General features: G+C 36.1%; 3 protein-coding genes across 6 annotated transcripts; all 3 read right to left on the reverse strand.

The window, feature by feature from the left end:
- Positions 1-11,496: 11,496 nt before the first annotated feature.
- Positions 11,497-25,932, reverse strand: LOC104588172 (splicing factor U2af large subunit B-like). 2 transcript variants are annotated; one of them, XM_010246002.3, is made up of 13 exons: positions 25,577-25,932; positions 22,190-22,446; positions 21,489-21,602; positions 17,885-17,949; positions 17,181-17,248; positions 17,055-17,096; positions 16,903-16,962; positions 15,137-15,197; positions 14,941-15,053; positions 13,818-14,264; positions 12,426-12,561; positions 12,154-12,221; positions 11,497-11,925 (listed from the first exon to the last, which is right to left on the reverse strand). In XM_010246002.3, exons 1-13 carry the CDS (start codon positions 25,697-25,699, stop codon positions 11,788-11,790), a joined length of 1,692 nt encoding a protein of 563 aa, XP_010244304.1. In that variant the 5' UTR covers positions 25,700-25,932; the 3' UTR covers positions 11,497-11,787. The 2 variants fall into 2 exon arrangements, with proteins under 2 accessions (XP_010244304.1, XP_010244305.1); XM_010246003.2 differs by lacking the exon at positions 22,190-22,446 and having other exon boundaries at positions 25,577-25,878.
- Positions 25,933-33,627: 7,695 nt separating this feature from the next.
- On the reverse strand, positions 33,628-44,937 carry LOC104588171 (pfkB-like carbohydrate kinase family protein). The gene is made up of 9 exons (XM_010246001.3): positions 44,646-44,937; positions 44,435-44,560; positions 42,297-42,399; positions 41,938-41,985; positions 39,180-39,277; positions 38,962-39,076; positions 36,088-36,170; positions 34,570-35,134; positions 33,628-33,919 (listed from the first exon to the last, which is right to left on the reverse strand). Exons 1-9 carry the CDS (start codon positions 44,820-44,822, stop codon positions 33,861-33,863), a joined length of 1,374 nt encoding a protein of 457 aa, XP_010244303.1. The 5' UTR covers positions 44,823-44,937; the 3' UTR covers positions 33,628-33,860.
- Positions 44,938-52,063: 7,126 nt separating this feature from the next.
- LOC104588170 (protein RGF1 INDUCIBLE TRANSCRIPTION FACTOR 1-like) lies at positions 52,064-53,518 on the reverse strand. Of its 3 annotated transcripts, none has more exons than XM_010245998.3 (4): positions 53,173-53,511; positions 53,013-53,087; positions 52,653-52,751; positions 52,064-52,549 (listed from the first exon to the last, which is right to left on the reverse strand). In XM_010245998.3, the coding sequence occupies exons 1-4, from the start codon at positions 53,344-53,346 to the stop codon at positions 52,187-52,189; spliced, it is 711 nt and encodes a 236-aa protein (XP_010244300.1). In that variant the 5' UTR covers positions 53,347-53,511; the 3' UTR covers positions 52,064-52,186. The 3 variants fall into 3 exon arrangements, with proteins under 3 accessions (XP_010244300.1, XP_010244299.1, XP_010244301.1); XM_010245997.3 differs by having other exon boundaries at positions 52,653-52,793; positions 53,173-53,484; XM_010245999.3 differs by lacking the exon at positions 53,013-53,087 and having other exon boundaries at positions 52,653-52,793; positions 53,173-53,518.
- Between the last annotated feature and the right edge of the window lie 18,571 nt (positions 53,519-72,089).

Raw genomic sequence — 72,089 nt, forward strand, 5'->3', positions numbered from 1 at the left:
ATGGTCGTCAAAACCCAGTTTTCACATGATTTAATACAAGACTTGCATTCAGTTTTTGAAATCCTGCGTAGATTTAACATGAAATTGAACCCGAATAAGTGTGCCTTTGGTGTTACCTCGGGTAAATTCCTGGGGTACATCGTTAACCGGCGCAACATTGAAGCCAACCCGGACAAAATAAAGGCCATCCTAGACATGAAACCACCCCGAAAACTGAAGGAGGTTCAGAGGCTGAATGGTTGAATAGCTGCTCTGAGCCGCTTCATGTCCAAGTCGACAGACTGCTGCCTGCCTTTCTTTAAAGCAATCAAAAGCAAAGGGTTTAAATGGACCGAAGATTGCCAGCTCGCGTTTGACGAGCTCAAAAAGTACCTCGCTAGTATACCGGTCTTAACCCGGCCGAAGGAGGGCGGTGTTTTAGAGCTGTACCTCTCGGCAAGTGACGAGGTGGTAAGCTCAGTACTGATAAAAGAGGTAGATCGGGTCCAACGACCTCTCTACTATGTTAGTAAAGTATTGCAGGGAGCAGAGATGAGATATCCAGAGATAGAAAAGCTGGCCTATGCACTAGTCATTGCGGCTCGGAAGCTTCATCCATACTTCCAAGTTCACACTGTCATCGTCCTCACCAATAAGCCTTTGAGGCAAGTTCTACTCAAGCCCGAGGTCTCCGGTAGACTGACGAAGTGGCCCGTTGAACTCAGCGAGTACGACCTCCAATACAAGCCGCGAACTGCTACCAAGGCCCAAGCCTTAGCAGACTTTGTCGCGGAATGCACTTTCGGCTCCGAAGTCCCCAAGCCAGTCAAGCACGAGGCCCCCAGCTCGGGCAATCCCAAAGCTCCTAGGCCGGTTGAGCTCGACCACCGTGAGGCAGAAACCAGTGCGGCATCTCTCCCTGTCAGGCCAAGCACGAACTGGGATGAGGAGCTCTGGATCCTTCACGTAGATGGCTCCTCAGACCAGCAGGGCAGCGGAGCCGGAATCGTTCTGTACAGCCCAAGCGGCACAAAACTGGAGTACACACTACGCTTCGAGTTTGCGGCATCCAACAATGAAGTAGAGTACGGGGCGCTAATAGCCAGACTGGCTTTAGCCAAAGAAGTGAAAGCCAAGCATATCGTCATCTGCAGTGATTCCCAGCTCGTGGTCAATCAAGTCACAGGCGAATACGAAGCTCGCGAACCAACTATGATTGCCTACTTAGCCAAAGTAAGAGAGGTTCTGCTCAACTTCCAGTCACACTTCATCAAGCAAATCCCGAGGTCGGACAACGCTGAGGCCGACGCCCTGTCCCGGTTAGCCAGCACCAGTGATAACACCATGAGAACTGTGTACATAGAGAACCTGCCTCGGCCCAGCATTCTCGGTGGGGGGGGGGGCAGAGGAGGTCGCTCTTGTCGTTCAAGCATATTCGAGCTGGATTGATCCGCTCGCGAGCTTCCTGCTACATGGGACCCTCCCTGCAGACTGCAATGCCGCCAGAAGGGTAGAGCGTCAGGTGGCCAAATACGTCATGATAAACGAACGGCTGTACCGAAGATCTTACACGCTCCCCTACCTGCGCTGCTTGCGACCTTTCGAAGCTGAGCTCGTGCTCCGCGACACTCATGAAGGCCTGTGCGGCGAACACTTGGGGGGCAGGGCCCTCGCCCAAAAAGCGCTACGACAGGGGTACTACTGGCCAACAAAGAAAACATATGCCATCTAGCTCGTCAAAAAGTGTGACAAGTGCCATAAGCATGCCAATATCCACCATCAGCCTACTGCCAACCTCAAGTATCTCACCAGCCCGTGGCCTTTCGCACAATGGGGGATCGATATACTTGGACTGTTTCCACCAGCTATAGGCTAGAGGAGGTTCTTAGTAGTAGCAATTGATTTTTTCACAAAGTGAGTAGAAGTTGAACCTCTTGTAACAATCACAGCTCTGAACGTACATAACTTCTTTTGGAAAAATATAGTGTGCCGCTTCGGGTTACCTCGAGTATTGATTTCCGATAACGGTAAGCAGTTCGAGGATATTAAAGTCCAGAACTGGTGCCAAGACATGGGAATTCGACAGAACTTTACTTCAGTCGCACACCCTCAAGAAAATGGTTAGGCGGAAGTCACAAACAGAGCTACCCTCCACAGACTGAAGGCACGGTTGGACTGAGCTAAAGGACTATGGGAAAATGAGCTACCCAGTGTTCTATGGGCCTATCGGTCCACAGTGAAAACCGCTACAGGCGAAACCCCCTTCAACCTCACCTACGACACTGAAGTAGACATCCCAGCAGAGATCGAGGTTCCTTCGCTACGACTGGAAGCATATGATGATAAGGCAAATGAAGACAAGCTACGTACCAACATCGACCTACTCGACAAAGTAAGGGACCTCGCATATATCAGGACCGCAGCCTACCAGCAGAGAGTAGCTCGGTACTATAATGCCAGGGTCAAGAAGCGGAACCTCTGTGTTGGCGACTTGGTCCTTTGTAAAATAATGGTACCTGAGCCCGGTGTTGGTAAGCTTGGGCCAAATTGGGCAGGACCCTACTGAGTAAAGCGGGTGCTCGAGGAAGGAACATATGAGCTTGAAACCCTTGAAGGGAAACAAGTACCTCGGGCATGGAATATTGTCAACTTGAGGCAATACTACCTATGAACAACTGAGTAGACCACGAGTCACTCCCAGAGCCTAAGGGCCAAAATGCCGAGCTAACAAAAACCTCGGCACAATAAGACCCAATCGCCTCTATGGCATGGGCGAGCTACTGAGTAGACCACGAGTCACTCTTGGAGCCTAAGGGCCAAAATGCCGAGCTAACAAAGACCTCAGCACAATAAGACCTAGTCGCCTCTATGGCATGGGCGAACTTTAAGAGAGGGCTACAAGTCACTCCCCTAGCCTATGGGCTAAAACGTCGAGCTAACGAAGACCTCGGCACTGTATAAGACATACCCGTTTCATCGAAAAAGGCCAAGTATTAGTACCGGAGGTGCAGGCAGCTCGGGTGAGAACCCTATGAAGCATAGCTCATCTCGGTATACTAGTTAAACCCAATAAGGGAAGAACAGTTCGGGCATACACGGTAACCACTTCGGGGTATACTATAAAACTACCTCAAGTACCAAGGATCAGCTCGGGGTAACAACTACCGAAAGATCCTACTTCGGGTATGTAGCTCTAACAGCTCAAGTGATGAAGTCACTTTGGTAGAAAGTAAAGAGCACACAATACTTAGCAAAAAAAGATAAAACATTTCATTACTAATTTCTATAAACAAAAAAAATTGGGCTCAACAGAAAACAAATAAAAAGTAGGGTCCAACCACCCAAGAGAGTTCATCAAAAAAAGAAAAAAAAAAGAGATATTTAAACCAGGTTCTAACACCCGGGAACCACCAGAATCCGTTCAGAAAAAGAAAACAGAAGAGCAGCAACTGGCCTCAGGGATCCACCGCCTCCACATCCTTGTCATCCTCTGGAGAGTCAGGCTTCTCCTCCTCTGCTAGGTCCGTCGTCTCTGGATCCAGACCCTTCATTGTTATGTCGTCGAGGCTGAGTTCGGAGAACTTCTTTCGGACCAGCCAGCGGCAGAGTTTAAATCCAGAACGTAGGAGCTCGAGCCGTACTCCACCTGGAGGTCGTGGTACTCTTGGGAGTCCTTGAAGTCCCACACCGCCTTAGCTCGCTCAGCCTCCACCATGGTGTCGAAGTTCCGAGTCCGATCCTGAAGCGTGGACTCCAAGTCCCGGACTTGCTGACGAAGAAGCTCCCTCTCCGCTGCCACCCTCGACGACTCCTCCCGGTAGAGAGCGCTCTCCTTAGATAGCCGGGTGATCTGCGCCTCTTGGTCTCGGACGAGCAGCTCTTGGGCCTCGCTCCCCTTTCGAGCCTGAAGGACCTCACCTCGGTCCCGATCGAGCTCGCCCTGGAGCTTTTGCATGGTTGACCTCTGAGCGAGAGCATTACCGGAGTGAATGTTTGTCTGGAGGGCCATGGTGTGGATGGCGGAGTCTACCTGCCAACAAAAGGCCGAGGTCAAAAAAGAAAAAAGAAGAAGAAGAAGAAGAAGGGAAAAGAAGAAAAAACTAGTCACTTACCACCATACAATGAGCGGAGGCTAGCCTGGCGAGCTGCTTGGGGTCCATCCCTCCTCAGTTGGCGACCTCCTCGTGGAAGACTGCCTTCTGACTCCTTCGCGAAGCCACGATGAAGTCAGTGACACTCTCCCAATTCTCGGTAGGGAACCGCGGGAAAGCGAAGGGGTGGGATTGCTCAGGCAGAGGGAATTGCCCTTGCACCGAGAGCTCGGGCTCTTCTGCGCCACCTTCTGTGGCTACCCCCTCGAACGGGACCGGTGGGACCTCAAGCGGTGGAGGAACGAAGGCTGGATCAGCAGCCTCAAACTCAGCGCTCCCAAAAGTGGAAGCTCGGTCAGGGCGCGACCTCTTCGCCCTACACTTCTGGTTGCTGGACAGAAGGCGGCGTGCGTCTACACCAGACATGATGGCTGCCAAAAATCACAAGGCATTAGTCCAGTAAAAAAAAATTACAAGGCACTACGCGACCTAAAAGGCAACCTACCAGGGCTCAGGCCGGCCTGCGCGAGCTTGTCCTCGGTCAAGTAGTCTGACCAATGGAAGCCAACCACTACCCAGGATTGCAGCATTTCCCGAACTTTGGGATCCAAGTCAACACCCGAATCCTGGATGGCGGCCCTCTAGTGAGTTGGGAAGGGCCACCCTTCAAGGTTGCGAACTACAAAATAGTCTCGCTTCCAGGCCGGGATCCTGTTCGGCAGCTCATGCAGGAGCTTGAAGCTGGGATAGGGAGAGAAATAATAGGAACGTTTTTCTGGAGGCGCTCAGGGGGTAGCATTTTTAATAGAAAGAATGGTAGAAAAGATGTCAAGGTTGAGGGGAAGACAGTACTCATAAAATAAAGAGATAATCCCAACTACATTTCGGATCGAGTTGGGGTGAAGCTGGTCAATAGTAACATTGAAGTGGTTTAAAACCTCCACTATCAGAGGATGCAGAGGAAGACGAAGGTCAGCGATGAGTTGTTCCTAGAATATCACGATCTCGTCGGGACCGTGCTCCCAAAGATAGTCACCGGAAGGGAGACTATAGACGAGGTCTCTGGGAAGGTTAAACTGAAGAACCAAGGTCCTGAGTCTCTCCATCGACATGGAGGAAGGACCGAAGCTGTCCAACTCCCTACCCCGGGAGGTGAAAATTGTCTCGCCGAAGGCCTGCCCCCAAGCTCCCCTTGAGCTCGAGGGGGCGTCATCTTGGTCACCGCCCCGGGGAAAGTTATTGTACGGGTACCCAGACATACTAACAGAGTGATAAGACTCACCAGGGAAGCTGAACCGAAAAGTTGGTGTGAACGGAAGGAAAGCTCGAGCAGCTAAACGAAGATGTGACCTCAGAATCCGAAAGCAAGGCAAGTTAGTGTAAAGGAAATGAGGCCTGGGCCCCCCTATTTATAGCCATTGTGCCCTCAAATCGACGACTCAGATTAAGGTGGATTTGACGGTTCACAGTCAAGTTGACCGCACGTCTTTCGAAACCGAAATGTGACTGGATGCACGTCTCCCATGATTAAGGTAATGCCGGCTACACGACTTCTGGAATTGAGAGCCGTTTTGGCGCGTTTTTTGGCATTCGAAAAGTCCAGAAATCCCCTGACTTTCGCGTGTGTATTTATTGCAATCCGTCAATCAAGTTTGAATTTCGGGTCAAATCCACCCGTCACACGCGCTATAGTAAAACCCTTAGCTCGAGGAGTGGGGGGCAATTGATGGAGGGTAATTTGACCCGGCCTCCTGAGAAGGTGACACGTGGACTTGACTCAACACAAGCGACAACTCAGCATAACAGCCTGGCTGCGACTAAGTAACGAGCTCGCAGGACAGCTCGCCACAGGATGAGCTCGCTTCAACGCGAACTCGAGGACCCCCGATGTATTGAAAGGGAATACTCCAAGACAAGTCTATCCCAGCTCGCGAGCTACGATAACCATCTCGCTCCAATACTTAGGCAGGAGAACTGCCCCAAAGGCAACCTCAGGCGGAATCACCTCGAAGTACCTCTAGGAGCTCACTACAAGGCAGCTCGTAACGGGATAGCTCGCTACAAGCCAGCTTGCTACTAAGTGACGCGACATTTTCAGGAAACTTCTATCTGACAAGACCATACCTGTCAGACCGTATCATATCTCCTGACTGACGGCGCAGTCCCTGCCAACCCGGCAAACTGCACCCACGTCTCTCGACAAGTGGTGGTGTGTCTGTCTTTTCCGGGACGTGTCACTCATCCGATTGGGTAGTACTATGCAACGGTTTCCTGCGCAGCCCTGGCAAATAACGGCTGCGATAGAGGTCCAGTGGCGGTTACGCCCGATTTGACAAGAACGCCCATATTTAAGAGCCCCATGATCGAAGGGGTGCCCACCGGGCAAGTCCCCCGAGAATCCTTACCGCTCTCTCAAGTGTTCTAACTTAAGCATCGGAGTATTCCCACCGGGTAAGTCCCCCGAGAATCCTTCACCGCCTTTTTCTCAAGTACCGTTTGTCGCCAGATAGGAGCTAGTCGACCGCCAAATAGGAGTGTCCGGATTGCGTTGCATCAGAATCGATTAAAAATAGCCAACAAATCCTTCGATTCTTCTCAAAATGTTAGTGAAAGCATAAGAATTATCTAACCCGGAACTCACATTTTGAAACTCATGGCATTATGACCCCTGTTTGATGCATTAAACCAAAGAAAAAAATATTTCCATTTTAACTTGTCCAAAGCAAATAAAATCGGTCAAGATTGAACTTCTGACCAGAACTAAACAAAAATATTTCTCATTTAGTCCCTTGTTTGATATCTATCGACAACAAATAGCAACAAAAGAAATAAAAGGAGAAGAAGAGAGGATTAGCAGAGAATATCAGAAAAGAGGAAGGGAGAATTTGTTCCCCTTCATAACTTCTTTTCTTCTTCTACTTCCTTGAGTCAATTATCGTGGATCTATGTTGATTGGCTATACCATTTAGGTTTCACCATGGCTTTTGCTCCACCTCCACCTCCACCCTTCTCTAAACCAACTCACAACAGATCAACCAACTTTCTTCTTATCACGTCAATCGTTGTGTTGTTTGTTGCTTTGTCAATACTTTTATGTTTTGTTTGTCTTTACCAGAAATTCTCTTGGACAAGGACGGCTCCGTCAGATGTGAAAGCCCCCGTGCTTTTTCTCCTATTTTATCCTCAGTCATGCCATATTGTGTGTTTTTGTTCTATGTGCCAAATCAACATTTTTCTCATTATATTTATCCGTATGCATTGATATTCACAAAAGTGGGTTTTGATTTGTGTGCACCAACCATTGGGGGAATCTTTATTTTAACGCTTCCCCCAACGATTGAGCATTTATTCACTCGACCCCTGATGCAGCACCTAATGGCGCTTAGTGGCGCCTAGTTGTCAATAAAAGGTTTATCAAGTACTTTTCTCGGTTTTGAAGATAAATAAAGTACAAATGTTTATGTAATAAATGGAAGCTATATCAAACAAATACATCATCTTTCTCGCTAGATATTTGGGCACCCTCTCCTCTAGCCAAAAAATTGTTGTTGATTTTGTGTGGGCACCAGTAGCCATTGGCTTTGAAGTTGGTGATCTCCATTGGCCTGAGACAAAAAAAAAAAAAAAATGAGCCACTTGTTGCAAAGCCCAGGGTTCGAAGAGACCAAGCTGAAAAGGGCATTTTCGACCACAAAGGGTATTATGAGGATTTGAGAAAAATATATGGGTCACATGGTGTCACATGTGAACGGATAACGGGTCACGTGGTGTCGCATGGGGATTTAAGAAAAACTAATGATACTTTGATTTGCCCTATATATTATAATATGAAACCTATAATACATATTATTAGTATATATAACATTTATATAATATGTTTTTTTTCAAAAAACATGATTGTTGGTAGGAATGGTTGGGGTGGGGCAGGGATCCTTGTACCTTGTTCACATGGGGTGCATTACATGTGATTGGGGTCCAGGATGGGCTTGCACTTAAGTGGCCTCTTGTTAGCCAATCAACCCACAATGAAATTTGATATACATGTGTGTATGTATATATGTATGTATGGAAATATGTATGTATGTATGTATGTATGTATGTATGTATGTATGTATGTATGTATGTATGTAGTTGGGGCAGGCTCAATTTGAACAGGATTGATAAATCTAATAGGACTTGGGCTACCTAAAGGCTAGGCTTGAGCCCAACTTAAAAATTAAAAGGCCCTAAGTTATGGGCCAAGGCCTAGCTTGAGGATTGAAAATCCAAATCTAACTTGTGTAAAATTGTAATTGGATTGGTATGGAATTGGGTTGGGCCCGCCCAAGTTGCACCCCTAATTTGATAGGAAAATCACCTACAAAGACCAGGGTTGAACAAAAGGTTCATCAAAGTAAACCATTTCGGGCATTTCCTTCTTTTGGAGAGTTGCAAATGACCAAGAAAAGGGAGAGCGCTCCCAGGTTTAAGGTCTATTTGGTACAATTAGTGCCTAAAAAGATCTTTCTACCATTTTTTCTCTAGTTGGTAAGGATTGGTTCATCAACTAGTTTATAGAATCAAAGTTTAAACATAACTTAAGAAACCAAAATAAACACATGTCCTCTTTATTGCTACGATAGAAAACAATCCTTTGCAATTTTTCTCTTCCATCATAACTACCGGTTCCTGTGATAAGGTTAATAGACCTTAGCACAATGTTTCAACTCGTCGTTGATCAGATCAGTTAAACCATTTGAACCATCACCCAATCAATATTTCATGTCCAATTTTAGTAAAACCTGGAGAATAGTAAAAATCCACTGGCTTGGTAAAAAAACACCGAACCAAACAGTTGGACCATTCAACATGGTGATTGTGTCACGAGTTGTATACTAAATGTGTATGCAAACTTCAGGAGGCCATAACTTTGCTCTCCGATGTCCGATTAAAGTGATCTTTTTTTTTATTTTGGGTGAAATCTATCCATGCCAAGGGGATGTAGATGCTTTGCCTTGCTATTTTCGCCAAAAAAAAAATCCATTTGGCCTCAATTTGCAATTTTTAATGTTTTTAAAAATAAAAAAATAAAAAATATAAATTAAATGTTAAATATAAAATAATACATATATTACATGTATAACATAATTATGCATTATTTGTTGATAAAATACATGTTTATACATACCTATACACATAAATATACATGTATATATACCGGTAAATTAGAGTATAAGAAAAAACACTATAAAAACAATAAAAAATTACTATGGGATTAAAATCCTTTTTTCTATCAACGTCAAGGAAACATGTATCTGGAATCCCATCAAAATTGTATCAACACCTACTGATTTTTATTTATTTTTTGGTGTGGGTGAGGGAAGGTCCACAGACCTTAGGGTCTGTTTGGTTCACAATCAAAATCGGAATTAGAATTGGAATTGGAATTGGAATTGGTATGGTCTATTCACATAGTCTATTTGGTTCAAACAGGAATATAAATGAAAATTAGAATCAGTTGGAATGGGATTTCATTCCCAAGGGAGGAGGGAATGGTCATTCCCCCAAATAGAGGAATGCCATTCCACCAGGATGGGATTTTGATTCCGCCCAACCAAATAATTGGAATCGGAATTCTAAACCTCTATTCCAACGAACAAAATGGGCCTTAGCACATTACCGTAGAGAGTTTACAGTTAGATAGGTTTGCACCATTTTCAGAGGGACATCAGTGAGCATGGATCATCGACCACTCGAACAGATTCAACCATGGTTTTCAAAACTAAAAAGCCTGGGAACTTGTCAGGTAACCAATTTTGTTTTCACCCTAAAACCGCTTTTTGGCAAGAAACTATTGATTTTGTTAGTGATCCATTGACATGGGCGGGTGAATCGTTGAACCATCAACCCAAACAACAGTTTGTCATTTTTAATTATTTTTAATTTTTTTTTAAGTCAAAACAGACCGTCTGTTTGAACCAGAAAATCAGGCCATTCGATTCGGGAACTGGTCCCCAGAACGATTCCTTATCTAGTTTGATTTTAAAAACCTTGGATTCAATAGAATAAATTAAACATACTTTATTTGTTGCATCGCTTATAGTGACCAGTGCCTCAGTTATTCATCGGAGAGTTGGATTTGCAGAAAAGGGTTTCCCCAAATTTCTTTATCTAATAAATTCTTGCACCTTAACAACCAGTTTTGACGTGGGACCATTTTTAAATATATCCTAAGTAGCTTTTAAATACCGAGGGGTAGCCAATTGGCGTGTAAGATGAATTGTCCAAGTAGGTACAGTTTCAAATCTCGCTATTATCATCTTTGTAAGAAAATAGATGATGATATTGTATTGTTCACTTAAAAGGAGTAACAACCCCTATGGGGATCTCTGATAGTGGTTAATACAAAAAAAAAAGAGTAGCTTTTTAAATATTTTCCTAGAAGCCCACCCACTAACAAAGAAATTCCCCACAAGGGTAAAGATAGGATCCAAAGGAGATAGCTGGACCTTACAAATTGGTTGGGCTTAGAGGTTTGGACTGGATCCATAGGCTTTCTTTCATCACTAGGCTATATGAACTAATGAATCTGAATCTGCTCCTCACGGATATCTTTTTTTGCTTTAAATCTTTTGAAAGGCTACACAACAGGGGTATAGTCCATCCCATGGTTTTTAAATACGACCTGGAGACCAAACCGGACAGGAGTCTGATTACTGGGTCAAACAGTCCAATTATTCGAACCAAACAGTCAGCCCATTCTGACAAAGAAAACTAAAAAATAAAAACAGTCAAAACCATTTGAACGGTTCAAATGGTTAACCGCCCAGATAAACGGTTGACCAAAATCAACGGTTTTAAGTAAATTTCCGGTTTTGGAGAAAACCAAAACCGGTCACCTGACCAGTTCCCAATTTTTTGGTCCAACCATCCGGTCGGGTTTTAAAAACCATGGTCCATCCCCAACCCAAGTGCAAGCGGGATTGGACTAGACTCCCAGATCAGCTGGGTGGCACCTTGCATATCACATCATGTCCCAGCCCCGCATTGGAAACATCTTATATTACTTGAAACACTGACAATGCGTAACCCCTAAAGGCCAAGACTAAAGTTCTTATCATATTTGTATTTATACTCTTTCCAAACTGAGCCTAATGAGAATATGAGCATTTCGTTTTGCGTATTTTTTTTAACCTAAACCAAGCAAATGGCGGTTTCCCAAATCCCAACCAAATAGGAAGGTAAACAGCTGGCCCAGGGATTCGTGCACGGTCTGTAATCTGTAATGGAATTGGCCACACATTCAATACAGGTGGCTTTCGCAAGAGTACAGAGGTGCACTTGTTTAGCTCCTTTTCTCTGATTTAGTATCAGTAACGCTGTGGCACCTTAAAACGAGAACAGTAGCATTTCTCACCCACTGACTGCACAATTGTAGCGGACGGTGTATAATAAAATACTACTATTATATCGAATGTTAATGGTATAATGGGCCAGAAGGAAATTAAACCAATTTAACATAACTGATTCGACCGCTCTAAGTATACTAGTTAAATTAGTTACCTCCCTCAAAAAAAAAGGTATACTAGTCACTTTGGCTAATAAAACATTACCCGTCCCTGTACTAAGAAACACTGAAAATAAAGATACCATGTTTATGTCATGAATGTTTATGTTACAGTAAGAGGCGAGAAACGGAGGAGTTTCGAGGCTGCGCAATGACGACGAAGCGAGCAAACTAGCCATCATAATCACCCTGATGGTACTTATTCTCTGGATAGAAGACTGCCACAACCTGATTTCCACCAAATTTCCTACCATTGAGTCCTTGTCTGGCCTTTGAAGACCCTTCAGTATCGGCATACTCCAAGAACACCTGGAAGAAAGGGAGTCAAACAGAAGCACTCCTTTAGTAGTAGAATAGAAAGAAAATAAGACTTGGTATTTGCACTTTGCTCATAATCTTCCACTAATCGCCTTGCAGCAAATCATATTAGGGAATTAACAATGGCACAATCACTAGCATCACTTAAAATTTAGAAGGAACTGCAGTTGTGTTTTCCAGTATGGAGTTGGATTACAAGATTAAAGTCCTACTACTAACCTTCCCAACTCCAAGTGATGGTTCACCATTTGGATTTGGACGTGGAATTACAACATTCACCAGTGCACCTGCCAAGATGAACGTCAAATTTTGAATGCTTAAAGTTGTTAAGAATGATCAGAGGATACACAATGGAGAAATACAAAAACCTCTGGGAAAAGTTAGATGAGTAAAGCTTATGGAGTCTTCAGTGTGAGGATTAGACCTAATACTCTAGCACAATGTGGGTTAAGATATGAGAAATAAAAATGAACATAGTTTCTGGTGTTTACCATATTTCCCGCCTTCTCCTCTCATGTCTTCCATTATGTCTTCATACTCCTCGTCATCTTTTAGTTCATCTGCACTTACTACCTGTGTTAAACAGACAACCTTCGTAGGAAGTGTAGCAGCTTGGAACACAAGCTTCTGCAAAGGCAAACAATAACAATAAATTAGACAATAAACAGATACCTCTATGGCTACAACTCAGGTAACAAGTCAAAAGAAAATCAGGCACAGAATTAAAAACATTATCAACAAACTTTTGACATGGAAACTTGATTGAAAGACCAAAACATTATACATATAGTTGTTGCTACACTAATTTACCCAAGTTAAACTTCACATGCACAAAGAACCGAACAACTTGTTACACTTTCTTATTGGCACTACTTTTGATAAACTCTGTAATCATAAAGCTACTATGTAAGGAGACAGGTCTGCTTATAGCTTAGACTAGTAAACAAATCTTTTTTTTTATCAATTAGTATAGTAAACAAATCTGGATGGAGTAGAATTGTATAGGCTGCTATTTCATTATTTTTCTTTCCTTCTAGTAATAACCAGTGTTTAAAAAAATCGACCAGGAAGCTCAACCATTTTTCCCTCCAGGTCGCAGGTCACCGATTCAACTGCCCAGATTGAATTTATCCAACCCGTGACATTCAGAAAAAAAAATGTATCAACCCATGACATATCATCATAAAGATATATAGTACAATAAAATATTCATAGTTATATAATATATAATAATATTAATTATAGACATTCAAAATATATAATTATATTCTACATATGACATTTATTTTAGCTTTAATTTTTATACATTAAAAATTAAGATTTGAGGGCAAAAAGGCATTTTTTTTTTGGCAAAAATAGCAGGCCAAGGCACCTTCAACTCCTTGGAACACAGATTGTAAAAAGTTACCCAAAATTTAAGAAAAAAAGATCACCCCACTGACCACTGAGCACAAAATGATTGCCTTTGGAAATTTTCATATAAATTATATTTGTAACCTGTGACCCAATTACTGGGTCAAGTGAGCCAATAGTTCAACTGCCTGGGTCGATGGGTTTTGACCAAGTTAACAATTTCTGACCAAAATCCTGAAATGGGATTTACCCGCCTGGGGTCGGGTCAGCCACTGATTCAGAGGGTAGCCAGGCCTTAAATAGGCCCCTCTGAACCAATTTCGAAAAAAAAAATAATAAGTGAAACATTAAAAAAAAGCACAGGCGGGTTGGAAACATTCATAACAACTACCAACTATTCAATGACTCGAAGCAACAGGCCTCCATGCAATATGTAGAGCATGAACTAGTATTTTCTGGCATATTTATTTGCCTGTTCTGTTAATTTTTAGGAACTTCAACCAGACTAAAAACCAATCCATGAATCTTACCTGCAAGGCCACCTGCTGCTGTGCCTGCAATAACACATTCTCCTGCTCAGGTTTCGGCTGGGAAGCACCCTGATTTGCACGCCTAACAGTGAGAGTTTTATCTCCCATTTTTATTCCATTGAGAGCTGCACATGCAATATCTGTAACTGAGACATCCTGGTAGACACAAAAGGCATATCCTTTAGAGTTTCCTGTTTCCCTGTCCTTCACTAGATCAAAACCTCTTAAAGGCCCAAATGATTCTAGTAGCTCTCTTATCTGTGCTTCCGTGAAGTAGTAGGGGAGCCCACCGACAAAGATGCGATCAGGACCCTCAAGCCCACCAGCAGAACCAGGTGTCAGCCCAACAGCAGCGAGGTTCAAATTGGGGTTGGGTTGACTTGGACCAAGTGCTGCAGCAAGAGAGGGGTTATAGTCACTTGGCCTCCTTACTTTCACAGGTGCTCCCTGGATAAAGACAAAATCAATTCAACCAGGTTAAGATTGCTGCCTATTCTTAAAGAGACCTTTCAGAGGTCAGCTTCTTGTTCATTTCTAGAAAACGAGATCTTTCATATACCAAGTGTAAATGCCTCATACCAAAAAAATAAGGAAAGAGAGTATATGTGTTTTGGGGTCAATGAACATAATATACAACAGATTAAAAAGGACTCTGTATCTACTTTTTTCTATTGGAAATGGTAACTTTCATTAATGAAACATTTAAAGGAGTACACTGTCACCACCCAAAACAAGGGTGTTGACCCTAAGAGATTTATTTCAAGATTACAAAACAGCCCAAAACAAACTCCCAGAAAGTTCCTTGCTTTGCCAAAGTATCAGCTAATCCATTTGCCAATCTCCTTGTCCACCAAAACAAAACCCCAACCTCCCTTACTAAGCAATTTATTTCCCTCATAATTTATCTATGTGCCCAGGCCCCCAAATTGTTTTACTGCATCCAACCAATTAGTAAATTTGGAATCCCCTTCAACCTCAATTTGGTGAAAGCTCCACTGCTTGGCCAACCTCAAGCCTTATAAATGGCACTTGGATATAAACCAGTACATAATTTTTCCCTGCTTCAGCTTCCTTTCAGGATGTAAAACCCTAAAATCCATCTAGAGAAAAGTACAACACGTACCTCAAAAATGATACCATCTAAAGCCATTGCATTACTGGCCTCCTCAACTGATCTCATCTCTACAAAAGCAAACTTCTTTTCATGATTGATGTATACATTAACAACAGCATCCCCTGTAAAAATCAAGATATTAGCAACTGTATAATAATCACTGCATCCAATTTTTAGAAAACAGAAAGGGCAAACATCCACAAACCTGGACCAGCAGTGTTCCCTCCAATTGCAGCCATTACCTGACTGAAGAAGGTGGCCACAGACTGCAGTGAACAGTGATCAATAATCATTCCTTGGTCATATAAAGCCAACCCTTAAAAGAAAATAATAACAATCATGCATTGAGAGACCACATGCACATTAATACAAAGCCCAAAAAGGAAAAGCCGCTTAAGTGCATAATTAGCATTAGCACACCTCTAACCATAAAGTCTACCATTAATCCCCAACGCATAATCATTGAAATTATTAAAGTCTTTATTGATTACAATAAAATTCTAATTTGAACTGTTCAGATGCCTTAATCGTAGAGTTGAGGCTGTGAGCCAAAACTCTAGCTCCCAAATTTTTACAGAAACTTCTTGATTGAAATAAAGTATATTGGTTCCCAAAACAAACACAATTTCATTCCCTTATTCAGTTACACTAATCATGAATGAATTGATTAAACATATTCAGGAGGAGGTTTAATGGTGCATTTTATTTGCTGATGATGTAGCATTAATTGATAGAACTAAAGAAGGATGAAATGAAATTTTAGAACTGTGGAGAAATACCTTAGAAACAAGAGGCTTTAAAACAAGTACTTAAGTAGAACTAAACCAGAACAAATGCACTATAAATTTAATAATAATAGGAGTGATAATCAGGTTAGACTTGGGATTGGAGACCAAGAGATATCTCAATGTGACTTCTTGCATTACTTCGTTTGATGATCAATAACAAGGGAGAGATTGAGGATGTTGCTCACAGAAATAGAGCACAATAAGCAAAATGGAGAAGAGCATAGGAAGTCTTATGTAACAAGAGAATATCACAGGCAAAAAGGAAAATTTCATAAAATAGTTATATGGCCAGCAATGTTGTATAAAGCAGATTGTTGGGAAATCAAGAAACATCTCCAAAAAATGAGTGGTAGAAATATGGATATTGAGTTGTTGAGATGGATGAGTGGGAAAACTAGTAATGATAGGATCAGAAATGAACTTATTCAAAGAACCCCAGGAATAGCTGCAAATAGGTGATAAAATGAGGAAAAGTGGACTAAGATGGTTTGGGCACACGCAAAGAGAGAATCTGCAACAATGGTAGAAGTGATCTCTAAAAAGTTGAAGGGGGCTAAAAGAGTTGTGGGCAGAAAAAAGGACATAGGCTGAAGTAGTAAGAAATGATTTAAGGGTCCATAATTTGACAAAGGATATGATATTTGAACAGAACAGAATGGTAGAACAGGAATCATGTAGCTGACCCCATATAGTTGGGACAGGGATGACAACAACAACGATGACGATGAGATGATCCTGTGATACCCAGATACCTATACAAGGGTGCCAATATCATGTCAGATAATTCAATTCTTAGTGCAAATTTCATGTCCAATACCATATCGAGCTGTATCCGGTTAGCATAGCTTCTAACTCAACTGCAAGCTTGGTTTTGCCCTCAAGGATCTTCCATCTCTTTATATGAGACCACTTCATAACGCTTCTTAGTGTAAACCATAAACAAATATCACTAATCGATAAAAATAAGATATCACAGAAAATTAAAGAATAATGAACTAAGAGCATGACAGTTCAGTTCAAGAAGCCATTGCACCCAATAACAATATGAGGCAATTAGAAAGGACTTTGGAAAACAGTTTTAACATGTCTGGCATGTGTAAACAAAATAATTCGTGCGAAAATTAAACACTATAACAAAGGAACAGCCAGGTGGAAATTATATCAGAGAAGCTGGAGTGAGTACTTGTTCATTAGCTGTAGGAGGAAGGCCCCCAACATACACCCGCCGAGCATGCCTTGTAGCCTAACAGCATCAGTAAAATTCTTAAGGCACATCCAAACATAATATCACAAAAATTCAGAATGGAAAAAGAAAAATATAAAATTCTGCCTAACCTGCTGCGTCATAGCCTGAACTGGCATCACAGGGACCCCAAACTGCAACATGCAAAGAAACATGGAACAAAATTTAAAAACAGATCAATATACATATTTTCTCCAGTGGAAAAGAAATATAAGTACCTGCCCTGGCAAAGGAAACATGTTTGGAAACATTCCAGGAATGGTTGGAGTAGTCCCAGGCATCTGACCTGCAAAAGCTAGTTAAATTATTTTCTGGTACAAAGAAAAGAAAAATCATGCTGCTATGCTACTATTGCAGGTGTAAATCAACTTGCACCTCCTACTTTTCTTCATATGTTCTCACTGATTTAGGCATGCCCTATCTTCTTGTGAAGTTTATCAAGAATATAAAAGGAATACATCATTATCAAATACGGGAGGTAATATTTGTAAGACTACCAAAACAGGTAATAGGTGCCGGTTGAAGACGAACAAGATCCATCAAACCAGTGCATTGATTCCTCCTTGTACATAAAAGCTACAGGACTCGGCTCACACCCATTGGCAGCACAGTGGGACAAGTAGCCCAACATTGCCTTCTTACAAAAACATATAGACACGGAAACAAACAAACAAACACCAAAAACAAGAAAACAACCAAAAAAGGCTCTCAGTTTCTGAATTAGTTCACCAAGTAAATAATTGAAACAAAAACAGTACAACCCATCCAAAGATTGCAGCATAAAGTTGCTACTACCGTTAATGTGGGAAAAAAATAGTGTGGCTTACCAAATAATGGCATGCAATTGATACAACTTTTCAAGTTATTCAGCAAAAATAGAAACGGAAGTGGCAAAATGCAATTAGAAAAACAAGTCACATACCTGCAGCAGCAGCTGCCAGCATTGCAGTTGCAGGAGGGGCCATGTCAAAACCACTGATCCGCTTGCTGTCATGCCACAGTATACAGGAAAATAAATGGAACAGAAAGGTACAGAAAAACGTAGAAGTGGCAGAAGCAGCATGACATAAGAAGCATAAATTGTAAAAGGAGCAATTTCTACATACATAACGAAAATATAGAGGGATTTATGCTAAACATTCAACCAGGCATTGCTTCCAGCTCTAGACTAAAATACTAATGGCATAAGCAGCAACCTTTATTATGGCTGCTCCTGAAAAACAAAGAACAGAGGACATATTTTATCTGATTCACATGTATATCAAACAATATAAAGATGCATCGTACAAATAACATTTGCCTGTTGTATACTAAGGAATTCTACATTTCACAGCCACACTATGCACAAACCACAGCAAGTATAAAAACTTGCAAACAGAACCTCCCTCAAATTGGAGCTTTTCAAAATAAAATAAAAAGATAATGATCATGCTCCTCCTACTGAATTAGATAGGCGATGATTGTAAAATCAGATTTTGGGAGGATAGTTGGAATGTTTTGGTAACCTTGCCGCACTGTCCTAGACATCACACAATCTCCATACAGGTGGGAAAGAACATCCCTGAATTCCTTAGGGCCATTACCCAATGTTGGTCCTCGCTATCCAGGGTCTTGATGAGGGTGCTTCGCACTGTGGATATGAACCTAAACCTTCAGCATCTTTTGCACAAAATTGTTGTTCATAAGTCTCAAACCTGTATTCTCATGCTTGTCAGGCTGAGATTTTACCATTGCACCAAGCAATGGACTCTATCCCTGGATTCTTTGCTATTCATGCAAGCAGGGTAACTTAATGCAATATTAAACACGAAACGCAGAATCCCAAGCAGTGAAGGCCCACTGTATATCCTCTCCCCATTCACTGCAGTCTTGCCAATCCACCCACTTTGGTATTTAGAGCACTAAGAACCCAATCTGAAATCTGATGTTGAGGAGGTCAAAAGGTGACAAATCGTTTTTTAGATTAATTTATAGCAGTAACAGTCCCCCCACAACCTTTTTTTATCATTTTTTATCAATATCCCCTCCCACAACCTTTTTCCCCCATCTAATGATCTTTGTACAGTCCCCTTCTAGAAGGAGGGAATAAGGATTCCGGGATAAAGACATTCTTGTTTCTTATTCCTTGAACACATCTACTTAGATTAATTTATAGCAGCAACAGTCCCCCCACAACCTTTTTTTATCATTTTTTATCAATATCCCCTCCCACAACCTTTTTCCCCCATCTAATGATCTTTGTACAGTCCCCTTCTAGAAGGAGGGAATAAGGATTCCGGGATAAAGCCATTCTTGTTTCTTATTCCTTGAACACATCTACTTGAATGGGCATCCCCTCTAACCAATCAGGCCACTAAATGCCCACAATAACTGTTTGTCCCTATGAACAATGAAGCCTGTTATACCTGGAGGACTGGGGTACCCAAGTGCTATGATGCCTGGATGCATATAGACACAGATAAAGATATAGGAAACAGGGAATGCAAGTGACTCTATTATCCTTCCTTTAACAGGAAAAAATAGTGTCGAAAAAGATCAAGTATTAGTAGATTCACACTTTCATGCCTAAATAACAACACAGATTATTTTGCGGGTATATACACATGCAAACACCATAAATACTACACGGAAGCAATATAATGATTGGCCTGACACAGAAAGATTTGTTAGAAAAACCGTCAATTGACTGCCAACATGTTAAGGTCAGGTAACCCATTGTGTGAAACACAAGTATAAATTAAGGTCAAATAAGTAATACTAAAAACACAATAAATTTCCTCAGGAAGCCCCAACATTCTAAAGGTTGCATGGATGCATTGAGTACATGATGCATACATGGAAAAGGAGAAAGGAACCATGGAAAAATGTTACTTAGAAACTTTGTGTACAGTTCAGTTTCACAAATAAAAAATTCAACAAAAATTCAGTCAGTTGTAGATGGTATGGTAAAAACAACAAATTAAAATAAATGTGTTTAATATATTATCTTTTAAAAATTACAAAATGAAATGTGGCACAATGCCACAATTACATGTATATGTATGCATTTTTATCAGTCACATAAATATATATTACAAATATATGCTTCTATAACTTATCCCATATTTTTGAAAATCCATATCATTCAAGTATTATATCATGTATACCTTGTGGACTTTATGGGAGGAGAGAAATGCCAGAATATTTCAAGAAAAGGAAAGAAGTCTTGCTGAAATTAAGGAATGCATAATGACAATGACAGTCTCGTGGCTAAAATCTTCACACTTGTTGGCAGATTACTCCTTTGATGACTTAAGGAGAAACTGGGCAGCAGTGGCTTCTACAGTCTTGACAAAGAACAAATCACAAGCTAAATGGGAATCCCCACCGGATGGAGTGGTAAAACTGAATTTTGATGGTAGCTGCCAAGGTAACCCAGGGCCATCTGGAATAGGAGGGATTCTGAGAGACAAAGATAGCAACATGTTGTCTTTATTTTCAGGACCAGTGGGTGTTGGTGATTCTGTAAGGGCAGAGATACTAGCAGCGGTACAAGGTATACAGATGGCCAGTCAACTTGGAGCAAATAATTTGATAGCAGAAGGGGATTCCAAGGTAGTAGTGAGCTGGTTGACAAGTCCAGAGACAGCTTGTTGGGGCTACAGGGATCTGTTAAAGAAAGTTAAATGGCTGACAAGGAATATGTCAGTCAGGTTTCAGTGGGACAGCAGATCAGCAAATGCAATGGCTGATTCTTTGGCCAAGCAAGGGGTGTCAAGGTGAGATCTGTTTTGGGCCACTTTGTAACTGTGTTTCAGGCTTGTGTTTGTTTAGTGTTTAAGACTCGGTCCTAGGGGGAGGTAACACCTCGTGCCTCTTCCTAGCCTGAATGTACTACTATTTTTTGAATTAATAAAACCACTCTCATTTATCAAAAAAAAAGTATTATACTATGTATTATAAAATACTCCCACATCTGCAAAGGGAATATAAATTTTGTTTTCTGCTGATCAAAAAAAAAAATTCCATGTCTGTACCTGTATATAATTCAGCATCTAATACAAGTTTAGTCAAAGTTCATAAACATGCATATAGTATGTTTATTTACCATGGTGGCATTTGGAAGTCTAAAATTTAATACCTCTAAAGTCTAATTAGATATTATTGGAATAAGAGCCTATTTTTATGTCTAACTGGTAACAGCTTTAATTGAAAGTCTGATTAGACTAGCATGTAGGAGTCTCTTATCAGCGTAGCTATTACATTTCAAATACAAGTGGTTCCATCAGAGGCATGGTGAATTGACATGCAACTGATCATGCATTTATTGTTGGCACAGCATGGTTAATTGACATGCAGCTGATCTGAGGAAATGTAGAAAAGCTATATGAGTTGCCTATCCAACATGGTTACACAATAGAAAACATTAATGAAAATTGCTGAAAGACAAAAAAAAAAGTGTGAAACTTAGGAAATAAAATGGATGATGTTTCTATTATAATTCTCAGCAGGCATTGTAATGAACTGTCATGTGTAGTACGATCTACCTCTTTGATCGTGAACGGGATCGAGATCTTGATCTATGATGAGATCTACCCCGGGACTGAGATCGAGACCTATGCCCGTGCCTTCCTTCTCTATCTTTATCATAATCTCTACGCCTACAGTAACATTGAATTGATAAAGCATGATTATCATGGACATATCATTTGGACAAACAAACATAGAGAAAGTTTTCAAATTTTAGAATTGACAATAATACCGAGCCTAGGTTCTAGAGACCAAAAGTATGTGTTAGTCATCATCAAGTCAGTGAAAACCTCAAAAAAGGAATCTTGATGCAAAACCTTTGAACAGAACAACATTCAGCATGCCAATGGATTTCCTGTACCAAATGTTGATACAATATTTGAAAATATACATAAAAAAACTACAGGGCAGCAACAAGTCATAAATCAATCAAGATATAGACAGGTATCAGAGGCTACTCAATATCGTGGCATCAAGAAAGAATCCACTTCACCACTTATAAGGGGGGAAAGCAAAATTGTATTTCAACAAACCTACTCAACCAAACCAACAAATAACAACAACAACAAAGACAATAACAACTGATTAAGGTCGGTTGGAAGGGAAAGAAAAGGTGATCCCCACCCCCCCAAAAAAGGTCACAGCATGAGATGGTGTATGCAATTATGTCAGTGAACATGAAACTGATAAAACAACTGCAAACTCAGTTGTATTGCACCTCTCATAGTCTCGACTACGGTGAAAGTCATCATCATCATCATCTCTATCCCGTCCTCGCTCCCTCCTATCACTTCGTTCTCTGTGGTGGTCTCTATGATGACGATCACGACCTCTGTCTCGTTCCCGTTCCCGATCTCTGTCTCTGTCTCTGTCCCTGTCCCTATCCCTATCCCTCTCCCTGTCCTTGTCCCTTCCTTTTTCTCTTTCCCTCTCCCTACTTTTTGAGGACTCCCTTTCATAGTCACGAGAACCATGCTGCAGATATTTGGTAGCATTAGAGGAAAGAACATAAAAGTACATAAGCTATATATTCCACTATCATGCATGACAGCACATAAATAACATTTCATCAATATTTCCAAAATAAGCAATACACAAGCTAGACTGCAAGAAGTTGGTTCACCTTGCAATGACAGATGACTGTGGCATGGTACATAAAAACCATCATAATAACAAGTGCCATATTCATTAATTATGTATATTAGACATAAAGTACAAAAGGTTTCTGAAACCATTAGGTGATACACCATTCTGGGTGACAAGGTGCTTGGTAATCAATGCACAGATGATCACATGGACAAACTCTGAACAAATAAAATAAATACTCAAATACATGACACAGAGACACAGATTATCACCAAAGAAGTCAATGGCATAAACATGGTGCATTGCTTAGGCACCTATTTGATTGTTTTTTACCTCTCTGATCTTAGCCATTAATGTCATCATTTCAGAATCCCATGCAAGTTTTTAAGTGCCCACTCAGAAGGAGAAGCAAGCATAATCTTTGGTTAATTGACTTATGAACAGAGGCAATAGACATATACGATACATACATCTCGGTGTTTGCACACATTAGCAAAACATTAGTTTTACTTTGTTACATCTGTCAAGTGTGTTCACTTTCAATGACATCAAGGGTGTTCACTACCAACATAACTCTTTTTTTATCAGTAAGAGGAAAGACCTTTATTGCTTCACCATTATCTATCAAGAGAGAGAGAGAGAACGCTTTTCTCCGGATGACAGGAGAAATTGGCATAAACATCAGGTACAGACACTGGCTGACATATACACTTCTGTCCCCAAGCCTGGCAATCCCCATTGTATGTTACTATTATTAACACCTGTCATTGATAAACTGTCAGACAGTCCATTCACCAATCCTGGAACCCAACTGAAGAACAATTCAGATTGGACACCAAAGTCCTAACTTCCTCAATCAAGAATTCCAAGGCCCTTCTTCTGTTAAGATTAGAGAGGAATACAATTTACTGCCAATTGGCAATCTCCTCCTACTATAATGTCATTCCAAGTTCCTTAATCAAAGAATCTAAATCTCCACCCATGGGGTAAAAAGTTCATAACCATTGTTGCCGAGCTTGGTTGACCCAGATGGTTGCACCCAAGGTTCAAAGTATCGATACTGCGTATCGGCCAGTATCAGTACTCCTTTTTGTTCTTTTTTTCCGAATCTGGTTCAGAGGGGCCGGTTTAAGGCCAGTCTACCCCCTGAACCACTTGCCAACCCGAAACACCCCCTGGAGGGGCATATCGGGAAGGCTCCGATACGATAGTATCGGCTGATACGGGCCAATACGTATCGATACTTTGAACCTTGGTTGCACCAATGAACCAGATAACTACTGCATCCCAGATTTTTGACAGTTTTGGGCATTACACTATGGGCAGTGGAACTGTTCAATCCATGAATATCCGGATCAATTTTTAAATCATTGTTTATTTGTTTATAATAATTGATTTAACCAGCCAACATTTTTTTCATATATCCAACTTTATTCATCTTTCTTCTATTCTATGCAGGAACATTATAACTCAATAGAGGAGTAAAACTAAGCCAGTCCTTAGAGTCGGTGCTGCATGGACTCTCCTAAATGGACAACACATCATGGACACGTATCCAAGTTCGAAACTCCATGGATTCTTGAGGGCACTTCTACATAACTTTCCTTTTTATCTCCTTGCTTGTTCAACATAAATGAACAGATAATCTACAAGATGAATCCATTTGTTGTACCAAACCTCACTTAGTAACACAAGCAACATTTTTGCAGGCATATAACATCAGAATTCAAAAGATACAAATTACTTTAATAGTATATACTTTTCCATAGGCATGTTTGTGAGTCCATTTCTCATCTTGCAGAGTCAGACTCTTGGACGTGTCAGATTCCTACTCCCGTGTCTGTGTCCATGCAACACTGCCTATAACCATCATGACTTCATGAGCCCCAATGCACCATCATGCAATCTGAATTTTTACATTGTAAACAAATGCAGCTCATCATGACCCTATGGACCAGCTTAGCATGACTCATCAATGAATGAATTTAACAATGGCATGCATAAATCAACATCTACCATGTATTGTGAATTCTAAATTTCCTACAGGGAGATTTTATGTCACAAACATGAATTTAACAATGGCATGCATAAATCAACATCTACCATGTATTGTGAATTCTAAATTTCCTACAGGGAGATTTTATGTCACAAACATGAATTTAACAAGACAATATTTGGGTTTGCGTGGCAAAGCATCATACAGCTTCCAGTAACATGTTAGTTGGTAGAATAATCTGAATGAATGCATTGTTCACAGAAGGGTATACAAACCAAATGAAGAACTCTTTAATGAAAGACATAATGCATGCCTAGTCAAAAAGCGTGGCCCTGAAATGTTAATCAGCTTTTCTTCCTTTTGCATGGCACCTCGAATTCAAGCAGAATACAATATAATCCAGAGATACTACTACAACAATTTGAAAGGGGCTATACCGCTCTAGTAAAATCTTTTGCAAGTAGCTTCATGAATTGGCCAATTTATTATGCGCATTTTAAACTAGAGGAACTCCCTTCCGCTAATATTTCATGCTGAGCTTCTGCCCCTTTTCATTTTAATTGCATAAGGCGTAAGACTACTTTTCCCGCACCTTTTACGCGGAAACAGTCCCAGCATAGTGTAAATTATAACTAATTTCCAAACCCTAAAACAACCCTGAATACCTAATATAAATATAAACCACAGTCTGATCTGGTGATAACCCTAGCGCCAACTGAAGTGTCCTTGTGGAAATTCCCCTGTAGAAGAAACGCGTAGAACTACTGTGTTCTACCAGAAACAGACGTTGATCGCCTCGAACCCTAAAATCTTATCAGCGCTCCCAGACATAGGTGAAAACCCGGCAACAGTCTCAGTTACAAGTCAAACCCAAAAATACCACGGGAACACCGGGATATAAAACTAACCCTTTAAACTCAGCACCCGCGCCTCCCCTCAATACACAACGCTTACGTATGAACGCAGAAAGAGGGGAGGACAAAGAGAACGGAACAGGAAAAAACAAAAACAATTTGCGAATACCTGAGATTTGGAGTCACTGTAATCATCGAGACCTCCATGGCTACTGGGTCTCTGTAGAGGAGAAGAGTTGTAATCGTTGAAACCCTCGCCATTTCCTTCGTATCTTTCCCCGTAATCCGGCATTTTTAGACCCTTTTTTCCTCTCTGCCTTCGTTTCGAGTTCTCTCCGTCCTCACTCAGTGTTTCGGCGAAATCGATTCGAAGCTGTTCTAGGGCTAGCAGCAGAACTTCGCTCCAAAAAAAAACCACCGTGGGAATCCTAATCCCAAGTCCTAGTCCTAAACCAATAACCGTGCCGGGGATTGATGAAGTAGGGTATTAGTATTACCCTGGTAACGATCCAGTCAATCGGGTCCGGATCCAGTGCGGAGGGATTTTTCCTTTTTTATTTCACACATTTTGTGACACGTCAATAATGGTACCGAAATAGTTTTGAATTTTGTTCAATCAAAATCCATCGTGAATTTTGAAAAAATCGACCTGATTGATTGACACCAACGATTAAAATTTTGTATCTTATTAGATATCAGTGGAATGGCCCGTGCAATGTACGGGTATTTGATATCGACGGTGAGGGTGATATTTGACTATGCTTTTATATCTTAAGCACAGATGAAAGTTCATACCATACAAGTCCTAAAACAATTATATAATACATAAAAAGGACTATACTCACAAAATATCAAGATCTGAATTTTATATATAAAATGTTGATTGCAAATGCATGAGATTGAAACATTAAGACTTAGTTTGGATGGAGTATAAATACAAATATGTAGAGTGCAAAACCTTATATTTTATATGTATTTGTGTGGTACATATTTGTATTTGTACTCTTTCCAAACTAAGTTTAATGCACCAAATCAATTATAAAATTACATTCAACAACATTATATATAGATACGGTTCATCCCAATGAAACACAAAATTTATGGAGAATTGGAGATGCCACTCTTAACCAATCTCTTGTTTTGTAATAACTTAAAACTTATGAAAATAATTACTATTAATGGTTAGAAGTAAACTAAGCTATATTATGTTAATTTACTCAATTAACTATTGAATAGCAGAAGTCATTGTTTAAGATGACTATTAAATAACTTACATTTAAGCCTAAAACATTTTCTTCTTACTTTTTAACTAAAAAGGAAATAAATTAATTAATTGGAAGCAAAATTTATCAACCAACCACTAGAGTAACATGTATGCAAACACCTTCTACGCACGTTGATCACCTCTGCACATTTGTCAAAGAATAAAACAATTGAACGACTCATAATGTGTCACGGTGTTACTTATGACTGAGGAAATGAGTTGCAGGTCCTGCAACCACACACATGATAACATACAATCCTAGTGGCCAAATGCTCGTATAAGACGTAGGCCCAACTGACAAACATGTTTAGAGCCCATGGAATGAATTTTTTGTATTTTTTGTGCAGTTTCTATTATTTTTTATCAATTTTTATGATTTTTAATTTTTTTGTGTATTTCTTTGTTTTTAATAATTTATATTATTTTCTTCATTTTCTATGTTTTTCATAATTATTTTGCATTTTGATTTTTTCCTTTAATTTATGTTATTTTCTACATTTTCTATCTTTATTTGTATATTATGTATTTTTTATAGTTATACTTTTCTAGAATTTATTTATTATGTGGAAAATTAATGGATTGGGCATGTTGGGTTGGGTTGAACCTAAAATGGGTCATTAACGAGTTGATGGGTCAGGTTCCCACCCAATGGCTTTTTAGAAAGGACAATGGTTTTTTTTTTGCCAACTATTATCATGCACCCTCATATGGAATTGGGATATGTTGGAAAAACCAAAAAACTAAGGGGTATAATTGGTATGAAAAATCGAGGTCTTTCGACCACACTAATTGAACTATTCTCATTTTTTTATATGGTAGTAGATATAAATTCTTATTTTATTCTACAATTTTGTTCATTTTTCTATAATTTATGTTTTATTCCTTTTTTGTAATTTATGTTTTTTTCTTCAATTTTTATGATTTTTATATTTTTTTTGTAAATTTTCTCTATGTTTCTTTGTTTTTCTATAATTTATATTATTTTCTTCATTTTTTTTTGTGTTTTATCACAAATATTTTCGATGACAATATATACATGGGGAAAAAAATAGAAAGTTGAGGGTAACGTTGGAAAGTCAAATCAAGGTTTTTTGACCAAACCAATTGCAACATTTTCATTTTTCTGTATGGTATAGATTTATAATTTATGTTATTTTTCATCAAATTTTATGATTTTCTATATTTGTTTTGTAATTTTTCTAAGTATTTCATTGTTTTTTGTAATTTATATTATTTCTTCATTTTATGTGATTTTTCATAATTATTTTGTAATGACATATATACAGTAGGAAAAAATAGAAAGTTGAGGGTAAAGTTGGAAAGTAAAATCAAGGTGTTTTGACCAAACCAATTGCAGCATTCTCATTTTTTTAGTAAATTTTCTATGTATTTCTTTGTTTTTTTTTGTAATTTATATTATTTTCTTCATTTTATGATTTTTCATAATTATTTTGCAATGGCAAAAAATAGTTGAGGGTAAAGTTGAAAAGTAAAGTCAAGGTGTTTTGTCCAAGGTTTTTAAAATCAAACCAAACAACGAACTGATCAGGGGTCCGGTTCTCGGGTCGAATGGTCTGACCATTCGAATCAAATGAATGGCTTCATCTGACAAAAAAAAATTAAAAAATAAAAATTGGCCAAACCATTGAGCGATTCGAACTAGTCAATTAGTTTGCAATTGACCAAACCAATTGCAACATTCTTTTGCAATTGGTTCGAATGGTTCAAACCCATAATAAGATTCTTATTATCTAACTAAAATTAATATTAATTCAATAAGAGGTTTCTTTTGTATTCTTTTCAAGTTTTGGTGTTTAGATGATTTCACATGCACTATGTTAATCCTAAGAGAGAATTTGGTGTTTAGATGATTACAGAAAAAACATAAATAACGGTAGATTATTGGTTATGGGATCTCCGATCACCATTTAGCAGTCCTTATATTTCATGTGTGTAATTGATGAGAATTTATGGACGGTTGCAATGAGTTAAATGAAAATATGTAACAACAAGGTCAACACCGGAGAGTGTACGTGGCCATTTATGATAAGATCAAATACTTGAATAATCAAAAAAGAACATTGGAAAACAAAAATTATTGAGGGTAAAGATGGAAAGTAAAATTAAGATACAACCTTGTTAACCATTTGCATTCTCATTTTTTATCGTTGGAAAAAGTTTGATGGACAGCATATGGCCTCATGAATAAATTACAGGAAAAAAAGAAAAATTACAAAGGGTAAAAAGGGAAAATAAAATCAGCCTTTTGACTAAAAATTAGCATACAGCCCCAGGAATCATGATAGTTAAATAAATTACTGAAAAAACAAAAATCATAAAGGTAAAAAGGGAAAGTAAAATCAGGCTTTTTGGCTAAAAATTGTTACTATCCACATTTTTATAAATGGTGCAGATATTAGCCGATAAAGTATTGTATCGGTGACCCTCTAATATGCCTCTACAGTAATCATTCTTGGACTTTAGTTGGTTATGAATTAAGCTATTAACTTAAGGGCCACTCTTGTATATAAGTAGGATTCTCTTGAATTAATATGGGACATGTGAAATCAATGGCTCTTATCATTATTGTGAATTGAGGGGAATCGTCAAAACCAATGACTTTGGCTCGTACACATACACACGTAGGACTTGTACACAAAAGAGGGAGACCACATATAATCCAAAAGCTTGGGCTATTGGGTTATGGGTTGCTTTTGTATATAAGTCCTTTACACCTCTTATTCCTTTCCAATGTGGGATTCTCTTCAAATACTCATACATGAATCCCAACAGGGATTTTATAACTGCCCCTTGAACCAATGTTGGTGAGGGCGGATTTGGCCCTCCCTTGACATCGTGACATGTGGCTCCACAAAGCCGCCAAAATGACAACTTAGCACCACATAAGTAGACTTTGGAAGCACAACAATCACCTTGCCGCTGTCGCAAACTCCTACTTGCAATTAGACCAAATGACGTTAGGTTGGCATAAGGGGTGCCCTGCTTCTACTGACTTGGTAATCACTCAGTTATCGGCTTGTGTGACATGACAGGCAAGCTCCTATTCAAGTGAGATGTCACCTCCGACTTTCCCGAGATCACAACACCACATCAAAAAGAGCTGGTTATCGCCCTACCTGCTTTGGGCACGCCTGGATAGGCACTATCCACTTACGCGGAGTCCATCTCAGAACGTAAAACCACATCCAAACTAGATCGGTTGGAGATCTCAGATGCACTTTGTGGAGCTCACAACTAATGGATTATATAAAGGCATCCCCTTTCACAAAAGAGGTACATGTGATTTATCTTTCACAACACTCTAGCTCTCTTACTTTATTGCAATTAAAACATATAGTTTGCTAACTTAAGCATCGGAGTGCCCACCTTGGGTAAAGCAACCCGGACACTTTGATTACCTTTCTATTGCAGCTTGACTAGGCAACATACTCAATCTCGGATTCAAGCTGTCTAGGAGTGAGAAAAAAAAAACACCGAAAAATTGATTAACCGAACCGATCAATTAGGTTTCGGTTAACCAATATAGAAAACCAACGATTAACCGAACCGACCGGCATACATATATTTCTATATATTTTATATATATTTATGTATATTATATTATATATATATATATATATTATAAATTAATAAATATACATTATATATAAATAAATATATATATATATATATTTATAATATATTATTTATTATTTATTATTTAAAATATATTATTTTTTATATATTATAATTTTTTATTATATATTTATAATATATTGTAAAAACTAAAAAACCGATGAACCGAATCGGTTAACCGGTTGGCTTCAGTTCGGTTCTGATTACTAGTTTTTTAAAAACCGGTAGTATCGATTCGATTCCAAAACATGCCTCACAGTTTGATTAACCAAACCGTGAGCACCTGTACTACTAATAAGGAGCACCAGATCACACAACATCAAATGTGAAAACAAAAAACTAAAGTAGTAAAGCCAATATGCCCCATCCAATTTGAAACCTTGGTTAACACATTTTGCAATACTAATTGATTGGTCACAATTTTTTTTGTGATATCATGTCTTTCTTGTATCATTTTTGAACCCATCATCAAACCCTTTATACGACAAGACTCCATAATCTGTTTGGCTTAAAAACAGCCATACATCTTTTACCATAGTTCAAATACCATTAAAACAAGAGAGAGACCAAATTGAAAGGTATGGGGATTTTAATAAAAAAAATATATCATTTATACTTTTAATACTAGTATAAATATAGATATAGGTTTCTTTTAAAAATTGCTGCATCAACCAATAAATACTTGGTTTTTTAATCAATTGTGTTTTTGTTTTTAAAAAATTTAAAAACAAATTGGTTTTGTTTTAAAAAAACAATACATGTTATTGAAAGCATCAAATTATGTTTTCTAAAATTAAAACAAACTTTGTAATATAGAAATTAAATGATTTATATAACATGATATGGGGGAGAGTGTTGAGCAGTGAAAACAAAAACATGTTATCTAACTTTGTTTGTTGTTTTGAGAAGTTAAACAATGTGATTTTAAATCATATTTTTTGGGACCATCAAAATTATGTTTCTTAAATGTAAACAAAATTTCAAGGGAAAACTTTTGCCCCCCCCCAATAGCTAAGAACATGTTTTATGTATGTTTGTTTCCGAGAAACAATTTGTCTTCAAACCAAATGGTCTTATTTTATTTTATTTTTGTTTTTTGAGTTGGGTACAAGAAAAACAATTCACATTAGAGACCCCCACCAAAAAAAAAATAAATGAAAACATATACTTTAAATTAGGAATAGAACACATTATTGATTTCAATTTTGGAAACAAAACATGTTCTCTAAATTAGGAATATAACATATTTTTGGTTTTAGTTTTGAAAAAAAAAACACATGTATAACCAATAACATGATTTGTCTATATATATATATATTAAAATTGGTCTATCCATGTCAGCATATCTCTCATTTGAGAGAAACTATTTTATCTATTTTCTCTATTTTTTGCATTTTTTTCTTATTTTTCTTTTATTTTAAAAATATAAAACAATAATCATTGCTTATCTTGATTAGATTAATAAAGCTACACACTATTAAACAGATTTGGATTTTCCAAGGCCTCTTATTTTAATGCATGTTATTATTACATTTAAAAAAGACATTTAAGAGAGAGAGAGAGAGAGAATAGTAATACTACAAATCAAATAATATAAATAATTAAAATAATAATGTTATTTAATAACTAGAAAATTACATTTAATTAGTTTTAGCCAAGAAATTAACAATATTTATGAAAATATGATAATTTCAAAAATTACTATATTTTAAATAAATACAATAATTTAATATTTGTAATATTTAATAGATAACAATATTTTAATAATTAATAAAAAGTAACAAATCGTTTATAACTTAAGCAACTACTAGATTTATAAATTTGCAAGCTCAAGCAACTATTTTCTTTTGAATTAGTCTATCCGAGATATGCACCATGCCCACACATTATTAGGGATAATCAGATTCGAAGTCTAATTTGGTATCAAACTCTTGGAGTCCAATGATGGCTTTAGCAGATAGGGCCCAAACAAATTTTACATTAATATATATAGAAATGTTATATCTTTTTTTTTATACTAGACTAGAGTTAAATAAAAATTTTACATTATAAAAAAATCATAATTTTATTAATTAACATGGGCCTCTTTATCAACAGAAAATGTGTAAGCCCAAGCCCAACCCGACCCGACCATCGGGCCTAGATGTTGAGCCTAAGCCCAACCCTTATATAAAGCCCGAAGGTCAATGGGGTTTATATAAGGGTTGGGTTGATTCTCAAGTTTATCAATAACTAGATATTGCTTTCTTTTCTTTTGAGGTAGAATAATTTATAATTTAAGAGATTGGATGGTTTAAATGAAATTTATGTATTGCCTTCTTGTGAGGAAAATTTTTATACTTTTTTCCCTATCCTTAATACATATATGCTACGATAAAGTGGTAAATAATTGTTATTTACACCAACTAGAGTTCAAGATGTTGACTATTTTAATTTAGGGCAGGTAAGTTCTATTACGTTAAAATGCCAGGACAGTTGTGAAAAAAAGATGAATTAACTCCTCTTATGGCAGTCTAGAGATGAAGCCAAGAGAAGCATGGACTTTATGTACCACTAGGCACCAGTGGTACATAATATATAGACATGAAGACAAGATGAATTAACTACTCTATATAGAGTGACATTTGATCTAATATATAGACACATTGATTCTATTTTCTTTCAAGAAACAATATCCATTTACTACTTTTTACTCTAAAATGGAAGCTTTTTTTTTTTTCTCAAACCTGTATCCATACATTAAAAAAAAAGAAGTAAAAACAATTAACTCCATTCTTAGAAAAAAATTCTAACTTTAGGTATGTGGCTACCAATAGAAAAGAAATCTAGTCCAAGTTACAGCCAACTTTAGACACATGTTTACTTGAAAAAAAACCATCCATGGCAAAAGGATATGAACTTATATTAATATTTGTAATTCAATTTCATAATTCAAATAAAATACTCTCATTACAAAGTTATAAATTAAAAAGAAAACGATATATAAGTATAATTGCCCCATACTTAATACGAGGTCACCCTTTTGTAGAGAGAGAGAGAGAGAGTCCATGCTAGTAAACGTAGATGTTAAAACTGGATGATGAGAACGTGTACCACTTGAGTGATGTAGAATTTATAGATAATCCAAGTCTGAAATACGTAACTGAGGTACATGCTAGTAGTGTTCAATGACTCAATCACAATAACACTTAAAATATCGTATCAATTCACATTGTATGATATGCATAAGCTTTTAAATCCACCCAATTAATGGTTAAGGCTTTATAATGGGTTTAAATATTAAATAGCATCCTTGCATATTTGTTTGTAAAGTATCAACCTGAAAAAAAAAGTATTGCTCTGAGAATGCATTCGATATTCGAAATCGAACGTATTGAATATACAGGGCAAGCATTGGAACTTTTCCAGAATCTTAAAAATATAGATCCTGAGTTGAGTAATCGTCAACAATATACAGGGCAATAAGCAATTCCAAGTCAGTGGGATGGGAACTATGTTCACTGACTGTATAAATTAGGCTAGTATTACTCAATTGATTTTTTTTGGCGCCTAGTTACTCTATTGATTGATCAAACAAAACTTTTGCAGCCGAATATATTCTCCTGGCATCATCTGCACAAAGAAAAATGATCAGATCAATTTAGCAATACTCACATAAGAGGATCTCAGCTCTTCCCTAGAAACAAGAAAGAGAACCAAACTTTACAATCGATATGTTTTATTTTCTTTGAAAAAAGAAGTGATATGGGATTCAATTACACCTCATTGCTTCAGGACTGAATTATCAGAATCCTGTAAAAGCAAATGGACCACAATGTTCTCACTCACCTCCCACAAATGTTCAAATTAAAATCAATCCGTTTTTAACATTTTCCAAGCTCCAAATTGTTCTAGATCTCACAAACCTAATTTCCGTACATGAAACCCTGCAACTTCCATTTTAACCTTTATTGACCAGCCTCACTCACCTCCCGCAATGCTATAATCTCAACTTTGGGATGATTCTGCTCTGCTATCTTATCAGACAGAATTTCACATAACGTGGGTGTTTGTTTCTAGGATGCTTTTAGGAGCAAGCTATTAATTTCTGTAAAATTAGAATGGTCACGCTTCCTGAAGAAATTGCTCAGTCCTTTTCTGAGATCAACTTGTCCGGTAGACTTAATTCCCTTCTAGCAAACTTCTGTTTTCTGGAAGCTTGGTAATTGCACATATATTTGTTGGATACCAAAAGGAATAAATACATAAACAGACATCCATACCTGCAATTGTAGCCATAGAATACTCAGAAGGTACATTGGCCTGTGTCTCGACAGCTGCTTTTGCAGCAGCCATACCAATTGGCACACTTAGCATCATGTCTAAACCTGCACATAAAGATGCAAGAGTTCCACCAACCAAGCAATCACCAGCCCCTGTAAGCCTCACAATTGATGCAGAAGGTGCAGGGAAATGCACTGCATAAAGGTGAGAACTTCTCTCAAACTGTCCGGTACTGCAAAAAAACTGATTTTGACAGCTCGAAGTCACAAGTCCATATAGCAATTTTCCCAAGCTGCTAGGTTTGGCATTCTTTAAACCAAGACTTATGAAGTCAGGCCCACCTCCTGAACATAAAAATGCCCCATTCGATCCGAGAGTCACAATAACCAGTTTGATACCCTTCTCTAGAAGCACACAGATTGCCGGTTTTAGCAGTTGGAAATACGATTCTATGGATTGTGAACTGCCATTATCTACCCTTTGAATTGGAGCAAACCTATCCCCACATGACAAAGCATTTGCCATGGCAAAAAGTTCATCTTCATTAGGTGAAGTGAAAGTTATCTGTGGAAAATCACGAGATTAGTCTGAAATAGGAATCCAGAGCACAAAACTTTGTGTTTTGTATTATTTTTGTATGCATTTGTACTGTACATATTTGTATTTGTACTCCTTCCAAACTGAGCCAGAGTGAAAGAGCATTGCTTCAGACATCACATATAGTTGGAATTTTAAACAATCTAGATTAGTCAAGAAAAAAATCCACAATTTCTCTTTAATGTAATTTGAAAGAAACTTCATTAAAAACAGAATAAAGTATGGTATCAATTAGGGTGATGAGCTTGAACCCAAATTCCCAATTGCACATGAAATACATCAAGATGGGCCTAACTTTCCTGTACTACTAATTCAAGTTTCAAGGGAGTAAAAAGGCAAAAATTTTCTGAAGCAGTATCCCATTACCAATTTGTTGGGGTACTTAAAAAAGGAACACTGGGAAATTATTTATTGATATTGGAAACAAGATTGTTGATTAGATATTGGTTCAACCAGAATTTTCAGGTTTAGAGAGAATTAGTTAGCAGTGTGTCACACGATTGGAAGTATTCTTGAGATGATAGGAATGCTACCCTCCCTAAATATTCTAGTGACAAATGATTCATGGAACACAAGGAAAAACAGGATTAACAATTCACATGGTCAAGCTAGAAAGATCTGAGTCAAAAGTTATGTCTGGTACAATAATCATGGCCACCCGACCATCCAAAATTTCTGAGGATCCCAAAGAAATCAATGAGCTGTGCAAATACAGTGATTTAAATGGACTGACAATTGAACCACAAGATCTTGTAGATGGATCCATTAAATGGTATCTATGGTCCCCCTGTAAGTGCACCTCCTAGGTCCAGAGATGAATACCCCCCACCAAAAAAAAAAAAAAAAAAAACATGCTACCTTCCCTTTTTAAAACACATTGGTTGCAAAAGTTATTAACTTGTAAGAATGTCAGTACTCACATACTTGGCAATGGAAGCAACTCTTTTGGATTTTGCAACTGAGACAGGTTCAAACCACACAGGAATGCTAGCTTCTGCTGCAACTACAAAAAGTTAACCCCAAAAAGTGTTACCAGCAAAGAGCTAAAGGAGTTCCACTGGTACTCATTTCTCAAAGTACACAACAGAGAAAGAAACTACAGCAAAGCTTGGTGAAAAAAGAAATATAAATATGCCTTCAGTACATTACAATCAATAGGACTTCGAGAAATTGAGCTACTGACAATAACAAATAGCTGCCCATTCATATGATTGCAGTAGAACGATGTAATTACTCTGTAGCAGAAAAAGTTAATCCATTGGAAAAAGAGGCATGCACCATTTAATGCAAACCTTCACCATTCACTGAATTGCAACCAAAGCCCTTTTATTGGAAACACTTATAGTACAGTTCTTTCATTCATCATCATTAAAGCTTTGTCCCAACCAGAGCCCTTTTTGTAACAGATCACTTTTTTCTAACAAGTGCTGTAGATGGTCTTCTATGCATGTAAACAAACCATCTCAATCTACTTTCTCTCATTTTATCACCTATTGGAGCTACTCTTAGGTTCCTTTTTTTTAATCAGTAAATATGTATTTTATTAAAATTCAGATTGCAAGCAGTTTATACAACTTGGTGATGGGACTGTTGATCCCCTTTAATCACTCTATTCTATCCCTCATTACAGTGCAGCCCAAAATAATTGCTGTCTCAATGCCCCCTGTTTTGCTAATCCATCAGCTAGCTCATTTGCACTTCTTCGGACCCATTTAAATTCAGCCTCAACCTCCTTTGCAATCTTCTCCACTTCCCTAATCACATGTTTAAACGTCCATGGGGTATGGCTGCTATTTGCTGCCCATGAAATTACTACTTTTGAGTCCCCTTCCACTTCAACATGTCTGGATCCTAGTTGTTTGGCTAGCTTTAACCCTTGTAGTAATGCCAATAGTTCAGCCTTCAGCGAGTTTCCGTTGCCAATCGGTCCTGAGAACATACCCAATATCCACCTTTCAGAGTTTCTTAAAACTCCTCCTATTCCTGAGATGCCTGGATTTCCAAAGGAGCACCCATCAAAATTCAGATTTACTTTATTGCCTTCTGGTGGTTTCCACTCCAGCCTTACTTTATCTCTTACTCTCAAAGATTGTGCTACTTCGGACCATGTTCTTAGAATGTCTGTGACTGAGTAGACTTGAAAGCTATCCAAGGGTTTTACCCAGTGGGCTACTTTCACCTTGATACTATCAATCACTTCCTCTATTGTTCTACTTTTTTCCAAGAAAATTCTGTTGTTCCTCTTTTCCCATGTTACCCAGCAAATTGTTGCCTTTGTTGCTTTCCACATTACCATCCCTCTTTTCTTTCACTATCTCAAGAAATCATGGTTGAAGAGTCCTGCCACATCTTGGGGGGGAACCCACCTGCAACCAAAGAGAGTACAAAAGAATTCCCAAATTCGATGCACAAAAGAACAGGATATCATTAAATGAGAAAGGGTCTCACCACTTTCCTTATACAATGAGCACACATGAGGAGAAAGGCAAATATATGGGCTTCTTTTCTGCAGCATATCACAAGTGTTTACCTTACCAAGGAATATTTCCCAGCAGAAGGCTTGGATCTTCGGGGGAATATAGGTTTGCACCAAATTTCTTTCACAGGGAAAATCCCACCTAGAAGGTTGGGGGAAGCAAGTACTTTGAAGAAAGAGGAGCAAGAAAAGAGGCCATTTGGAGAGCCTACTCAGATTCTAGAGTCTTCCAACGAAAGGTCCAAGTGGATTTGCCCTAGGAGGTCCAGCAATCGGATTAAAGATTTACACTCATTTTCCTTCGTATGACTTCATTTCTAATTCTATCTTTCCTAGTTTTACCACTCATCCATCTAAGCAATTCGCATTTCTGCCACACTCATTTTCTGGACATGCTGTTCTTAACTGCTCAAAACAAAGTAAACTTCTTTCAGTAGCAATGTACCTTTATCATAATATACCACTCTAAAGTCTAATGTTTGGGCCACATCTAGAGAATTTGATAGACCAAATTTCAACACCATTGGATAATCCTAACAACCAACAACATGATTAGTTCGGAGTACTATGTAGTTTCAACTAGGTGATGCTCCATCATCCATGAATGACACTGCCCCACCCCTACTTCTCTCTCTATGCAAATGTATATGATGAGGGAGTAAGTTTGCCAGTTGAAAGCCCTAAAATGTATCCAAAATAAGCCATTTCCTGTAAGCAGTATTTAAATTAAAAAATTAAAACCTTGGATCACTAATACCACTAGGGGAAGCCTCCAATACGAGGTGGGGTATAGGGTGAATTGGAGGACTGAACAAATAGCCAATAATAAAGGTTCTCCAACCTAATGGATAGACATGAGAAGATTATGTACAAAGAATTGGAGGTTCTCCAACATAACAACACACAAGACTCATACAACTCTTCTTTTACAAAGTCAGTACTTTAGCATAAAGATTCAATTAGGAGAATAGTCAGGTTTGCGCCAATCATCAATGGTATGCATAACATATATAGTACCTGAACCGCTGAATCTGATATATATACACATAAAGTAACATAAAGTAACATAAAGTAAAACTTTTAATAGATTATCTTTTTTAAATATCTGCACATGATAGCATCACCTATCCCTAGCTATACATACAAATACACTAGGAAGATGTAATCTTTATACGCACTTTAACCTACATCCAAGTTCCAAAATTCAACTACTGAATTCCAATGAAAATTAGAAACTCAGAACTGCCATAATACCATGCACTTATTAATATACAAAAAGGTAAATAGACAAAGACAATAAGGGAAAAGTTTTATATACTTTGGCAGGACGCTTCAAGTGACACAGGATTCAAGTTTGCGTCAATCATCAATACAGGTGCAGCACATATGTTACACCTAAAGCGTCGAATCCAATCCTCTGTTAGAAATTTCTCCTGTGCCAAGGACACCATAACTAGTATGGATTTGTGGTTTAATTGATCCTACAAAGCAGCAAAACAATAAATTTAAATGAAAAATAAGAACAGAACTTCTTACAATTGCTTCTACACTTGCAACAGCAGCTGCCAATTCTCCATTTATGTCAAACAAATTGCAAACAGCAGGAGTCTCAATATTTTGATGCATTTGGATACCTGTTTGCAGAAAAAAAAAATGTAATATCAGGGTAGACTAGTTTGTTGAGCAAATCATATGTGGTAGAAAAATGATACTTCTAATAACCATAGACAAAAATGATCCAACTAAGTTTAGGTCTCCAAATGATATGTTCATGGATTGATTTGCAAATAGCCAAGTGTCAATGGGTTGGCAGTTGGCACTACCTTTAAACATCTAGTTATTTCTTGAGCCAAGATCAACCAACAATATAAACATTCTTAATAAAAAACAAAGAAATGTATGCCTAAGATGAATATTTATAACATGGACCTCCCTGTGATTTGTTCCCTTGTTGGTTCTTTATAACAGATTAACAGTTACTCATTTTCATCTTTGTAGAGGCAGTTTTTCAAATGCTGATGTAGGGATTTGGAGATGGTTGAGGTGGCTCCCAAGTCAGCTCCTTAAAGAAAGTCCTTTGACAAGGGCATCACAGTCATTGCTACACCATAGATTACCAGCATGTGGAAGCTACCGGAGAAGCAGGTCTTAGAAGCATGCCCTTGTTAACTAGTTTCTCCATGATTTATAAAGAAAGGATGCTAAGTTGAGGCAGCTGATGTAGCAAAACCTCAAATATCAAGATCATATCGCCTATTGCCTTCCATGATCTGTCAATGCCTTTCTACAAACCCCTGACATGATTTTTGCATTGAGAAAGCAAACGAACCTCCTGGACCTCACACCCTGACAAGATTCAGATCCAACCTTGGCACCTTGCCTTTTATTAAGGTGCACAAACCAGTATGAGGTTTGTTTATCTGAGGCACAGTTTCCTGATCTTCCAAAGCGTGCATCCAGCTTCCCCAATCCAAGTGTTTCCACCCTTTCTGCTTGCATTTGCATGATTTTTTTCTCTAGGATAAAGCACCCAATTTTAGTGGCAAATCCTGCACTCAAGTGATTTATGCCAGTGCAGACATCCTGCTCTACCCCATTTCAGGGGCACTGGCAGCTCTGTCATGACTGATACTCAACTCAGCCTTAATCCCAAGTATTTGGGGTCAGCTACAGAAATCCTGCCCTGCCATTCTGTTCTATCAAGAGCAATGTTTTATGTCATTCCTCATGACTGATAGGGTACTTTGAAACTGATCATCACCATCTTTTAGCCCACACCTCAAAAAGAACCCCAGGCCTTGTGCTACTAGAACCTTTAGGAAATTAGTACCAACTTTTAGCACTTTGCTTATTTGATAGTCATTCACTTTCCTTAGAAGATATTCAAGAAAGACTTAGTTAGCCAGCTCTTTCTTTTCTTTTCTCCAATGGGAACTTCTGAATTTACCTTCTCAGGTAGACCTTATGGCAGCTTCCTTATCTCAGTAGCAGGGTTTACGAGACAAAGCATCCTTATTCATTCCATAGAATCATCATAGTCCACAAAGAACAACCCATCATTATACCCTTTGATCTGTTTTCACACCAAGACCAACTCAACACATACAGACTAAGAAGATTCTTTTTTTTTCCACCAGATCTCTTAGATAATCACACTTAAGTAGCACCTCTGCCTATGGAGTTAGTCACGTCATGATGATGGGGTAGCTGTCTTGTTGTGGTTGGTGCCCTCCATCACCTTGTCATATATGAGCATTAGAGTCATAAAGAAATATGGCGGTGGTTGAGATGGGAACTTGGAGGTTGTTGAGGTAAAGTCCCAACTCAGCTGCTCACATCACCATCAACAGAAAGAAGTTCATTGATGAGGTGAACCCAAATGATTACAAAACTGTGGATAGACATATATCCATTGCCTGATAAGATGGAAGTGAAGGAGTATGAGAAGAGTGAGATGAATAGGTTACTGGGTAAAGTTTCAGCCTATCCAAGTTCTCATGTCCTTGGTCATCTTCTACTCCCCTATTTAAAGAGTTACCCCCTGGATGAATGGAGTCACTGATGCCAGAAGTTGGAAAATGTGAAAGCAGAATGAGATGTCTATCCCCTCAAATGCCAAGACAGCAGCATCTAATGCCCTCTGCCATTGCCTTTTCCACCAACCCCTGAAACAATCTACTTGAAAGCACATCCAACCACCCTAACCTAACATAATGAGAATAACATGATCAGCACATCAACCTTGCCTTTGTTCAGAAGGTGCTTATATAGGTTAAAGGCACCCTATGCAATCTTCTAAGGCATGCCATTTCTCTCTCCAACCACCAAACCATATTCTCAAACCCAGAAGTGCATTCAACATTCTGGGGCATCTTCTGCCAGAGTGGACATCCTTCCTTACCCCACTTAGGAAGCTGTCTGAAGCTCCATCACAACTAATAGATGGCCCAGAATTCCAAGTTTCTAAGTGCTCACCATCCTAGGTCCATGCCTCAAAAAAAGCACCAAGTTTCTAAGTGCTCACCATCCACTCCTATGCCTATCTGATTGGTGCAAATAATACTTAATATTTTTGTGGTCCTTAAGCAAAGAAAGAGTTTCACAACTTGCATTTAACTTTCTACAAAATCAGAAGGCTTTTCAGGAACTCAGCAGGGAAGGGGGTGCAGACAAAAAAGGATTTCCAATCTGACCTCTCATGCATCAGAAGAAAACCAATGCTAATGCATAAACAGAACTGAATTACTCATCAGAACTGTCAACCATGTAAAGAAGAAAAACTAATCAAGCATACCTTCTGTAGAAAGCCCAGCAGTTTTCCAGTGCTCCAACAGTAAACTTCCTGGTAAATAAACAATATTAGTTCAAGACAAGAAATTGATCATGTTGGTCCATTGGCTTATCTGTGGTACCTTCTTTTATGGTTCTTTCTTTCTGGATCGTTATTCTATTGTTAACAACTGAAAAGAATGCAATTCAAATGGTTACAGCCATCTGAAGATGCTTTAGAATCTCTCCAAGTTGTGACCCATTAAGTCATGACAGACATCAGACTGTCTCTGTGCCACATGAACTACCTATATGGTTTAAGGTAGTACAAATCTTGTAAAAATCATTAATCCATTGCTATACTCATTACAACGAGTAAATCACCTGCCATATCAAGCCCAATAGCACTAATCATAAAAGGCTTTGTCCCAAGTTTTGACATGCACTCAGCAATATTCCTTGCTACGCCTCCTGTTACATAGTGAACCTGAACAAAGAAGTTTCAAGTAACAGCAACAAAACCATGGAATTAACTACTTTGACATTGTTTGGTATGTAAGAAAGGAACCATTAAAAAAAATCTTTTTATCTATTCATTTAGAAAACTTGTTTATGCAAGAAAAACAGAGAAAAAACTTCTCAAATGTGTCCACCTCGTGAAAAATTTCAGAAAGATAATGGATCCTAAGGACTGTTAAAGAGGAAACCATGATTCCCTGTAAAGTTGGAGTTTCCAACTCTATCCCCTTCAAATTGTTTAATGTGCTTCAAGCATGGAGACAGATAAAGGAACAAAGTATGGAGGTGTAGACCTTTAGAGATCTAGACAAATCTTTAAAGATGCTAGAATCCTTCTGGCAAGACTCAGGAGAGTTTCATGACTTTCATCGACTCTCTACACACACATTATCATATTACAAAGACCCCCCCTGCGGTCTAATACCAAACATTCAATTTAGTAGTTTATTATCAAATTACAGATTAAAAGTACAGCTACAAATTATAATCAGGTCAATCCTGACTAATAATTCGGTCAGTTCTGGGTTTATTACTGGTTCTGCACATTTATCAGTTTGGGACCAGGTCTACCCTGATCCCGACCCAACCCATTGACAGCACTACATCTAGCTATGAACTGGATGAGCTCTAGCCACCTCTATGGAGTTATGAAAAAGTGGTGATAGTCCTAAAAGAGCTCAGAACCATTGAAAGTAATTATGGTCTAGATTAAAAAATTTGGGTTTGGCAATTTTGGAATGAATTGCATTAGAAATTTGCTCCAAATAACCATAGAGATGGATTTATGATTTATAATGAGCACACCCACAGTCAAGAGAACCCTAGCTTTTCTAATAAACAGCAAGAACTTTTTTAATCAATAAAACAACAATAACTTTTCCTCTGTAATAAAAGAAAATAGAAGCCTTACTCCGCAACTGGTTTTCTTTTGAAAATTGATAATCTTCTTGAAGGTGGTTCTAAGACCATCTTCACCATTTACTGGATTGGTAAGACTCTAAAATAAGACAACAGACACAACCAGTTATCCTACTTTTCTCTCTTTCTTTTACAATAACCTCCATGAAAAGTTCTTCATTTTGGTTAAGTCCAGTAATTCGCTGCTATTTTGTGGTTTGCATTGCATTGCATCACTAGCAAAATTACCAGTTAACAGCACTCAGAAGCTTGCTTCTAACTTCCTCGTTTTTAAAACACAAATATCCTTTCCGGTGATTGTACTAATTTTCTTTATTTCCATCACTCGGTAAGCTAAGTGAGGGTACCATCTCATGTCCATCCCTAATGGTTAAGAACTGTAAAATCAAAATCACTTTGTGCATCTTTTCTGAAATTAGACTTGTCAATCTTGACCCTTGATACATTAGCTCTATTTCATCTATAATCAGCAAAACAGTACTGGTTTCACAAATAATCGAGTAATTCATGAAGCTGCCATTCACCTAAGCATGGAGAGTTTTGGGGCAATATTTTCATAGTTTGATACTTCGACCACTCATCCACTGTTATCCCCTGAGAGCTCTTATACATGTGAACTGGGTTGGGAGCCAATAGGTAGATCCATACCATCCCTTGTCATTCTTAGCATCTCCTTGGCATTTCGGGAAAACAAGAAATGCAACTTGGTAGACAACTGAGCATGCAACTGTTTATGCTTTCATTGGTAGTTTGGCAGCATAAAGTCCTAGAACATTTCCAGTTCCTTTTCAATGTTCTGCATGATCTAATCTATTAAAAAGAATGCCTAGAACTCCTAAATACCAATGAATGCCCTATTCTGTTTGTGCTGAGTAACCAAAACCACTCTTCTCCACCTCCTTTTTCCAGCTCCTGTAATGTGGTGTTGATCTCACAGTATCAAGCAATGCAAAATCGAGAATCGACGAGTTATTAAGCTTGACATTTGAAATACACCAGAACTATCAAGAAACTGACTGTAGCAACTTTGAGTTCTGATAGGTTTCTGCTCTCTTTTACTGTAAACAAAGGAAGAAGACAGGTACCTTGCCAGGAGTTGTGGTCCTGGGATTGGCGGGGATAGAAGGAGTAGCATGGATGTCTAACACCATTCCTCCGATAATTACAGGCTCTGACTCCACATCTTGTACTTGCTCCGCCCTCGCAAAATTCTAAAAATGCAAAAGGAAAAAAAGGAAATCATCAAGAATAATAGTAATAAAGTGAAAAGATAAATGAAGAGAATTTGAAACTTACAGGTAGAAGAACCCGATTATTATCTTCGGAAGATTGCAGTAAGAGATGTCGAGAAAGAGAATTCAGTCGCCTCCACACAGAGCTCTCCATTTTCGCTTTCTCAGTTCTCACCCAAACCACTTGCACTTGACCAGGAGTCTGGAGAAGTGGAGAGAGACACTCTCTGGGGGTGATCATTCCAGCCCGGCCCGGAAATTCTCAGCTTGGGCCTTGGGGCTAGGTTTTGTGTTCAGGCCCGGGCTCGCATAGGTCCTCAAATTTCGGGCCTGGGCTTCACAGAACTTAAACTCATCCAAAATATCATTTTAATAAACCAAACGCTGCGCCTAATACTTCAAAGAACTTAGGCCCTATTTGATGATTAAGTACTTGTGTGTTTTATAAGTACTTCTTAGAAATATTTATTTTAACAATTATTTAAGGCTGTTTGGTAACCCACTTTTCAAATCACTATGTTTCTAAGCATTTATTGGGGTAGGAATATTTGGTAAGCTACTTTCCCCATAAGTGCTTATATTGACATGACAATTTTAGCCCTCACTTCACTCATACATATATACAATGCTTTTCACATGTTATACTATACATTTCAGTTGAGAGCCCACGTGGATCCCACGTGAATTGCCATGTGGATCCAATTAATAATAATAAATAACTATCATAATAATAATAAAATAATAAAAATAAGAATTATAAATAATTATAATTATAATTAAAAGGAAACAAAGAACTTTTTCCCTTCCTCCCTCTCTTCTTTCTCGCCATCTGTTTATCTCTACAATAGCAATTCTCTTAGGCATCTAGTCGAACAGTACGTCCTCACAGATTTTCGGTGAAGGTTCTTCGGGTTTGCCGCCAGAAAAAGCAATCCGTTGATACCAGTTGAAGTGAAGGAGATATAAGAGGGGGAGTGGAGTGAAGGGTGGTTTTGTTGGCTATATTGTTTCGATGACTCGACTGGTTTGAAGCAAGGAGAGAGCGAGAGGTGGAGATGGGGAAGGCGGGTTTTGGTTTGGCTGTGAGTTGTGTGGTAGTGGCGTGTACGATTGCTGCTATATTGGTTGGTAGATGAGTGAAGAGTTGGTGGAAGTGCAACCGAGTGGTTGGTGTATTGAGGGAATTAGAGGAGGGATGTTTGACGTCAATAGGAAGATTGAGGTAGGGTGTATTGAGGGAATTAGGGAGCAAGCTTAAGATGCTCCTTACTTTCATCGACAATCTTCCCAACAGGTAGTAAAACTTTCTCTGCAACTCCCCTATTCACTACTGGAAGAATAAATCAGAGGGGGGAGGTTGTCATTGCTGCGACTCCCCTATTCTCATCAAGAAGACGATGAATAGGGGTGAAAATCTCCTTTTATCTCGTTAGGGAAGAGAGGGGGATGATCATAATGGGTAAGAGAGAATGAGAGAGGAAGAATGAAAGTAAACACTATGTTGATGTCGAGGGGAAGAAGATGATGAATAGTGCTTTTTAGGCACGAGGGTATTTTAGGCATTATAAAAATTTATTAGGGACTGGTTCATCATATTTTTTTGGAGATAAAAAAGAACCAACTTGAAGTCACTTTTTCAAAGAAGTACTTCTTTAAAAAAAAGTACTTCCCCACTTTTTTACAAAATACTCATAAGTACTTTAAAACCACTTAATGTGTGGTCCCATGTCTTAAAAGAAGTACTTCTTTTAAGTGTTCTCAAACACTACCTTAAACTCATCCAAAATATAATTTCAATAAACCAAAGGTTAATTGAGCATGACTCAATTGCACAATTTAACGCTTTCACCAGCTTACAACAATTGCAAGAGAGTCAAAATCTAGTCACATTAATAAATACTAGTAAAAGTGCACGTGTGTTGTATGTGGCAATATCAAATGATGATGATGATAATAGTCAACAACCAAATGACCTTATTGGTTGAATCATTGACTTATTTAACTAGGAAAATGGACTATGATTAAGACATTATTTCATTTTTTTTTCTTTGTATTTTAGCCATTTATATCTTTACTAACAATAATTCTTATTTTTCAAATACATTTTTGTTTAATATGAAGAATATATAATATTAATGCATATTCAAAATTTTTTATAAAAAATTCTAATTTTTATTTTTTGTTATTTAATTTATGAGATAATAAAAATTACTTATTTACCAAGAGGAAATGCAAATCCAATATATTGTTTGAATATTGCTTTTTAATATTGTGGTCAAATCAATTATATATACATATACATATATACATATTATATATATGTGTGTGTGTGTGTGTGTGTATTTCTGTAAACTTCTTATATGATGAAAATAGTTGAAAAACACATATATTTTTTGTTTATCTTTATTTCAACTATTATATTTTCTTTTCTTTTTTAATAATTTATGATTTTTTAATTAAATCGGATCGTATCATATTCGGATATCCAACATCTTGATCAGATTCAGATTTGAATCAATATTTATGAAATTCGATAAGATCTTCGGATCGAATCGAATTTAATCCCTCCAAACCACTTGCCTACAATGACCTAGCTAATTAAATCATTGAACCATTTGACATGGTTAGTGGGATCATGTTTTAGACATTAATGCTCTTTATTTTTTATCATAATTTTTGTCCCATTTCTATCATTAATGAAAATAATTCTCATTACTCACACTTTTTTTATAGGATATATATAATATTATAGAATATACCCAAAATTATCTACAAATTTCAACATTTTCTAGAATTTTATGTATTTTATTATTTAATAATAACATCATGTGTTGATCCATTTGGCATGGATAGTTGAACCACTAACCAACCACTTGGATGAAAAAACCATTTTTTTCTTTTTTGATTTATTTTAAATCATGTATTACATTTTTAGTATCAATAAAAGTAATTCTTATTTTCGCACATGGTAGTATTAAATGATGATGATGATGATGATAATCAACAACCAAATGACCTTACTAGTTAAACTGTTAACCTATTTAACTAGGAAAATTGACTATGATTAAGACATTAATTCACTATTTTTCTTTATATTTTAGTCATTTCTATCTTTACTAACAATAATTCTTATTTTTTCAAACATATTTTTATTTAATATGAAGAATATATAATATTATTGTATGTTCGAATTTTTTATAAAATTTATAAAAAAATCTATTTTTTATTTTTTATTATTTAATTTATGAGATAATAAAAATTACTTATTTACCAAGAGGAAATGCAATTCCAATATATTGTTTGAACATTGGTTTTTAATGTTGTGGTCAAATCAATTATATATATATATATATATGTTATTTATATTGCAGTTTTGTAAACTTTTCTTCTAATTATTTATTATTTAAAAAAAAATTAAATAAGATCATATCAAATTCATATATCCAACATCTTGAACGATTAAGATTCAGATTCTAATCAATATTTATGAGATCTAGTTGGATCTTTGGATCATATCATATTTGAATATACCTTGATTCAAATATGATATAATCTCTTTGCATCCCTACCAAACCACTTGCCTACGATAACCTAGCTAATTAAATTATTGAACCATTTGACATGGTTAGTCGGGTCATGTGTTAGACATTAATGCTCTTTATTTTTTGTCATAATTTTTATCTCATTTCTATCACTAATGAAAATAATTCTCATTAATCACACTTTTTATATGATGAATATATAATATTATAGAATGTATCCAAAATTATTGACAAATTTGTACATTTTTTAGAATTTTATGTATTTTATTATTTAATAATAACATCATGTATTGATCCATTTGACATGGATAGTTTAACCACTAACCCACCACTTGTATGGAAAAACCATTTTGCCTTTTTTGGTTAATTTTAAATCATGTATTTCATTTCGTCATCAATAAAAGTAATTCTTATTTTCACATTTATTTTATTTAATATGGTGAATATATAACAATAGATAGGAAGTTGGTTTAATTTCCCATTGGTATTAAGTTGTATATTTGATATCCATCGGTAGTAATAAAATCATATATATTTTATTATACTTATTTTTTAATATGAAAAATATATAATAATAGAAATGTGCCCATTTTTTTAAAACTTTCATTTTTTTCCTATATTTTTGTATTTTTTATATTTCTAAATTTGTATTATTTATTTATGACATCATGAAATTATCCATTTGACCCAAAGGGTTGAAGTACTTACCCACGACCTAGATGGAAAATATGATTTCATTTCTAGGTTTATTTTAAAAATATAAAATTTTATTCTATTAATAATTATTGTGTATGGATTTATTAGTGGAATTTAATAATGATAAATACAAGTATTTTTTATATTTCTAAATTTGTATTATTTATTTATGACATCATGAAATTATCCATTTGACCCAAATGGTTGAAGTACTTACCCACGACTTATATGAAAAATATGATTTTATTTATTTGTTTATTTTAAAAATATAAAATTTCATTCTATTAATAATTATTATGTGTGGATTTATCCGTGGAATTTAATGATGATAAACAAAAGTATAAAGGTTGGATTCAATGAAAGAGAATGTAATTTATTTAATGACTTAAATGTGATACTAAACAAGGAGTAATTGAATGTACTAAATGATATTCTTTTAATTACATTTTCTGCCCTTTCAGTGGAGATGAACTAAATTCAAGACGAGGGGTATTTTAGTAAAGAAAAATTCTATAAGCCAATACCTCCTCATTCGTACTTTTATAAGCAGTATTGATATCATATAGCTAAACGTAAGCCTTCCAATACTGTCATGCATACTGCTCTGTAATATAACTTCCATCTATCCAAAGAGAGGCAAAACAAACGTGGTGAAAGCTATCACAAACTATAATTTTTTTGATTGAGCTATGAGCCTTGGGCAAGGTCGCTGGCTGCTTAGTCTCCAAATGCACTAACAAATATGAATCTTCTCCTGCTTGCAAAGGCACTGATTGAGAAGCCAAGTCAAGAGGTTTCAAGTTTTTGGAACCAAAACCTATATTGTGAAGGTCGATTTCAGTGTTGGTTTTGACTTTGGTGGTTTTGGGGTTGATTCTAGGGTCTACCTGTGGAACTTGTTATTTCTTTGCTCTCTTCCTTAAAAAAAAGACAAGTCTTTTAAAAACTTTACTTGATAATATATAATTTAAAACTTATATTATCTTTATTGATTAAATTAAGTAATTTAATATGTAGATTATTATAATATAATGACATATGGTTCAAAATTTATCATTATAATTTAAATTTTGTAAATATTACCTTTTACATTATTTATTATACATATTCAAATATTATAACGAAAACAAATGATCAAATCACTTAAGTAATTCAATAGTAAAATGAGACCATGTCTTTTACAACCATGAGTGCTTGGATTCAAATCATTACATCCTTAAAAATATTTTGAGGTTTATTTCAAGGCAAATTTGATTCTAACGCTAGTTCATCGGGTCGGTTTAGGTAGAGTTAACCTCTACCTTGTAATAATAATAATAATAATAATAATAATAATAATAATAATAATAATAATAATAATAATAATAATAATAATAATAATAATAATAATAATAATAATAATAATAATAATAATAATAATAATAATAATAATAATAATCATCATCATCATAAAAATATTAATGAAATAATAATAAACTAATACAAAATTAAAAAATTCAGTTAATTTCAATTCCAACTCCCAATAAACAATATAGCAATAATCGGAATCCAATTATGATTCTAGACGGATTTTCGGAATAGGTGTATTTACCCTAATAGATGGCTTTGCTGAGACGCAAATGAGGCCAAAATGTTAGAATTTTAAAGTAACCTGTGGGAAACGTGGATAATGTTTTCTAGACGGATTGTCCCAAATCCATCCTATGCTTCCCACATTTGTTTTTTCTGGGTGCCTTTACCTCCCAAGGTCAAGATTTAAACTCGCTTGCATTTATAACGGACCGCCCAGGAAATTCATTAACTAATGAATTGGTTGATGAGAAGCTTGTAGGGAAGCAAATGGATCGGATCATGATCCAATTCTATTAGAGATCCGATTTTATTTGATCAAATTTGAATCACCCCTTCAGATTGGATCGGATAATGGGTTTCGATCAGAAATTGGATTGGATTCGAATTACCCTTATTTGATATGAGTTGATTCAATCTGATATATATTATATATTTATAAATATAAATATATAATATGTATATTATTTATTTATTTATAAATATATTTTATATTATATTTTTATAATTTGTTATATTAATTAATTTTGTATAAAAATGTATATATATGATGAAAATTAAAAAATATTTGTATTTTTTTGTTTTTATTTTATTTAAATTAGTATATTTTATTTTTATTTTAATAATTTATTAATTTTTAAAGAAAATAAGTTGGACCAGATCAGATCCGAAGATATGAATTACCAATAGGATTCGAATTCAAACCGAGTCTTATCAAATCCGATCGGATCTTTGGATTACATCAGATCTGACACAAACAGTGTCGAATCAGATTTGAATATACCTTGATTCGAATCCGATACATCCGTTTGTACACCTAAAAGCCTGCATCTCACACAATTTCTTGCGATCGCTGAATAAGCTAGTGGACCAACCATGGACCATGGCGGATGAAAATGTGTTGTTGACAAATGTTGTAAGAGTAAGGGTGCAATTTGGGCAGGTCCAATTCAAACCCTGCCTATCCAACCTATGCACGATTTGAATGGGCTGGGTAAGAAAATTTGGGCTTGAATGGGCTTGGGTTGACGCCTCCAGTAGCCCAAGCCTGACCCAAGTTTGATCCAACCTTAATTCATCCTAGAAATACATACATATGTATATTATATAAAAATATTATTTTTCTAATTATATTTATATGTTTGTTTGTATAATGTATGTATATGTATTTGTAAATGAAATTTATACATATTTTTAATCAGTTTTACAATTAAATTGGGCCATAAAATCTAATAAAACCCAGTAAAAGATGAATAATATTTTATTTCAAACCTGATAAATCCGCCCAAGCCCAACTAACCCAGACCGCCCCAGCCTGACCCAAACCCAGCTCGAATTGTGTTGAGTTAAAGCTCGCGTTGGGCCAGGATTAATAAACTTGAACTCAACCTCGGATTACGCCAAGCCCGACCCGAGATGTGCATCTTTAGGACTGAGCTGGTTGACCTTCAACCCGACCCAACTGGCCTGAGTTGCACTCCTACGCACGAGGACGAGGGGTCAATCAAGTACCAAGAATTGAAATCCGTTGAACATCTCCTTTCCGGCCCACCTGTAGAATTCATTCAACCATGGAGTAAGACTTTCCGTCAGTTTTCACCCCTTCCCTGAATCCCTGTCCACTCGATTCAGGAAAAATAAACAGAGCTTAGCTGTTTATAAGGCACAGAAACAATTAACTTTAATTTCCCACTCAAAACATTAATTGGATTTGGTCTTGCATGCAGTTTCTCTGTCACAGTTTCTTTTTGTCTTGGCAGTATTAAACAGAAACTTCGAGACAAAATTCAACCCCTATCTAATAGAGAGGGCTACGAAATGGAATTCCTTTCCGTTTGGATGAAGAAGAAATGAGTGGGGTATTTCGGTAATAACAGGAGCTTTCGGCCGCGAACTTCGTCGATCTCTTCTTCCTCGTCACCTTTTCCGTTCTGGCAGTACACCCGACCGTTAAACACCCAATATCGCTGTTTGTGCAGATGGAACCGGGAGATTTACGGTAAGAAACCATCATCTCATCGTCACCGTCCAAAACTGAACTCGGCGTCACCTGTCCGTCTCCGTCCTCGAGCTCCTTCACTCTCTCGATATGCGCGTATACGAAGTTCGACAACGGTAAGTACTCGCAGTCGAATCCATCGCAGTCCACGAGATACCGAACCTGAAATGGAAGGAGACAACATGCCGGAGCCGGAAAACAACTAGCGGTTTTCTAAAACAGCTGTCTTGTGTTGTTTTGTGTTACGCTTTGTTTAGTTTAATACCTTGCAAGCTAGAGAGCAGAACTGGAAAGGTTCTTGAAGGTTTCTGTCGCAGCTGTTGCAGAAGCTACCGGAGCCTTTGAAAGTGCGCGTTTGAGGTCTCTGGTTCAGGAAAACCACTTTCGCATTATTGGTGCTATAAGACTGCAGCAAAAAACAACTACTAAAAATCAAAACCTTTCTCAATACCCAGAAAAATTCCAAAGATAATTGAACGGGTTTCCACATAGAGAAAGTTCGTAGTGTTGTAAAAGTAAATCTCGAAAACCCGAAATTTCCCTCAACGCAAATCCTACTTTATTTGAATCATCGTCATTTCTATAATGAAACCAGAAAGCACAGAGTCGAGGCCAGAGCTTTTACCTGCACAAAACCGCAATCAAACAGTTTTTCCATATCGTCAAGCCTGATGACGTCGTGATATACATACCGACGGACCTAACCAAACCATCAATTCAGTTCAGAAATTAAAAGAAAAATCGCAGAGACATATCGAGTACTAAAAGAGTGGAGGCATTGGCACCTGAAGCAAGCGATGGGAGTTGTGAAGGTTGAGACAATGAGGACAGATGGTGATACAGCAATCCAAGCAAAATGTGTTCTTCTCGTTCTTCTTGGCATTCTCATGAACAACACATGGATCGAAGAACTTTTCAGATAAGAGAGAAAATATCCATGAAGGGTTCTGTTGCTTCATGTCTGCAGATTCTGCTGCACTGTGCAATCTCAAGAGAGATAATTGTGGAGAGAGATAGAGAGAATCTGATTCGGTTTAATTTATTTTGGAATTCAGTTTCCCTGGTTTTTTCGGCAACTCGTTTGTCCTTTTGTCTGCTGCGGTCGCGACATCCGCATCTGAACCCCAAGGAGTGCGTCCTTCAATAGGACTTACATGCAAACGTCAAATTAACCGTCAGATTGGAATCGAGGGAGATGAATGAACCTTTTGGTGGTTCTGTGAGATGTACCATCGGAGGATTAAAGACAATAAGTATTACATTAATCCAACAATAATAACCGTTAATCAAGAGATCGAGAATGCTGACGCTGAAGTCCAACATTAGCATCGAGGTCGATTTTCTCGAAAGACGAGACCAAGGATCTTTGAGCTGTCAAAAACGTTAGATCAGCATCACCAATACTGTGTGCAGTGTATTACGGAATACTTTTTTGGTAGTAGCGTATGCGTATTATGGATTAAGGTGAAACAACTTACAGCCTACAGGTACAGGGTGGGAGTTTTGGAGCTTGCTGCTTGGCCGGCCGGGTTAGCTCGAACCGAATTCAAAAGTTTGGGTCGGGTTGAAGTTCGGGTTATGGTTAGGTCGAAAAGTATTAATTTAATTTAACTTCTTATTTGTATAATAAACATTTATCTATACTAACAGAAGGGCAGCACGCACGTGTATTTAATGTGAAAATTTCTATAATTATGAAAGATAATTCTTTAAATAAAACCAAGAAAAAAGTCAAATTGTTTTACCATAGAAACCAAACCGTTTTGTTTGGCTGTCTGGAACATAAGCTTGTTTATAATCATTTCATGAATGTTGCCTTATATCTAAATAAATGAATACATTAGACAAATACAACACACAAGGCAATGACTCTTAATTGGCCTTTTTTCTTTTCTTTTTTTAAATGCAATAATTATACATGGGATTTCATGAGAAAGCTATGATCTCGAATATTAAAATTTGAAAAAAAAAAGTTTATAATTTTATCTTGTAAGTGTCTACTGGCTTGAGCCTAAGACATTGCCAGATCCATTCACAATCAAGAGGCACAGCCAAAGAGCCTTATGAAATCCAAGAATCATCTTGTTTTGCAAGAAAGAGAAGCTAGCAAGCCTTGTATTTGAAATTTTAGAGCATTTATCTATCTATATATAAAACAAAATGGTTAAGACATTTTCTCCTTTTTTCTCCTTTTTTGTTTTTTTATTCCATGTCATTTTTGAAACAACCAAATGGGATGCACTTTCCCAATAACCTAAATAATCTCTTCTCCTAAAATTTATCCTAAACTACCTCCCCCACTTTCTCCAAAATTATCTCTAATTCCTATTTATCTTCACAATTATCTCTAATTTAGTAGAGATTTTCTCTCCTAAATTATCTCTAATTCCTATTTATACTCTCCCCTACTTTTTATCTATATTTATCTAAAGAAAGTTTGGATTAAAAAAATTAAGAATTATTTAAATATTCTAACAAAATTATATACTACTTTAAAATGTTTATTAAAAACACAAAAAATAATTTTATATTTTTACAAAATATATCACAAAATTATGTACTAACAATTTAAATTATGTTTTTTTGGATTATCAATTTAAATGCTTTTCAAATATTTAATAATATGTAATAGCTTTAAATAAATAAAATTCAAATAACAAAAAAATTAAATATTTATAGAATATATAAATATTTAAATAACTAAATATTTATCATAACTATATTTTAAATAGTTAAAATAACAAAATTATCTAATAAATAATTTTATATTTTTACAAAATATATCATGAAATTATGTACTAACAATTTAAATTATGTTTTTGTGGATCATCAATTTAAATGTTTTTCAAATATTTAATAATATGTAATAGCTTTAAATAAATAAAATTCAAATAACAAAAAACTTTAAATATTTTATAGATGATTTAAATATCTGAATAGCTAGATATTAATCATAACTAGATTTTAAATAGTTAAAATAACAAAAATATGTAATAAATATAAAAATTTTCTTTATAGCAAAAAAATAATTATAACATAATATTGAAATTAATAATAATTTAATATATTACAAAATTAATAATGAAATTATGTAATAATAGTATAAATTATGATTTTATGGATACTTAAATTCCATAAATAACTAATATTTTAAAATTTAAATATTTTACATATTATTTAAGTATTTGAATAATTGGTTATTTTAAATAATAAAATATTTAATATAACTAGATTTTAAATAGTTAAGATAAAGAAATTATGTAATAAATTTAAAATTTTTTGAAAAGTAGAAAAACTATAACATAATATTGAAATCGATAATAATTTAATATTTTTACATAATGTTGTAAATAACTAATTTCACTTATATCAAGTAATAATTCGAGAAAATAACTTTCAAAAAAAATTATTAGTAATTTTAAACTCTTAATTCTTATTTATTATATAATTATATATACTAAAATTAATATTTATTGTATTTCAGTAATTATTTATTGTTTTTTGATAAATGTATTTGCAATGATTATGTATAAATTTATTTTGTTTTGTTATTTAATAGAAAACTTTCAATAATTATTGGAGATTTAACTACTGTTAGTGAAATTAGAGATTAAACTATTATTTTAGATTATACTATTTATTGACTAAGTTAATATATTTTTAGTACTTATTGTATTCTTTTCTTTTATCAATATATTATCAATAATTGTGTATTTTTGCTATAAATTTTCAATAATTATTGGAGATTAAACTATTGTTACTTATCAGAGATGGAACTATTAATTTAGTTGAAATTATGAGTGTTCATGAGTTGTTTCAGTTTGGTGATAGGCTATTTATCCAACCAAATTGACTTGGTCAGGTTGGGGAATTGGTCAGTTGAAACCGACTGACCTTTTGTGAAAATCGACCCACTCAAGTTGTATCGGTTTTGGTCGATTTTTTTGGTTTGGTCAATCGGTTCAAAAGATTTAAATTGAAAAATTAAATAAAATTTTAAAAAATAGTGCAATTATTAAAAAATAAATTTAAAAATTAGATTTATGATATAAAACATTTTAGACTAAGAAATATGGGAAACTTTCCACTTTTCCATATTAAAAATATAAAATATATATATATATATATATATATATATATATATATATATATATATATATATATATATATGGTTAAGTCATTCAATTTTGGTTGGTTTACAAATGGCCAAAGTGAAATTGATCCAACTTGGTCGAATTGGAAAATTTTTGAACCAAAGCCGACCTAAAATACTAGAAAATTGACCAACTCGGGTCGAATTGATCGGGTTGGTCAGTTTCATCAGTTTGATGAATAAACCTAACTAAAATTAATTATTGTTATTTTTGTATTATAAAAAAAGTAGTATATAAAATATGAGTAATTATTAATTATTTAAAAAGTTGAAAATATAAAACAATTGTATACTCTTATGTGATTCTATTAGGGTCATTTACTAGAACACATCTTATAGTTAACCTACCTTATAGTTTTCCTTTTATTAAAACATTCTATATATTTTACAATTTATTTACTTAATCAACCTTTCACTAAGGAGTGTTTGTTTTGCCATTAGGCCCATGATTTGTTATTCCAAAAATACCCTTAACATTTTTTTTGTACAGAAAACAAAATTAACCAAATATAGCCAATAAAGTGGTTGCCCGTGTCTTATAAAGGGTAAAAATGATATTTTTATTTTTATTTCTTTTGATTAAATTTATTTAAATGAACATTAGGGTCAACACTGTTATTTTCCACTGTCGGAAGATTGATTAAATCTATTGCAAATTATAAGTGGTGCTATAGTAAAATTTTAACTATAGGGTAGATTTTAGTAAATCGATAAAACTATAAGGGGTATTTTAGTAAATGACCATTTCTATTATTTAGTTTTCGCTTAATAAATCCCGTTCATCACACGGGTCCCCACTAGTTAGAAGAATGAAAGCACAAAAGCAATAACGGTCCCTTAGTTCCCCAAAGATCACGAACTAAAATTTGTGTTAGAAAATGAAAGAGAGAGAGAGAGAGAGGGTAGGTGGGTTTCTTTGGATTCTCGTTGTTCAATTAGATAGTACTAAGGTCCCGTTCGCTTTTCGATAAGTTACCTAAGTAAATATACTTATCCGAGTAAGTGTTTCCTAGGAAAAACTTACTTGGGTAAGTACATTTAGGGGTGGCAAATGGATGGGTTGGGTTGGGTGTGGGTCGAGTACCAACTCACCCATATTGACACACTAACCCATTTGCCACCCATGTCCGTGGGTCAAAGAGGGGTCACAACCCACTTTGACCCTAGCCCACCCTAACCCACCCATTTAACCCTCTAATTCAATTATTCAAATTAGACCCTTATTTTTTTTACCTTTTTCTCGATTCCAATTGTATAAAAGCATATGGCTATATATTTAAACTACAAAAATAAAAAAAACATAAATAATCAATTTTTAAATGAATATAAATGCATAAAAAAACACAATAAGTGGTAAAAAAATTATATTTCATGTGTAGAAAAAAACTTAGAAAATAAAAAATGAATAAAAATATAAAAGAGAAATTGTAAAAATATAAAAAATTAAATAACATGCCAAAATTTGCATTAAAGTATAAAAATTGTATGAAACACAAAAAACATACAAAAAATTTGTAGTAAAATGCCAAAAATTGTAAAAAATGCACAAATTTATACAAATTACTATAAAATATGAATGATAAAAAATTCAAAAAATATGTTTTTGAGAAAAAAAATCAAAAAATTCAGAATAACAAATAAAATAATAAAAACTCAAAATTTTATATATTTCAACTAAAAACAATAATCATAGGAAAAATGTGCAAAAAAATGATAACCAAAATTTATAGAAATTATATACCTTAGGTAAAAATAGAAAATACATAAAACACATAAAATGATAAAAAACAATAATTGTTTTTCAAAAAATATATGTTTTAGCCCAAGATTAGAATTAGAATAACAGAAAAATTGCAAAAAATAAAAAATAATTGTATAAAATATAAAAAAATGATAAAAAACCTCAAAACATTTGGCTACGGTGGTGCTTCTCGGATTAGCTGGTTTCGTCTCACTCGCCAGCGTCATCTATTCCTGATTGTTTGCCCTTGTTTCTCCTCCGTTCAATCATTAGTATCGTCTGCTATGTTCAGCCGCAAGCATCATCTCCTCTCTTCAATCTTTAGTCATTGATTCAAAGCTTAGGGTGAAGCTCTGTAACAGCTAGCTCTGAAACCTTAATCGTGGCAGTGACTTGAGAGAACCCTAAATGGCGGCAGCGAGAGTGACAACAAAAATTGTGGCAACGACTTGAGAGAGCCCTAAACAACGACAATGAGAAGGGAAGCAACGAGCGACTTGAGAGAGCCCTAAACGACGACGGCGAGAACAACGACAATGAAAATTATTGGTTGTTTTGAAGTTTAGCAACCCTAAACAGAGGAGAAAATAAAAAAACCCTGGCTGAAACAGAGGAGAAGAAGAAATGTCGATGTAGAAAAAAAAACGAGCGAAGAATAAATGGAGGGTCAATGGGTAACATTCCACCCAACCCCACCCTAACCCTTTTCCCCTTACCAATGGGTCGTGTGACTCATCTTGACCTGCCGTTAGAATGGGTGGGTATGGGTGGGTTGGGGTCAAAATTGCTGAAATGCAATTACCCATGCTCTTTTATTTCCCATGTAAATAAGGTAATGATCATTTTAGCCATAAAAATCTATCATTAAAATGGGCATTTTTGTCCATTCAAGTGTTGACAAATTTCCCCCAACTGAAAAAATTATTTATTCATCTAAGAGATGGGTACAAATAAACTTTTCATGGTCCCTACATAAATCTGAAAAAAGAACATGAGATTCTTGGTCAATGGGAATCAAAATCCCATTAACCAACTTTCCCCCTCTCAAAATCCAGAAAAGGAACACCCCTAAGAGTAAAAAAGACTAAATAAAGGAGGACAAAGAGAAAAAAATGAAATTAATGGAGACTAATTTGGAAAAACAAAATACACCATGGACGAAAAAGATGCTTCAACAGAGAGCTAAAACTCTCGCTTTTATATAAGGTACTAGCAAGGACCCGTGCGATGCACGGGAAAATCTGAAAGATTTAATAATTTTATTTTTCATTTAATGTTGTTTTATAAAAAATAACTATTGTTAATTGAATATGAACAAATATTTTTTAATAAATTTAGTTTTATTAATAATTTGTAGTAATTTTAATAACTTTTATTATTTTTATTATTTTTAAATAAAATTTTGATTAACTTTAAATAAATAAAAATAATTATAAAGCTAACATTTTATTAATTCCACCAATAATTAACAATTATATAGGAATGACAACGGGGTGGGTTCAGAGCAAGGCACCCCATCCCTTTTCCCTGCTCCATAGTCATGACACTTTACCCCATCCCCGCCCCGTCCCCAATGTCACGCGGGTTCAGGGCAAGGTAACCACTCCTCAATGTCGGGCGAGTTCAGGGGCAAGGCACCCCACTTCTCATCAAGGATGGAGAATCCTTGAATTTTCTTACCCTGTCCCCAGTATTGGGTGGGTTCAAGTTGAGGTGTAAATTGGGTTGTGCTGGGTTGGCACGACACGACCCACATGTGGCCCGCACAAAGTGCGAGTTGTGCCATGCTGGCCCATGAGATGTCTCGGGCCATGCCTCCCTCCTCTAAGATAATTTGGGGGGTCGATTTGGCACAACCCACGGCCCGAGCCCGCACGGGCCCTTATCGTGCCGTGGGTTGGGCTGGGCCTTGGGCCAGGCCATGCTGCACACCAAGCCAAGCTCAAGGCATGGCACCCGCTCCTTGTCCAAGGTTTTTAAAATTGAACCGGATAGGGAACTGTTCTGGGGTCAAACGGTTCGACTGTTCGGTCCGAACGGATGACCCGCTTTGACAAAAAAATTAGAAAAACAAAAAAAGGACAAAAACTGATATCTAGTTTGACGGTTCGACCGCCCAAGTCAGTAGTTCACTAACCAAATAAACAGTTTTGGAAAAAAAGCGGTTTTGAGGTGAAACGGTGTCCGGTTCCCAATTTTTTTGGTTTAACCATCTGGTTTGATCTAGTTTTGAAAATATTATCCCCGTCAACCCAATATTCAATTTGATGATAGAAATTATCAAAATGATATATTGAGTATCAACCACATGGTAAATTTCTATTATTGTTAATTGAAAGATTTAATAAATAAATTTCCATTTAGTCGGACCTCAACCCTCATCCCTGACCCCGACTTCGACCGGGGATTCCTATTAATCCTTGTCCTTTTCCCCGCCCTGCCAAAACAATCCCCATCCCCAACCCCATTGGGTTAGGGAAGTTAGGTCCCTGTCGGGGATGGGGAAATTGTCATCCCTAAAAGTGTGTTCTAATAAATGACCCTAATAGAAACACATAAGAGTATACAATTGTTTTATATTTTTAACTTTTTAAATAATTAATAATTATTCATATTTTATATACTACTTTTAATAAATTTTTTATAATAAAAAAAATAACAATAATTAATTTCAGTTAGGTTTATTTATCAAACTAATGAAACCAACCAACCCAATTAACTCGACCCGAGTTGGTCGATTTTCTATTATTTTAGGTTGGCTTTGGTTAAAAAATTTCCCAATTCAACCAAGTTGGATCAGTTCCACTTTAGCCATTTGTAAATTGACCAAAATCGAACAACCTAACCATGGATATATATTAATATTTTATATTTTAAATATAATTTTTAATATGAAAAAGTGGGAATTTTCCCATATTTCTTAGTCTAAAATGTTTTATATCATAAATCTAATTTTTAAATTTATTATTTAATAATTATACTGTAATTTTTAAAATTAAATAAAATTTTTAAGTTTAAATCTTTTGAACAGACGGGCCAAACCAAAAAATCAACCCAAACCAATACAACTTGAGTGTATCGGTTTTCACAAAAGGTTAGTCGGTTTCAACTAACCAACTCCCTAACCTGAGCAGGTTAAATAGGTTGACCAAATAGCCTACGAGGCTACGACCGCACTGAACCAACTCATGAACACTCATAATTTTAGCTAAATTAATAGTCTTATCTCTAATAAATAACAATAATTTAATCTCCAACAATTATTGAAAATTTATAGCAAAAATACACAATTATTGAATATACATATATATATATATATATGTATATATATAATGAAAACTACAATAAGTACTAAAAATATATTAACTTAGTCAATAAATAGTATAATCTCAAATAATAGTTTAATCTCTACTAAATATTAATCAATAACTTATAACATAAACACAATAAATACAACAAGTAGAATAAATTAAATTTAAAAATTTCAAAAATAGTAATTTAATCTCCAATTATTATTGAAAATTTTTTATTAAATAACTAAACAAAATAAATTTATACATACTTATTGAAAATACATTTATCACAAAAGACAATAAATATTAATTTTAGTATATATAATTATATAATAAATATAGATTAAGAGTTTAAAATTATTATTAATAAATATAATTTTTTTTCTGAAAGTTATTTTCTTGAATTATTACTTGATATAAGTGAAATTAATTATTTACAATATTATGTAAAAATATTAAATTATTTTTAATTTCAATGTTATGTTATAATTATTTTTCTACTTTATAGATTTTTTTAAACTTATTACATAATTTATTTATTTTAACTATTTAAAATCTAGTTATGTTAAATATTTTGTTATTTAAAATATTTAGTTATTTAAATACTTAAAATATTAATTGTTTATTGAATTTAATTATCCATAAAATCATAATTTATACTATGATTACATAATTTCATTATTAAATTTGTAATATATTAAATTATTATTAATTTAACTATTATGTTATAATTATTTTTCTACTTTGAAGAAATTTTTTAAATTTATTACATAATTTCGTTATTTTAACTATTTAAAATCTAGTTATAATAAATATTTAGTTACTTAAATATTTAAATAATCTATAAAATATTTAAAATTTTTTGTTATTTGAATTTTATTTATTTAAAGCTATTACATATTATTAAATATTTAAAAAAGATTTAAATTGATAATTTAGAAAAACATAATTTAAATTGTTATTACATAATTTCGTGATATATTTTATAAAAATATAAAATTATTTTTTTTGTGTTTTAATAAATATTTTAAAGTTATTTTATAATTTTGTTAGAATATTTAAATAATTCCTAATTTTTTTAATGTAAACTTTCTTTAGATAGATATAGATAAAAAGTAAGGGAGAGGATAAATAGGAGTTAGAGATAATTTTGGAGATAAATAGGAATTAGAGATAATTTTGAAGAATGTGGGGGATAATGGGGGAGGTAGTTTAGGAGTAATTTTAGGAGAAGAGATTATTTAGGTTATTGAGAAAGTGTTTCTCATTGGTTGTTTCAAAAATGACATAGAATTAAAAAAATAAGAAATTCAAAAAAAGGAGAAAATAGATAAATAGCTTCTGTCGAAGGAGAGACATGTTGACATGGCGTAGATATATATATATATATATATATATATATATATATATTACATATTATTAAATATTTAAAAAATATTTAAATTGATAATTTAGAAAAACATAATTTAAATTTTTATTACATAGTTTCGTGATATATTTTGTAAAAATATAAAATTATTTTTTTTGTATTTTTAATAAATATTTTAAAGTTATTTTATAATTTTGTTAGAATATTTAAATAATTCTTAATTTTTTTAATCCAAACTTTCTTTAGATAGATATAGATAAAAAGTAGGGGAGAGGATAAATAGGAATTAGAGATAATTTAGGAGAGAAACTCTCTACTAAATTAGAGATAATTTTGGAGATAAATTGGAATTAGAGATAATTTAGAAGATAAATAGGAATTAGAGATAATCTTGGAGAAAGTGGGGGATAATGGGGGAGGTAGTTTAGGAGTAATTTTTAGGAGAAGAGATTATTTAGGTTATTGAGAAAGTGCTTCTCATTGGTTGTTTCAAAAATGACATAGAATTATAAAAATAAAAAATTCAAAAAAAAGGAGAAAATAGATAAATAGCTTCTCATTGGTTGCTTCTCTAGTAAGCTCGAGCTCGACTCGTTTATTAATCGAGTCACCGAATTGGGCTCGAGCTTGAGCTCGGCTGAAACTGAGCCGAACCAAGCTTTTCACGAGCCGAGCTCAAACAGCTCGTGAAAAGCTCGGCTCGTTGCCACCTCTAAGCACATTGAATTCGTGCATTGGGACATCTTTTTATAAATGATAATATATAAGTGAGATGGTCCTGATGTGAGGCTGCAAGCCTGCAAGTACTATATCTATCTCTCTTTGTATATAATGCCAACAAATTTAAATTTAAAGCAAATTTCTTTCTAAAGCATGTTTTATTCATGTCAATTACCATAAAAAAAAATATAATTTAAAATACATCTAAGATTAAAATTTAATTGACCTGAACTCTCTTTTGATATTAGGAAATAAGATTATTTAGAAAAAAATGTAAAAGATCGGGTCAATCCAAACTCAATTTAGATATAATACAAATCTAACTCGAAAAGTTTTGAGTTTGGGTTTGAAGTTTAAGATCTCGGATTGGATAAAATTTAGAACCCGGCTCGACTGTTAAAATTGGGGGCTGCTAGCAATGAGAAATACAAAACGATACGCTAAAAGATAAAAATGATACTCAGTGGGGTCTACAAAAGGAAAAAGGAACTCACCTACGGAGATGTAGGGACAGGCCCAATAACTAACAACTTGGGACTGGAACTATTTTGACTATTGGTTTTTAAGTCAGTAGTTCAACCATCTGATTCGAATGAATTATTCGTTTCAATTTAAAAAAATAAAAAAGTAATTAAAAATAAAAAAATGGTCAAAAACTGCTGTTTAGGTTAATTGAGTCGACTTAGTCACTTAGATCAGTGATCACTGACAAAGTCAATCGTTTATGTCAAAAAACAGGTTAAAGGGTGAAAGGGAACCAGTTATTTAGACGGTATTCCCAAGCCGAATGATCCGAACATTTGAATCAATGATGGTTTGGAAACACTGATTATAACTATGCGGATGTATAGTAACATAATCATTGTCCTCATTGAACCGTTCTACCAACAAATACGTTCCAACACACTTCCAAAAACATTGACACCACAGATCTTATGGTTAATTGCTCCTAGTCTTATGGTGGTTCCTGTTTTATGGTAAGATATGTCATATCAAGTCATGTTAGTGTACTCTTGGAATAGGTTTTGTTAAGACTTAAGAGCATACTAGCAACTCGTTATCACTATCAAAGAGGAAAGTTTGTGTGTGGTCTAGGTGTTTCTAATCAGCTTATATATATATATATATATATATTTTAATTTTCTTTTCTATCTTTTTATCCATCTAGTTTTTATACTTGAAAATGAACAAACATAGGAGGCATTTGGCAATTCTTTTTGTGTGGTAAGCTTGGGAAGACCAAAATTTAGTTTTTCTCTGTTTGACAATAAAAGATGGTCAGAAGGACTTATGCCCTAAAAAGCTCATGGGAGCCAAAATGATAAAAAATCCAGAAGCTTCAAATGAAGCCTCTTGTCATTTTGCACCCAATATCTTTCATTTAACAGCTTTGTAAATCATTGTAGATCTATACTGACCAAACGGTCTAGATCTTTAAAGAAAAGACCCCCCAAACTCATTACATCTTTTGGCCATTTGGGAAGATTTTCCTAAAAAAAACTTTCCAAATAGCACCATATAATCTATACTATATATAAAAGTGGGTATAAAAGTTATTTTATTACAGCTTTAATGTCAGGTTTAATGGCTATTAAAATGTCTGTATTTGTATATTTAGTCCATCTCTAATTTGTAAGAGTTAAAAATTTAACTTCAATTATTACATTCCACTTCATTCAATCCCCTCTATTAAGTCTTATACTTAAGGTATTAACTCTCATTTTCTCTTATCAAATCATATATTTAAGTTATTTTCACTAACAAATGCTACTAATTAGATCTATGTGGTGGCTAAGCAATTAAACCATCTGAATCAATTTGATCAACCTATGAAGTCATAGTTTGGTAATAAAATTTTTAAAATATAAATAAATTTAAAAATTACAAAAAATGTATAAAAAATTAGACACATTTATGATATTTTTATTAATGAAATTAAAAAAATTAAGTGCAATAAACAAGAATTATTTTTATTGATAATGAAAATGAATTACATAATTTAGAATTAACTGAAAATCAAATTATTTTACTATTTGGCAAAGATCAATATAGTTCAACTTGTGGGTCAAATGTGTTAACCTTTAATGTCATAAATAAATAATAAAAAATAAAATATAAAAATACAAAAGTGAAAAAATACATAAATTTTGCAAAAAAATCGAGCACATGTATAATATCACATATTTATCATATTAAACAAAAAGTGTGACATATCTGAATAATTGAATTATTTTTACATGCAGCAAAACAAAAAAAAAATTGAATACATCTATAATTCTATATTTACACTACTATTAAAAATATGAATAATATTGTGGAACTTTCTTTTGACTAAATACTCAATTTTGAATTTAGTCTCTATTTAATTGTAAGGTTTAAATTGTAAATTAAACTACTACATTTCACCTCATTCAATTTCCTATATTTAAATTTTATATTTTTTGAAAAATAAGCAAAAAAGATACACCAAAAAGATAAAACATTATAAAAAGAAGAGTCTAGCCATGCAAATGGGCCTGTCAATGATACTTGAAACTTTACAACTTGATACGATTATCACATATTTAGATGGGGTGTTTGTGTAATTAGATTTGGATTTTGCAATTTGCACTAATTAATAGTAAAAGCAAAAAATAAAAAAAATATATGAAGTTTATAGAAAATTTTGAATACGTTATTACTATTATTATTGTTATTATCTAGAATTGTCATGTACAAAACACATGCACATTTACCAATAATTAAAAGAGGGCTGAAGATGTACTCATATTTGATAAATGGTTGGGTTTGATTGAAGTCAACTTAAACCCAACCTGAGTTAAAATTGCCTAAATCTTCACCCGGACTTGACTTAAAGGCTAAAGCTATTTAGAATGTTTAGGGTTTAGCCTTCACTTAATTGGTGTAACCCAACTTCTGTGATCTAAGTTGGGCTGGCCTAATTTGGCTTCATTAAATGCATGCTCCAATTAGTGACAATGTTTACGTTTGGTTTTATTTTTTTCTCAAATTGTTATTCTAAGTCTCATTAAAACCTAAAATTATATAAATATTTAATAATACTTGAAAATATTAATCTAAACATATTATCCCATGGTTTTCGAAATTACTTAAATATACTTTATGAAAGCATTTAACCACTAAGATTGATTGAAAAAAAAATTAAAGAACAAAAATGCCCTTAACTATTCTTTAAACTTTCAAGACATGCCTGCATAGGAAACTCATCACCACGGAAGAATCCAAAGTCAGAGGACATTCAGGCACCCTACCTAAGAAAATACAGCCAATAAGCGCAATGATTGGAACTTGGTCCAGTCCACCACCTTTTGCTTAACTTGAGTTTTCTTTAGCTAGAGGGCAATTTGATCTATTTGACAACCTAACAAGTTCGGTAGCATTTGACTTTAAAGGTTGAATTTTTAATTCTGATGGCATATTTCCGGCTCCTCAATCTAGTGAAGATGATAATATTAGTGTTCTGGGACCTAGGGTTGTGGCAAATTTGAAAGAACCGAAATAATAAAATTTTCAATAACAAGGCAATCCCTCCATTAATTATCACTAATAGAGCTAAAAGCTCATTTTTGGAAGCAAAAGCAAGTTTTGATAGTGATTCATTGATGGCTCCAAATAAGATGATCATCCCTATCAAGTGGATTTAAGCCAAAAGTGGATGAAATCAAAATAAACTTTGATGCTTCTTGCATAAACAACAGATGCACCATTGCTTGTGTGGCCAGAAACCACCTTGGCCAGATTGTGGATTTCAAAGCCTATGGTATAGGATCCTCGACTATCAAACTTTCTGAAGCGTGGGCGGCTTGGAAAGTTCACAATCTTTCTCTCAATTTCAACAAAAAATCCATTATCATTAAAGGTGATTCAAAGCTTGTTATTGACTGTCTAAAGAACCAGGTGGACCCTCCATAGAGACTGAGAAGGATCATTGAAGGTTCAAGTCTTTGGTCGAGAAGATGGACGATGCGTTGGAGTACAGACACACATTCCGAGAAGGGAACCGAGTTGATGATTGGCTTGCTAATTGTGCTCATTCAAATCATAGTTCGATTTCTTATTTGCCTTTCTTTCTTAAGTGTCTTTCTTGTGCTGACATTTGGGGATGGGCTACCCCCCATTGTGTGTAGCTCCTGTTTTGGATCTTTGGTTTATATCAAAAAAAAAAAAAGAAAGGAGAGCCATGCCCCCCTGGCCCATAAATCCCTACTCATATTACACTGTTCTATGTATATTTCCCCTCTCCAACTTAATGATTTCTCTTCAATCTATATATTTTAGGTTGTGGCCTCTCTCATAAAAAAGTCCTATCTTCACCCCTATTAGGTGCTCAAGGAAGGTGTAATGTTGAGATCATAGAATGATCCAATTTGAATATGCAACACACCCTCAAAATGTTTCATTTACATTGGTATAATGAATTTCTATAACTTGCAACATCCATTCTAGTAAAACCAAACTCACCAATGTTGTTAATTGTTATTTCTCCACCTTGTGGAGAGTCCAAATCTCTTTCCATCAAAATATTGCTCCAACATGTTCCAACATGACCTATGTCCACACATCTCAGACATGATGGATCCCAGTCTTATAATGAAACATGGTGTAAGGCCGAGGATGTGAAGTGGTCTTTACCTCGAGGTCTAAGGAATTGACTGAACTGGGAACAAAAAGAATTGGAAAATGAGCAAGTGGCATGTTTTGCTCATTTTAAGTCAATTTTATACATAAATTTATTAAAACTTTTAATGGAGAATATTATTAGGGTAATTGTTTCTAGGTCATATTGGCCTTGAGTTTGAAGTCCAGGTATGGCCTGTCTTTTATAGAGCCTAATACTCATGGTTTTCAAAACTAGACTAGATTGGACGGTCAGACTAGAAAACCAGGAACCGGTTACCTGACCGGTTCTGTTTTCCCTAAAAACCGGATTTCCCCCTAAAACCGTTGATTTTAGTTAGTGAACCATTGAACCGGGTGGTTAACCGTTTGAACGGTTTTGACCGTTTTTTATTTTTTTTGAATTTTTTTTTATTTTTCTATCGGAACGGGCTGAGCATTCGGTTTGAACGATCAGACTGTTCGATCCAATAACTGGACCCCTGATCGGTTTGGTTACCAGGTCGGTTTTAAAAACCGTGCTAATACTAGATTGACCGAATGATTGAGTAGGATTAGGGTCACACTTTAATATTAACAGTTAAGCTAAGGTTCCTAATGAGGCCAAAAATGGTCCCACCAATAGATGAAGCACATAATATGTTCACTCCCTCAGATCTGATGAGATGGCTCGGATCGGGTTCAGCCTGTTGTGTGAGTCGAGCTACAGTGCCGTGCTGAGAGCTGAAAAGGAAGAGACGTTAGAGTGCCTGGGTATATTTTTACCCAGGGAGACACTCTGATGCTTAAGTTAGTGAATGATCCTTTGTGTGAGAGAATATGAAAGAGTGAGAGTCTATGTGTGCATACCTTTTGGAGTGGTCTTGAGGTCTTTTTATATCTACCTGAGGTCCAGATGCTGTCTGGTAATAACTCTGAGCCTTGTATGTAGCTGTTTCCTAAATCCTGGGGTGTACTAGTTAGTTATTTGCTAGATCCGTGCAACGGTTACAGGTTGCTTGCTGGTCTGGGGGCGGTCAACTCGGTGGACCGTTCTTCTGTAGTGCGGTTATAGCGCTTGCACGGGTGTTGTTTGTGGGGCTGTTTCGGGTGAGCTGGTGGCTGACGAAGGGTCGAGCTCGCCCTAGCTCGACCGCGTATCTAATTCTGATTGCCACATGTTACTCCAACGAGTTGTTCTGTTGTGTCGGACGTTGTGGACCGAGCTCACTCTAGCTCGGCTTTGTACCTGATATTGACTGTTGCATGTTGAGCCGGTGAGCTGTTTTGCTGAGTGGGACTCTGTGTCACCGACAACGTCCACATGTCCATCATCAAGTGGATTGACCAAAATGCCCCTCATCAATAGCCCCCACTCTCTAGTTTTCTATTTAGCAAATAAAGAGAGTAAGGGCTTGTTGTTTTTTTTGGGGGGTGGTTTGGGTTTACCTCTTTTCTGTCTATAGGTTCGGCCGGACCGGCCGAATCACTAAAAGCAATTGGCGCAAAAATGCATGCCATCGGATTCAGCACATGTGTCGGCTGTCAACAACCTATCAGTCGTAGGCGCCGCTGAGATGTGGGAGACATGCTCTTGTCTCTTTCGAATCAGGGTAGTTAATTCTTCTAGGTGAGCTTTTAAATAAGGGGGCCCCTTGATGTCCCCACTTTGTTTTTGGACTTTTCTGAGTGAGGTAAGGGTTTGGAATTTCCTGCTGAGGCGAGCTTTGTTTCTCGTAGGCGAGCTGTGTTTTCCTTCTATCGGTTTGGCGGCGGTTGTTTCCAAGTCATTTCCAGCGTCTCTACCAGTGAATATTTCACTTCCAACATGTCTCATAGTTCTGCAGAGGATAGGGTTCACTATAGCGGGTCAGGGGAGGAGTCTTGCTCCTCCGATGAAAATTCCTTCGAGGTTTTTATAATGGGGCAATGGTAGGTAGGCGGGAGGAGGTCAAGGCTGCAATGGCTTCCTTTTCGGGAACCGAGTTGTCAGGGGATAAGGTGGTAGAGCTGTGTCATAGATACGAGATCCCAGATGAGTACTAATGGGTTATTCCTAGTCCTGGTTGTTATCCTTGGGAGCATGGTCCAGAGGGTTTATGTGTCTACGAAAAGTCTTTGGCAGTTGGCCTTCATTTTCCCCTTCATCCCTTCATCATTGTTGTCCTAATGCGCTATCGGGTGTCCTTGGGCCAGCTCGCCCCTAACGGGGTTAAGGCACTGGTCGGGTTAATCAGTTTGTTCCATCATTGTGGTTTCCCTCTAAACATTGAGGCCTTCTTGGCTTTAGTACATATGAAGCGAGTTTCAGGTCCCTTCTGTTTTTATCTCCTCTTTCATGGTGGGAAGGAAATGTTTAACTTCCCAAATAAGGTTAGGAATTAGAGGAATTGTTTCTTTTTTTCTTGAGAAGGTAGGTGGTTGGGGCTATAGTACCGCTTGGTACAGCTGTCCTCAAAATGTTCTTGAGTGCAAGGATGACAAGCTGTGGGCTGCTGTTCAGCAGCTCATCCGAGAAAGTGTTAAAATTGAGGATTCTTTGGTCGAGCCGATGCTTGTGCAAGCGGGTCTGATCCGGATAGGTGGGTCAGATGCCTGGCCACTTATTGCACATTCAGTTCAGGTCGCTTGTCTATTTAGACTTTCCCCTTGTTTTGATAATTGGTGGTTTTTCACTTTTCCAGGTATGGCGAGCTTGGCCTCCATGATGTTTGCTGAGCGGAGATCTGCTTGCAAGAAGCACTGAGCTGAGCACAGGATGTCGCGGGGGGCTTCCTCTTCCGGGACCCCCCCATTGTTGAACTGGAAGGTGAGGGGGACTTGATGCTTGCTGAGCCGGATTCTACTGTCCCTGAACCTGCATGGGAGGCGGGCCCTTATCTTTTCGACATTCCTCCTTTTACTCCTTGTGTTCCAGATGTCAGAGTGATTGATTAGCTGAGTGATGCTTGGGTGGCACTCCAGATTGGTAGGGGGATACTTCTTCCGGTGGACGTGCAACGGATTGCCGAGATGGACCTTGCGGAGGCCGAAGCCCAGATGACCCAATGTATTATGTAGGTGCACTCTCCCCCCCCTTCCCCCCCTTTTTTTTACCCTGGTTCTTTTTCTCCTGTAGGCGAACTCTTATGGCCAGGCCCTATTGAGCAAGTTAGGGCGGAGGCAGTAGCTTCTTACATGAAGTTTCCTAAGTATGAAAATCAGCGGGCGCTGGATGGTGTTCCTTCAATGAAGAAGGGCTTCAAGTTGTGCTGCCGCTATCTCAAGTCTTTCTACCCTGATATTGACGTTAGCTCCATCACTTCTCGAAGAGTGCCGCCTGAACTTGTCACCCAGGTGGATGAAGAGCTGCTAACCCAAAGGAGGAGGAGGAAGACGACGAAGAGGAGCTCGATGGGGGAGAGGGCGAGGAGGCTTATGACAGTGTTGACGGTGACGAGTAGCATGCTTCTCAGATCAGCCAAGGGATCTATTGTGGTGTCTGGTGGTTTTTCTTTGTTGTTTCCGGGGGCTTTTCGAGCTCCTGTTAAGATTTTGGGGGCTTGCATGCTCCTTATTTGTCCGAACTAAAGAAATCTCTCTCTCTCTCTCTCTCTCTCTCTTTTTGTAGTAAAGAAATCTTGTTTTTTTTTTTTCGATATTTCGTGCATGCTATTCTACACCATTCAATCACATCGTACCATTCCGAGTTCTTATGCTGCCTGCTGAGCTATTTTTTGGTACGAGCGAGCTACTTGGTTCCTTGTTCATGCGTAGTGTCATCGTAAATTGTTTATGGTCCAGGCCCGAGGAACTTTTTTCCCTTTGAG

Source organism: Nelumbo nucifera, chromosome 1, assembly GCF_055504915.1.
Source record: "Nelumbo nucifera cultivar China Antique chromosome 1, China Antique-T2T, whole genome shotgun sequence".
Taxonomy (NCBI): Eukaryota; Viridiplantae; Streptophyta; class Magnoliopsida; order Proteales; family Nelumbonaceae; genus Nelumbo; species Nelumbo nucifera.

Bases quoted from the DNA above. Each gene is read 5' to 3' on its own strand.
- LOC104588172 (XM_010246002.3), bottom strand. From the start codon at position 25,699: ATGCCGGATTACGGGGAAAGATACGAAGGAAATGGCGAGGGTTTCAAC. The intron at 17,950-21,488 runs GTAGATCGTACT...GTGGCATGACAG, and splicing joins TCCCGTTCACGATCAAAGAG to CAAGCGGATCAGTGGTTTTG. The intron at 15,198-16,902 runs GTACTCACTCCA...TGTTCACTGCAG, and splicing joins CTCCTACAGCTAATGAACAA to TCTGTGGCCACCTTCTTCAG.
- LOC104588171 (XM_010246001.3), bottom strand. From the start codon at position 44,822: ATGATCACCCCCAGAGAGTGTCTCTCTCCACTTCTCCAGACTCCTGGT. The intron at 42,400-44,434 runs GTACCTGTCTTC...TTCTTTGTTCAG, and splicing joins GGACCACAACTCCTGGCAAG to GTTCACTATGTAACAGGAGG. The intron at 33,920-34,569 runs GTATGGATGTCT...TTCTTTGTGCAG, and splicing joins TTCTATGGCTACAATTGCAG to ATGATGCCAGGAGAATATAT.
- LOC104588170 (XM_010245997.3), bottom strand. From the start codon at position 53,346: ATGAAGCAACAGAACCCTTCATGGATATTTTCTCTCTTATCTGAAAAG. The intron at 53,088-53,172 runs GTGCCAATGCCT...TGGTTTGGTTAG, and splicing joins ACTCCCATCGCTTGCTTCAG to GTCCGTCGGTATGTATATCA. The intron at 52,794-53,012 runs GTAAAAGCTCTG...TTTTTGCTGCAG, and splicing joins TTGATTGCGGTTTTGTGCAG to TCTTATAGCACCAATAATGC.